The sequence below is a fragment of the Rhynchophorus ferrugineus genome, unplaced genomic scaffold (assembly GCF_030347505.1).
Source record: "Rhynchophorus ferrugineus isolate W39M unplaced genomic scaffold, kcgeb_rfMv2 rfM8, whole genome shotgun sequence".
Classification (NCBI taxonomy): Eukaryota; Metazoa; Arthropoda; class Insecta; order Coleoptera; family Curculionidae; genus Rhynchophorus; species Rhynchophorus ferrugineus.
The window spans coordinates 23,540,674-23,600,991 of NW_027472587.1; the positions used below are offsets into that span (position 1 = coordinate 23,540,674).

Below are 60,318 nucleotides of genomic sequence, written 5' to 3' on the forward strand. Positions count from 1 at the left end.
AATCATAGAACATTGTTTTGAATGCATTGGGTTACTAATTGATTTAGGTCCAAATTGGCTTTATGATTGACTGATAAACCAATCTCTCAAGTTGACAGTATCTTCCGATTAACCATTACAGTTGCTTGACCCTAAGTCTAATCTGCTCTGCTTTTTGTCTAACATGATGTTTCCAATTTAACCATCGGGATAGATTCCGAGGTACTTAGCTGATTCTGATTGAGGAATCGGGTATCCATCAAATGATAAAATTAGTTTTTTTTTATTTTGTCGCAACGCAAAATTAACATGAACAGATTTGGAGCTCTTAAGCTGTATTTTGCAGTCTATAATTTATTTGTAGATCTTAACCGCTACCGGTACTTTTTCTACAACCTTAAACAGAGATATATATTTTGCCTTTACAACTCTGTCGTCAGTAAATTTGGGATATCAGCAATATAGAGCAGTTATGGAAGTTACACACAACACTATCCTGTGAAACTCCAGGCGATATATGTTTAGGTGTTGAAAATGTCCCTTAATGCTATTCTCTCATTTTATATATTAATTCCCAATATCATACCTGGTCAAAAGCTTGTGAGACGTCCACCAATGTTGCAGGGCAGTATTCCTTTTCTTCGAATGCCTTCTCAAGAACTGTTGTTACTCTGTGCACCTGATCTATTGTCGATTGTTCCAGTTTAATACTTTTTAACAGCAGTTACTCAAATAATTTTGACATCGCAGGTAGCAATGAAATAAACCTGTAAGATCCCACTTGTTCTGCCGGTTTGTCAGGTTATTTCAGCATAATTATTCGAGCAAACCTTAAGACATTCCGAAACATGCTTCCATCTGAAAGAGGCATTGACCACACTCATTTCAATAATAAACCTTGGGCCTAATTTTAAAATTAAATCTCTATATTATTTTTGTGTTATTTTCTACCTTGGTAGATAGTATATAGCTCCTACGTTTATTTCAGTATTGTTATTTTGAAATCTAAGTTTCGTAGCTTGTATTTCTTCTTGTTTTATTTCGTCTTCTTGAAAATGCTGTATATTTTGCTTAATTGTTAGTGGAGCTACCTACATCGGAGCTGTTCTACCTCGAGCACGTGCACTGGGGTGTATTGTTCAGTATGTATCATAACCCCGTATTTTAATGAATTTTTTTTTAGAATAATGATTCTCCGATATGAGACCTATATCTATGTTATTTGTTCTTAGAAACAGTTCTAATTCCTGGACTCGCTGATTTAGCCCATTTGGGTTCCATGTTAACGTTCTTAAGAACGAAGTAGTCATTTTTGTTTTTCTTTAACTTGTTTGGGACTTTTTGCCGTTTGCTAACTGACTGAAATTTTGTCGTATTTCAGTCTGAAATTCAATGAGCAATTTTATCACGCTTATGATAATTGGGTCGTTGGTTGCATTTTATTGCTTTTTACTTTAATTTGTTTATCGCTAACACGCGCGGCACGTATTCAGTTCAATCTACGCTGACCGTATCGCCGTAATGCGTACCTGAGTACTTTTTGAGACCGTTAACTAAAAGTTGACCACAATAAAATACAGATGTATTTTTGTAATATTTCTTGAGAGTTGTTTTCGAGAAAGGAAAACACGTCTTAACTCTATGGAGTTTGAGACCGAGCTATTAGTAAAATGAGAAGAAAAAATCCGCCACGAGTTTAGATTTTTTTTTTTATTACTCTTCGTGAGTCCACAATCTGCCCTATTGGCAATAAGTATTTCTTCTGTTTATATTATATATACATGGCATGTAGAAAATCACTTCATTAAGCAATTTTCTGTATAAAATATTATCTTAATTAATTAGTCTTATTGTAATGCTTATTCTAAACTCTACATATGTCCAGTAATCAGATCAGGTGGTGTTAAACGTTTTAGTCTACGCACTTCACTATCACGTCGCATATTTAGCTGATTAGCGAGTACATTGGGATGCACTGACACTCTTTCGAAGTACTTCACACAAACACGTTGGATTACACTCGTTATAGGTTCTAGAGGAATATCGCGTTGTATCACTTTATTTGAAATATAGTACGGAGCATCAACAATGGCACGCAACACCTTATTTTGGAACTGTTGAATGATGGATATATTAGATTTGCTAGCGGTATCCCATAGTTGAATTCCATATGTCCAAATGGGCTTGAGTATAGACTCATACAGCAATACCTTGTTATCTAATGATAACTTGGATTTGCGCCCAATGAGCCAATACATTTGATATAATTTTAGTCCTAGTTGTTTCCGTTTAGAGAGTATGTGCTTCTTCCAGGTTAGGCGTCGATCTAAATGCATACCAAGATATTTAACATGCTCTGCTTGGGGGAGTTGACGATGATTGATATTTACTGGTGGACATGTTCTTCTACGCAGGGTAAACGTTATATGCGTGGATTTTGATTCATTGGCTTTAATGCGCCATGTCTTCAACCATAATTGTATTTGCTCCAGGTGGGTTTGTAGGTTTATTGATGCTGTGACTGGATCTTCATGGGATGCTAAGATTGCTGTATCGTCTGCATATGTTGCCACAGTAGTTATTTTTGTGGTGGGCAGATCAGCCGTATACAGAAGATACAGTACTGGACCCAGTACACTACCTTGCGGAACTCCTGAATATATGGGATTTAATTCGGTATGTTCATCACCTTGATTTACAATAAAATGTCTGTCAGTGAGATACGATTTTAGTAACTGATAGTCCGGATGAGAGAGAAGTTTCTTTAGTTTAACCTGCAAGCCCGTATGCCATACTTTGTCAAAAGCCTGAGATATGTCTAGGAAAGCAGCCGAACAATATCTTTTGGCATTTAGGTCAGCGTTTATTTGGTTTACAAGTCTATGCACTTGTTCTATAGTCCCATGCTTATTGCGAAAGCCAAACTGATGTTCTGGAATAATTTTTCTTTTTTCTATTATATAGTTTAGTTTTTTTATGTATAATTTCTCGAAAACTTTCGAGATTATTGGTAATAAACTTATAGGTCGGTAGGAGGTCACATCTTCTGGTATTTTTCCTGGTTTAAGTATCATTAATATTTTAGCTACTTTCCAGATACTAGGGAAGTAATTAATTCGTAGCATAGCATTAAATATATATGTTAATAATCTTATAGCCTTTTCTGATAGTGAGTTTAGAGTAAACTTTACTTTTTTACAAACTGAATTTGGCAATATCTTCAATACCAGCGTCGATAACGTGCATTGGCTGTTATAGTAGAAGGACTATAGACCATTTTGTCACCTCGGAACATCAATCTTCTCTAGAAGAAATCACCGACTTTGACTTGGAGTACCTGGCTTTCCATATATAAGTGTATGAGGTTCACAAGATCACTAGAGATATTAAGCTTTAATATCTTGAATATTTGACTATGATGCTACACTTTGGCGAAGGCCATAGTCAGATCCTAGGATATATTTTTCTTGAATAATATGAACCAAAATATAAGTTCAGCAATAGTTATTTGCGAGAGTTTCTCAATGTTTATAAACATGCCACTCAGCAGTCCAAAAACTTGGCTATAATATGCAAGTCCATGGGTCGGTGTCATTAAACACAGATTTAATCATCAACAATTCCAGTAGATAATCGCAACTAAAACTTACTGACGTACATATCCATCATTATATATGTGTATTGTCATTTTTGTGGCAAAACCCCGCCTCTCTTTCCAGTATAAAATAAATGACTTAATTATGTACATTATTAAGCAATTTATCAACCATTCAAATTAATTATGTTCATAACTTGATATAATAACAATTAGAATATTATAATATTTAGCGTAAAAGTATATTTTTGTCCTATATTTCTATTATATATATACATATATATATATATATATATATATATATATATATATATATATATATATATATATATATATATATATATATATACATATAACCCATTTTTTTAATGATTCGGTGTATATACGATCCAAAACGCGTAATGGCAAAAATAAGCCGCTCAAAAATTAATATTATTTTTTTGTTTTAGAATTAATGACATTATTGTTACTTGTTCATCTTTGATTTACCAGAAATTAAAACTCAAAACTATTCAATAATTATATTTTGTTTCTCTTGACAGCTTGGCGACCTATCTCAACAACTGTAATGTGTAGCGAGCCCAAGTTTAGTTCTATCTGTCAGCACTTCTAATAATTTTTCAGTTCACATCATTATAGGTCTCAAGTAAAATGTTTGAATCTAGAACTGTAAAGAAATTTCGATTGCGGTTCTTTATATGTCTCGATGACCTTAAATGCAAATAAGAATATATTTTAACGAATTTACGTGCATTTATTTATTTACTAATTTATATTTTGTTACTTTTCTAACAGAACGAGAAAATACAATAGCGAATGCATCTATAGCCAATGAGCTGTTTTCTTCATAAACATATATTTTAATATACAATTCTATTTTCAAGGCTTCTTCTGTATAATGCCGTGAAATGTCTTTGGGTTCATATAGTAATTACAATTATGTATATTTGTAAATTTTTATATTAGGCTATTAGCCTGTATTACTGTAAATTAAAAAGATGAGTAATTGACAACGAGAAGGAACTATTTACAGAACGTTAGTAACCTCTAATTTATTGATTCATTTTAAATGGCGAGATTGGGTCCTTTAACTCTTGACTGAAATACAGTTAGATATCTCGCTTAAATTTTATATCGTAAGTAATCTTTGTTTTCTTCTACTAGATATATTTACAACTAATTAACGACCAATGATTAATATATATTACTGTAAAACAATAGATTGTAATGTTCTTTTTGACCTTGCATAATTATATACAAATTATAATTCATTATTGTCATAATATATTAGGCATATGTAACACAAAATATATTATTTATACTATCGACCAAATATACTATATTTTATTACTAAATACATCATATGTTATATTATATATAAATGTTATTATCAATTCTAAGAATTAATTCTATCGAGTCATTATTAAATCGCTTTTGTTTAACCAAACAAGTTTGCCGGTGCATTCCTTTTGACAACTAATTCTTTCAACGCATTTCAATCATATTTTTTAAGACAAACAATGCCTATAATGCATAGTTATTATATTTTTTTTCCTTTCTTTCTCAGAAATATGAACTCTACACTTATAATGTAAAACCTATTAATTGCTTAAAAAACTTTATGGAATATGGTTTTAACAATATGGGTCACTGAAATTACAGTTACAGATTTTTAATAATTTAAATCTACCCTTTTTCTGATTTTATTTCGTATTTATTATTATGTCAATAAAAAGAGTCTTATCATACAACCATCATAGTCCTATTTTGTTATACTTCCATCCACTGAGCCAAAGTGGCAACATCCCGACGAGATCTTTCGCAAATTGGGATATGGACTTTTAAATATTTATTCCTCATTAAACTCAGTTTTACTGCTGGAATAAAGAAATCTCAAAATTTTCGTTTATTTTTTTCTTCTAAACTTTATCTTTCCGACAATATTTTGAAATCTCAAAGCTTTTAACTTATTATTTTTACTATCTTTCGTTCGCAGTCTCAATTTTATCGACAGGCGTTTTGATTTTAAGGCCTTTGGGCAATTTCCGTCGAATGCCGCCATTACTTGGTTTCCTCAAATATAATAACATATGGGGTTACGAATTTGTCCCAGAACAGCCCCAGAGGCTAGGTATCGCTAGGTTCCAATTGCAGTCATCGCGTATTTTCAACGTCTTGCCATCCGAGAAAAGGAGCTACCCATAATCGAAACATTTAATCGTACAGCATCTATTACAGAGTCCTTTTCGAAAAATAGTTTATTTTAAACCTCGTACAAAAACCACATTCCAAAAGTATTAACAGCCATACCAGTATTCCAAAATTTCTGCATACGTCAGCATGTTCCGCTTCACCGACCGTTTGCATCACCTTTAATTGTTTATTGTTGTCCTATTCTTGTACCAAAACGTCACCCAATTTCTGGCTGGTAATCTGCCTCTGCTGCTCTAAAACTCACTATAACAGTTCAATAATTCTATAGTCTGGCGATTCTGTTGGCTAGGGAAGATGTTTGATGATATTTTGATGCTCCTCAAGTACCGTTTTGGCTGTGTATATGGGCGTACTATCATATTGGAATATGGCAGTAGTTTGCCTCAATAGCTAAATCATTGAGGATGTTGAGATACTCATTCGCAAGTCCAGCCAGGAATGTGAATAAAAGAACCAGCTGATTATAACCTAGCTGTCCGAATCATAACTTTCTTTTGAGGTTTTCGATAAATAAATCTGGCCGACGTAGATTACAATGCTTTTTGGACATGTATGTCGAATGAAATGTGAATGAATATCTCACAACACTCTATGGCAAAAGACAAACCATTGATTGGAAGATGCAGCACACAGCTCCGAAATGGGCATGGATCAAGATCATAAAAAGCAATCTTAAATATAGAGGACTAACATTTTACAGTTACAGCCAACTATGGTGAGAGTTAATGAAATCTTGTCATTTCAACAGGAGCATATTGATTGATTGAAAAGTAAACACTATGATGGATACAAACTACGATTGATTGATTTAATCCATAAATATAGTCTAACTTAGTATTTACAGTCAACAATTTTGACATTTCTCTACACGAGAAATTATAATTATAGAATTATTCTAGCTCAAAATTGCATGTTCGCCATTTCTTATTTTTGTTGTTTATTTTGAAGAATTCTGAATCATCAAACAACTTCAGAAACTTATAGCAAATCTGCTTCGAGAAAAACGAATTATCCATCTTAATTTCAACAATCTAGAAGTGGTAATTTTGATGTTGATAACAATGAACGACCAAAAGGACCTAAAAAGTTGAAATGAAATAAATTGCAAGACTTTTTGCACGAAGATTTAACAAACAATATAAAACTGACTTCAGTCAAGTTATTATTACATGTTAATCAACTGTATCCAGACTTTTAAATGCGATGAGAAAAATTCAAAAGGAGAGAATATGATTACTACACGAATTGACCTTCTTTTTCTTCTTTTTCTTCCTTTTCGAACCATTTGTGCATTGGATCTTCATTGTTTTCCAGGCAAAAATAAAAGTTCTCTGTGGCACATATTGACTGTCAAATAAAAAGTAAATTTACGAAGATAATCTTAGCAAAGTCATCACATCGCCACAGGAGCGCAATACCTATGAGCATAAAGCCTTGAATTTCATTATATGTGATTAACAAAGTCTAGTGTATTTCGAGTTGACAAAACCGAATTAAATTGGAGCAAAATTTCTTAGGGGTAAGGAACTTGTGAGGTCTGCGAACAGCCAGTAGTCGTGGGGAGCCAAATCTGATGAATACGTCGGATGTGGGTTTGCCTTCAATTCAATTCAATTTCTGCCTTCAAACGCTCCAATAACTCTATAAAATATTCACTGTTGATGGTTCCTTCTCAAGATGATAAATATTACATTACACACATCCCAAAATACTGAGGCCATAACTTTTCTAGTCGATTATTGTGCTTTCGGGGCGCTTTGGACTAGATTCAAAAGTTACTGTCTACTCAGATGAAGGTCGTTTTAATTCCGGAGTGAAGTGATGAATCCATGTTTCATCCATTGTCACATATCGACGCAAAAATGGTCAAATACTGCTCAGAACTACCAATACGTTCTTGATTTCGGTCAACAGTGAGCAAGCACGGCACCAACTTTGAACACAGCTTCTTCATAGTCAAGTACTCATTATACCAACACGTACTTTTGATTTCTTTACGGTGTTACTTAACTTACGTAACTTCACTTTTCGATAATTTAAAACGATTTTGTTTTTTTATGTTTTCTGTTGTTGCTCCCTCATTTGAACGTCCACAGATTTCAACATCATCGGTGTCTCTACGACCACGTTTGAAGTCAGCACAAAAACGTTTTGTTCTTATTTCTGAGGAGTCCTTATAATACTTCTACACTTATAAGTCATTGCTTCGTCTGAGCGGTATATTTCCCATTAAAAAGCAATTAAAACACGAAATTGTTTTTGATCTATTGTTTTGAATCTAACAACGGTAGTGTCACACTTAGCACAATAACTCACAACAAACAAACTTAGAAGTAGAATATCATGAAACTTTAACAGCTTTCTTTTGAGGGTGAGAACTAATTGAAAAAGTGATGAATGCAACAAAACTAAAGCTATATATGTGTTAGGCACAAGACTCTTCAGGCTATGTGTGATTTTGTGAGTACCACTTACGCAGCACGGCTTGGTTGTAGAAATTTCTAATCGCTGCCAAGCCAACACCGTTCTATCGATGCGGTACTGCCATATTGTTAGAAAAATGGTAAGCAGTTATAGAAAACATGTTTATTAATTGTACCAATTTTTCTTAACAGTCTGCCATTTTATGATTACCTTTTTAAATATATTTTTGATCTATTTACATTATGAGAATGAAAGCAAGCGTCTAATAAGATAAGAAAGTCTCCGAAAAAAAAACAATTCTAAAAATAACACAGCGTATGAATACTAACAATGGTCATCTTGTATTGATATGAACCGGATATGTAACCACAAATGTATAAATCCAATGTAGTTTTAAACTGTTTTGTTTTAGTGCAACTTGAGATCCGAGCAACACGGGAAATATGTTGTTTTATGTTGTTTACTTACTAATATATCAGTGCATTATAGTCTTAGGTCAAAATGTGACAGTGCCTTCTAACACAAAACCTCTGTGGAGTGATAATATACCAACAAACCCTAACATAATAATTGACTGGCTGTTGGCTGATATAGAAAAATCTGCTGAAGTCGAAATACCTAACTATGATGGATCGTATAACAATTTGAATGGTTTTAACATTGGTTCCATAGGTATACTTTTCTATTATTATTATATCGTGTCATTATGTTATTGTCTGCAAATTATGTTACTAATTTATGCTGTTCATGTCAGCCCATCAGATCACTGAACATAATCATTATTTGTTAACAAAATTACACTAATTTTATATTTAATTAATACTTCATATATATGTATTAATAATTAAATTATATATAATTTTTATAACATATCATATATCAAAACATTCTTTGTAGAATAGATTTGTCTCCAAAAATTAACTCCTCGGTACATTTTAAACAATAAATATTTTGTAAAACAAAGTTTGAAGGCTACGGAAGTGCAAAATAGATTGGTAAATGTTTTCAAGTCATCTTGTTCATCTAAAAATATTTGTACAAGATTTAGTCCAATTAAAACAAGCTCAAAAACTGAATCAACACAAGAAATCATATACGGGATATAGGATATGATTAAGAAAAATACACTTTAACAACAGATCACTATACAAGAAATAAGAAATCACTATGCACAGTAATACTATTTCAAGCGAATATCCGATTATAGTACTTAAAAAGTTGGGACAAGAAGTTGGCTGGCACAATAGGTGTGGCATTCGCCAAATATGCAACAAAAATACTACTTAATTCTACCAATGTTTCAAATATCCCATAAAACAGTGAAGTCTTCCAAATATTTGACGTCAAAATGTCGCAATGTTATCGCATCAACACTGAGTTTTATATAATTTTGACTTAGACATATAATAAAATTCTTATAACAATAAAATAATGATAATAACAAAAATAATATAATCAAATATACTTTGTTTTAATTTAATACAAACATTATCGAAGGACTTACACTGCAGTTAATTAAATAGCCACTTGGAGTGTGTTTATTAAGTCAGAATTGTTTTATTATATTTGCATTGAGCTTTTTTTCACACCATCTATGAATTCTAGGCGCATTTTTTGTAAGTATATCCTCTGAAGTAGGGAATAAGTATATTTTTCAAAAATATTTTTTGCCGATATATCGATATTTTTTTGGTCATCATTTTTCAATAGTTTTTCATAATGTCCAAATAATGTATTCTACTTTCATTAGAGAGCTATTAATATTTTTAGAGCCGGCTTAGTGGCGCAGTGGTAAAGGCAATGGTAGGGTTCTCCTACTGTTGCAATAGCCGGGGATGGAATCCAGCTGGGGCATGGTCGTAAATTTATGTCTGTGATTGTTTAACATTTGTGAATGTTCCAGGCAAGAGTCTAAAATCCGACAAGGAAAATGATCCCAGTCACCCCTCTAACCATGCTGAGTAGGACCGGATGTCTTCTGGAATGATTTCGAAAGTTGGTCACTCGCCAGTCGGTAGGCTTAATGCTGAGGACCGTGGTTCGGAGCCCACGTTAAACTTTAGGCCCAGTCCAGATAAACCCATAGTTGGTAAAAGGAGACTTTAAAAAATATATAAAAAACAAAAAATATTTTTACATTTAGTTCTTCTTTCATCTTCTATCTTCTATTGTTCTCAAACTCTTCTACTCCCTGTATATATTTTATTGACAATATTAAATTTATCGCTGCGTTCTCTCTAATGCATTTGCTATACTTGCAAAACAGTTAATATTAATTATTTCCTGGTAGATTCCAACCAAATGCCAAAAAAACCAAATGCGTAGAATGAACTAATACATAATTCTGACCAATTGCAAAGCACACAGATCTTTCATACAATATGATACGATTTTATAGAGTTATCTTATATTAATTCAATTCAATTAACTAAATATACTCAACTTTAATTACGTCCACTCTCGTCACCCTGTTTTGTTAATTGTTAATAATGGATCATACTGCCACATCCCGATAGTTACATTTAGTCACTATCCCCTTCTAAGCCACTATTCAAGTCAATAACTAAAATGTTCATTTTAAATCCATGACGTATTCACGATTTCACCATTTGTCAACTTATTCTTATGTGTGTCTTATGGAGTTCATCCCGACTAAAGATGTTATTGTAAACAATGCTTCTTTCCACATATCCAAACAGTTCTTGCATTCTCTTCTTGGCCTGCATATTCATTACAGTAATTATTTGACGTAATACTTTATAGTCATATTGGTCAGCCACCAGATATACAGTGTATTTTCTCACTTCTTTATCTGTCAATTCTAAAAAAGTAAATTTTATAAAATTAGACATTTTATTTATATTTAACAAATAACAGTTTGAAATAGTTCACTCTTCAACATGGACAAAACTTAATTTTTATTTTGCAAGCCATTGCTGAATTACAGCCTTTATAGATCTACTTGTTGGGATCTTTTCCACCAGTGATATTGGTGCATTGTCCATAACAATAACTGATAGTTTCTCGAAGTTGTTTAACAACTGATTTTCAAATCAGAGCAATAACAGATTATGGTCCATTTCTCTTTGGTATTCGCAGTACTTGGAGGACAATACTATCTCTGCTTCAGAAATAATACATTCCTGTTTCCAGCCTAAAGAACAATATATCTGCAACGAATTAACAAAAAATATTATGACTAACAAAACCTAATCAAATATTATTCTAAGTTTTAGCTTTTCAACCTTTTTTCACTTTTGTTGTATTCCTACTTACTCCACTCTTATTGTTAGTTGCTTCCCAATAGTGAGACAACATTCCATTTTACAAATCCATGTCTCGTCTCTTGAGGGTTAACTTTAGAGTATTTAAATCTTTATGTCTTAATAGTATATAAACGGAGGACTTACATCCGTCAAAGAGATGCATATTCCGAAGTTTTCTATGGAATCTTCATAGACTAACAGTTTTCTCAGAAGTAACTGTATTATATTATGTTATTATAGAAAAAACTGCTCACGAGTTTTATAAATTTGTTCTCGAATAAAGCTAACGCCAAAGTGATCTTATTTCATCGCCCGCTTCGTATGTAGATGCTTGCTTTTGTGTTAATTATATTATTATTCAAATTTTTTATTTCATTGTCATTTAATTTCATTTTTGATAATAGTCACAATGCCCATAATGCAAATTCAATGCAGCTGCGACACCATAAAAAACATTTCCAATAAACCGCAACAACTTAATATTTAATAGTATCTTTACTTGCCTCTCTAATGCATTTTAGTGGCGTCTCGTTGATGTTTGAATTAACTCATTAGAGACACAATCTGTTTCTAATTAGGTATTTATTTGCATCGGTATTTTTATTCAGACTTATCACAAATATTAAGCCGCCATTTGAATTTAACAAAGCAAACAAAGCTCTAAAGCGTTTATCACTTTATAACTTTAATAATATTTGACAACCAGACGATTTTTATAGACTGTTCGGTTACATATTTAGATGTATCAAACAACTGTCTATCTGGTTTTTCTCTGAATAAAATGTGTACGAAAATTATTGTCTCATTTTAAAACTAATTTTCAAATTGCGACAAAATGGGAATACATTCGATTTCGTAGTAATGTGAATTCGCTGTTATTTTGAATGTATTATATATGGAAATAATAAAGAAATGTGTGTGCCTCATTTCAACACTATAGATTAGACTTGAGTCCACCACCATCATTTTAGATCAAAGGAATAGTCTTAGAAGTGACATGAAATAAGATACTCAGCATCAAAGCGAGAACATATTAAGAAATCGACCAAAAAAGTATTACGGTTAGTTCCTCAGGGTGCTAATAAAAATTTTAGACTAAATGGATGCTAAATTTCATAATAAACGAGAAGAAATCAATTTATGTCAAGGGAATGCAACTCGGTAATAATGTTTTCACTATCTAGCTGCTTTCAAAATTTAGAATCCAAATAAATGATATCAAGATTTTCTACCGCTCTTGGCCTATTGTAGAAGTATTTCCTGATTAATTTTTCTATCCCGTCTGTATCTCCCGACTATTTCTTATTTTTTTCATCTTGATTTTGTCTCTTAAGTCTTCATCAAGCTTTCTACAAAAACTGGTCTTAGTCGTTGCTTATCAAAATCCTCAATATACCATAAAAATGTTTGTGAATCAGAATGAGACAATAATAGCTAAAATCTTTCACTAATAGACGAAAGAGTAATTCTAGCTCTGCGAAAAAACGATTCGTTTTATATTTTAATTCCAACTGACCAAGCTTTACAACTGACTGATCTTTGCGTGCCTAGAAAATTTTTTTTCCTTTTGTAGTCTTAGTTTCTGAATATTTGAATTTGGTATTCATTTTCTTGAAAAATAATAATTCCTTGGCATCTACAAGAATGTTACTAAACCCATTTATGAACCAGTTTATTCAAACTTTCGCAAGCCTATGAAATATATTTTATTTCTAGAATCTTGGTTATGATATCACCGTTATTTAATGCTTTCTACGATAAAACTAACATACACATGAACTCAAAATATTTAATATTTTTTAAATACAACAATAGCCAATTGTTTTATATTGTTATTAAAATTCGTTCCAGATAAAATTCCATTCGTTCCATACTAAAATAAGTTTCAGGAAACCGGCTAAATCAGCTTCCAGCTAGTATGCGATAAAGGTTTTGACGTTAAATTTGAAACGTTACTTTTTAAACCAGACCACCGACTGGTTAAGGCAGAAAAAACTCTTGAATAAGTTAGACATTTTATTATGAAATGAAAAATTTTTTAATTTGAAAAATTTATATGTAGTCTGTTCAATAAAATAGTTCAATAAACTCAGGTCTTGTGAATTATTGACGTCAAAAGGTCGAAATGTTCCCGCATCAACTCTGAATTTCAGTTTATTCTGATTTTAAAATACAACGAAATTTTAATCTAAATAAAGTAATTAAATAAAAATACTGTTATGAAATATAATTTATTTTAACGTAATAGTAATTTATTTTAACATGTTGCATCTTATACATATATTATTGAAGGGCTACAATTAGATATACAGTTATAATAATCTGTAGCTTAGGGAATAAGTTTTATATAATTTACATTGAACTATTTTCCATACCAACTATGAAGTAAGGTCCTAGGCGTGTTCTTTATGTAGTGCTATATCCTGGAGGTCTAGGCCGCCTAATTAACAATTGTATATTCAGGTAATATATTTCAATTTCATTAGACAGTAATCATTTCAATAGTAGAGCAGAGATTTCATTTCATATTTACATATTTACTTAGTTATTGTTTCCTCCGGTACTGCGTTTTTCTGTAAATTAATTTTGATGTCACTGTATTTATCCTTAGTTTGTTCTGTTACTAACTGTACACATCTTTCTTGATAAAACAAGATTTAATTACTGCATTCATCATAATGTATTCTCCCTATTTTTTCTCGCCTCACTAAGATTTTAAGTAAATGCTCATGTATATTTTGAATAATTACACACCTATCTGTGCCCATAAATATTTCACACTCTACAAGAATATTCCTACAGTTATTGTGTATTAAATATATACTCACCTTTAGTTGTTTCCACTATCATCTTAGAATTTGTCAAATCACATTGTGTGATAGTCCCAAATACAAAAAGTTTCATTCAAGTGAATAACTAAACTGTTAGTTTCCAATCAATCTAATATTTGTTCACGATTCCATCATTTGTCAATTTTCTATTCAATGTGTCTGATCGAGTTTATCCAAACCGAAGTTGTTATTAACCATTCCTGCTTCCTGCATAATCTAAATGCACAAATTGAAATAATAGTCTTCCTTGAGTTTATTATACGCTTTTAAAAATTGTATTCCATTAAAAGCAATGTTTGCAAGTTCCATTAGATCTGTTCGAGTGTTTAAGTTCTATATTACCCAACAGTGCGTGAATGAATGTTCTAAATTCGTCAAAGAGCTGCATATCTCTAAGCTTTCTATGGCTAATTTCCAAACTAATGGTTTTCTCTGAAATAATTGTATTAAATTGTGATTATATTGAAAAAATTACTCACTATTTTTATACCTTTGACATATTTGATCTATGATAGAGCTAACATCAAGCTGACCTTTATTCGTCACGTTCTTCAAATGACGACTGTTACTTTTCAGTGAATCCAAGGTCATATTTTTCATTTTTAAACATATTGCAGTGTCCGTGACCATACTCATATTCAGTGTAGCTGCAACAGGCTAAAAAATATATTCAATAAAAGCTACAGAAACTTAATATTTAACAGTAAAAACTATTAGCCTTCTAACGAGTTTTACTTACTAGAGGAGGCTTCCATTATCTCGTTCTTGTTCGAATTAACTGATGAGAGACGCGATATCTTCTGTCTGGCTTCGGCATTTTCAATCAGACTAATAGCAAGCAATGATTTGATGTATATCCCCTAGTTATTATAATTAATATTATGAATAATAGACCACCGATTGCGGACATTTGACAACCGTACGACATTTGCTGGTTACATATTCGAGCTTATTTAGTTAGCATTGTATCTCTTTCTAACTACCATAAAATGAGAAGGAAAATATTACCAGATTCCAAAACGAATTTACATATCGCAACGGGCAACACAATAAACATATTCATGCCGTGAGTTCACTGTTATTTTGAATATAGTCTATATAATACAAAGCCTTTAAATAAACCCAATATTTTGCGAGCTTAAAGATGAAAACTAGGCAGATGAATAGTACAATTTTACTGGTCATTATTAATAGATGGCAGATAATCAAAGAAATTGACCACTAGTATTTATTTGATCTAGTATTGATTCGATCAAGATCAAATAAATTGAAAGCAAATACCTTTGCTGACTATCCAAGTAATGCAACTCGACAATTTTCGTCCGACCTGGAACATACAGCCGCAAGGTACTTATCGCAATAATTCTAAAGATGTTCTGACGGAAGTAAGAACTCTTAAAGAAGAAAATACACCATGCGACGATCTTGTCGATGCAACTCTCTTGAAACATCTACCACATAAGGAATTCATAAGCTTAGTTATAGACAAAACATAGCTAAAGTCGTTATTATGCCCAAACCAGTAAAATCGTTAGAGGATAGGATCTCGTATCGACTTATAAGCGTCCTACCAGTCCTTATTAATAGAATAATAGAAATAATTATTTTAATCATAGTGAAGGAGCTCTTAAAGAGCATAATCTTCAATAATTAACTTCAGAATTCCGAGAGGATCATGATCAATAAACAATCGAACAAATATCGGTTAATCAAATCTCAAATAATCGGTTAACATGTTGAACTAGCACACAAATTAAAAAAGCGCTATTAACATATGCTTTCATCATGCTCACTTGAAGAAGCTTCATAATTTTTTTATTCTGCTTTGCAAGAATTACATACGGATGTCTCACAGGGAAGCATACTGGGACTGGTGTTGTGCGTTATTTTCTCTGCAGACCTTCCAACTAGTCAGGACACAATGGTTGTTTAGGTTAACATGGCTGAAGCGTACACAACGTGACAGCGGGCTCGTAGTGTGAAGTATCAGAGGAAACTTGCATAACATACAATCTGGTTGGCATTGGCGCTAAGTGGAATAGGAGGACAAAAGCACGTAAGGCTCAAGTGATGCAACATACCCAATCACAGCAACAGATTGAAGTAGAAGGATGGGAACTGCGCTCAGAAATTGTTCTCTCATTAAAGAAAAAATAGTGTAACAAAGAGTTTAGATGATATACAACACAGAGGCTTATTGTTTGTATGTAGATTACAATGTTAATACAAAATATTAATACGTTTAAGTTATTACACCACTAAACATTATAACAAAGTATCATAGTATTTAGTATCATATACATTATACAAAGTATCATATCAAAGTACTTTCCAAACACTAACATCTTCAAGGCTTCAAATATATTGATATCATCAATAAAATGCATGATCTTCCTTTACTTTCATATTATAAAAATAAAAATGGAATAATAAAAGAAGTAATACATTTCTGTATATTAAAACAATGAATATATGAATAACACAGTTTTAAAATTGATATTTGGCTTTAACATGTATATTGAAATAATATCGAATACAGTTAGGTTATTTATTTTTTATAATTTAGAAATGTATATTAGAGAAATGTGTTTACAATTAATAAACTAACAATCGATTATTCAAAATTTAGGTATATATAGTAAATAATTAAAATAATTTATACAAAGTTCAAAGAACAAAATATCATATAGTACTCATATATCTTTATGTTTTATGCTTATTTCTCACCTAATATAAATATTGCAAAAACCATAAATACATCAGGCTGATTAAAAGAATTATTTCTTTAAATAAATTTTTAAATAAAATTGCATCATTCTTTACTTATTCATTTCATTCTTGTATCTCAACCTTGCAGATAGCTAATCTTTAATTTGCCTTCGATGGCTTTTATTTATCTACTAGTTTCTAGTTTGTCTTAGTCCCTCATAGGAAATAACAACTCACAAATGGGGAATTAAAAAAAATTCTATAAAGGTATTTTACAATTGTTGCTATTCTTCATTTGCAAGTTTCATTTTTACCTGCAATATTCGGTTTATGCTTTATTAAGAAATTCAAAAGACTTTATTCTCATAAAATCTACAGAAAATTCTTACTAACCTTAATTACCTCTAGTAATATAATATACTATGTCTCGAGAACTATATTACTATCAGTACCTAAGCAAAAACAATTTTTCTTAGCTGTTATCTGTTCATCAGACATTAAATTAAATTAAAAACTGATTTTGAAATTCTAAATAAAAACAGAGAGGACAAATGATTCTTGCTATTCTCAAATTTTGTTAATATATGTTCGGATGAAATTTTCTTTTACACCTGTATACTTCCAATAAAGCGCATACATTAATTTGTTCTCTCTACAAAAAATTGGCTATCGTCCTTTTACGGCGCAGCGTTGAGAGATCTTGATTTTAAAAATTACGCGTCCGAAGTTGATTTCCGTAGAACAGAAACGACGAATAATCTACCGTATGAAGCTGGAGCTGGCTGGCGTGTCTGGCAGAGCCTAAAACAAATGTTTTTATATTTTGTGTCACCAATCTAACAGTTATTCCTGGTTGGTTGATATGGGCGTAATTCATTTTATTGGATTTTATTTATTTGTAATGCATATATGCACAAAAATTTTAGGCCTATAAATTCTTCTTTAATATAAGCTTTAATTGTACTAAATTTCACATCTCCAGATGCCCCATTTTTCCTCTAAAACGAATGCAAAACTTTTGTTAAACCTATTAATATATAGATGTTTCAAAAAATTTTAAATGCCATTTAAAGTTGCCTTTTCCATTTTGTCCCTGTGCTAAGGTTGGTAATTGTTTCAAAATTTGCTCATCATGCTGAAAATATTTGGTAGTATTTAAGACCAATTTTGCAATGATTTCTAATATGTTTTCGCCATAGTTATCAAACGAAGACACAGTAACTGTCGCATAGTATTTGAAATGAACGTCATTTCGTCATTTTTACAACTTCGAATCGGTTTTTGTTTTAATTTCAATTATTTGATATTATTATAAATCCTGGTAAGTAGAATCGACTTTTGATTTTGTCGAATTTGTAGGGGAACTTTTGAAAACATTCGATCCATATTCCACAAATCTATCTAAAATTCCTGATATAAATACATTAAGATTATTCGATAACTGTCCCAAGGATGGCATGTTATATTTGTTTTTAGGTAATTATATCAATAAAAAACTTTATTTAACTATTATATACGATATATTTTCAGGAAAACAAGCACTTCTTGAAATAATTAATTTAAATAATCCTACTACACTCGTAAGTAAATACCAGTTACATATATTTTTTGCTATTTACTTCTATTTGTTAGCATAACTTGGCAACACCTTACATCGACGGTGGTATAATATATGGTAATAGTAGATACGAATGTTCGCAATATCGTTATAATGGTACCCATTTAGATGAAAATGGACGTCTTTTATCTTATGGTAACAGAGAAAATTTGTAATGTCATTAATTTGTAAATATCTATATATAATTAGATTTGGAACAACAAACAGCGGGGATTATTACCCGATCCCTAAGGCGCATCTGGATTTTGTGGCATAATAGAATTGCTACCAAAATAAAAGAGACTCGTAAAAATGTTTCTTCTGAAGATGTACGTTTTAAACATACAAACAGGATTATATTAACAACTATATATTATCATCGCATTTTCAGATTTTCAATGAAGCTAGGAAGTGGACCATAGCAATTCAACAAAGCATATACATGTATGACTGGTTGCCATTTTGGACTCAGAAAAACATATCCAATTATGAAGTCTATAACGCACTTGTATCTCCCCAGATATCTCACTTATTTTATGGTGCTACTTACATGCTAAAGAATGCAAATTCTTCTAAATTGGATGTACGTATATCGTGTATTATTTAAAGTGCTTAAAATAGTTTGCTTCCATATATACAAATGTACAAACAAAGGTGTAAGATTTAATTTTTTAATAATTTTCAGAAAATGTATTTTATACTGGATGACTTGGTAGATTTTGAATATTATCTACTTCATATTATCTAAAGTAATTTACTCCAATTTTGTACTCAAATTTATTGAGTTCTGGAAACTACATACCATATTGTTTGAGTGGTTACAATTAGATATTATTATGTGAATAATAACTATTATTTTAAATATAAACTAATAGCTTATAGCATATAATATATTACCTTGATGGTAGGCATACAACTATCCTATGCAATATATATTGCTCCAAAATACGTCATTTGGAAAGAACTATAATTTTCAATAATTTTTGGAAATTTTTCTTTTCCATGCCACAGCGCTGTATTTTAATTCCTTGCCCTATCTAATAATATTGACAAACTACCGTAACTGATTGGTACCATAATCGATTTGCGAGTGGTAGTGAAATACTGCTCATTCCTGGATCACATGATCACTATGTCTGCAGAATCTCTCAAATTCATGACGTCGTGCTCGCTGTTGCTTTGTTTGGTTTCGTGCATACCAAACAAACTCTATATTCTAAAGAAATCCTCTTCATTTCGTCACTGAAGAATATAGTTATGACATATCAACAAAATGATTATCTCTCTATCACTGGTCATAAATGGGCTAAGGACATCAAATAGCTTGTTGCACATTTGATTGACATGGATGGCTTCCTGGTACCGTTAATAATAAAAGCATAGAAAGTTGTTACACTATATTTGTGACTAAATACTAATAAATGAAACCAATTTGCAAAGTATATATAAATATAATATCAGCCATATTCTTGGTAATATTTACTCTGCGCAGAATACGATTCGATATTAAAATTGACACATAATTTACATAACATTAACAACATATTTGAGAAATATGCCATTATCATTTGAATTTATTCCAATCAATCATCAATCAAACGGATTTACTAATCAAAAAATACCTACATTTGAATGAAATATAAATCTAAAAAGTATTAAAAGATCAATGTCGAAAAATATCTTCAATGGTTAATAAATTCTATATTCTACCCATGGCTTTATTTTTAGTGACAAAATAAATTTCCAAAAAGTAATAAATTACGTATCCATAAATATTTGAAGACAAACAACAATATTGATCCTTTATCACAATCATACTATTGATGATAGTGAGATTGATATATCTCATCGGTCCAACCGTTATTTGTTTTAACAAGACTAACGAACAGCTACTTAATTTATATATTGTCTATAGAAGATATGCTTCGTACAATCTTAATTCACAATTACTTTTAATTTTACACAAGTATGTATTTCTCAAATTAGACTACTTAAATTGAGGTTAAAATTAACACTTAAGTTCACGTGGATTGAGGTTTGGTTCCTTCCAAACTTCTGATTTTCCACGTGTTGTCCAGTAGCTGTATTACTTCCGTGTTGTTGAAATTAAATAAGTTTATTTCATGTTTTAAAGCGACATTTTAGATAACATCGCATATCTACTTGATTTCGAGGTATTACTGTAATTTTTGGTTACGTAACCATAAGCATCATTAATCAGTTTTTTAATATATATAACTAGTTGGCTTGAGATTTTAGCGGAGCCCCATAAACCCATTCAAGGCTATATTGTTTTTTATTCTTCGAGACATTTTAGTGATCGTCCTCATACTAACATTCAATGCAGCTGCATGCGCCAAAAATATTTTCAATAAAAACCTCGGCGATTTGCAGTTTATTAAAACAAAGCGTTAAAACAACGTTTATCGGTTTATAACCCGTAATTATAATATTTTGAAGAATTTTGCCGATGTTTGACAAACGGACAACTTTTGCAGCCTCATTCGGTTACCTGATCGAAATTCTCTAACAACATTCTATCCCTTTTAAAATCTAATAAAATGACAAGCATAATATTGTCTGACTGTAAAACTAATTTATAACTTTAGACAGACACATATTGATACACGTGTCACTACTGTTTTGAATTGACTATATATAAAAATAACATGTATATTTATAATCAATTTCTTCAAGCTTCTCTTCATTTTATTTGAATGAATTGAAGAATTTATGTTATGTATTAAATTCGACGATTTTGACATATATGTACATAAAACAATAATCTTCCATTTATTGTTTTATTTTCTAAAAGAATTACTTCTGTTTGAATCAATTTGTTGTCGAAAAATATCATAGTCCTTTAGAAACTTGTTCTGCCATTGCTCTCTTAAATCCTAACTAACGGTTTTCGTTTCACCAATTTAAATGTAAGGATTAAAATGTAAATGACATAGAAACCTGATATTTTTATTGTTGTTATGATTATTTATTGTTTAACACGGAAAACATAAGCCTTCCAATAAAACAGCCACTGCACGTCATAAAAATGTATGCCCACGTCTCAATGTTGTTACATCAAATTTAATTTTTGGTTAATATAACAAACATGACATTATAAAATATAATTTACTTTAGAATTATAATATATCTGATGCTAATAATGTTAATTATAAGACAGTAAACAGCCACAAACTCTTTTCCACGCTACCTATGAGGTAGAGTTCTAGGAGTGTTTTTATGTAGTACAATCTCCTAGAGACCTAATTTACCAAATTATCAATTGCATATCGCAGTAATGTATTTCCTTCGTTCCTTTGTTTCATTGTTAAGTTATTTTGGCATCAGTGTATTTCCTCTTAATTTCTTCTGTTACTACATGTATATATTTTGTTTCAAAAATAAAACTAGATGTTATAACTTCATTCTCTCTGATAAGTTTGGTGCAACTCCATACATATCCGTCCACATAAACCTTTCACACTCCACAATACCTACTGCACGATATATATATATATATATATATATATATATATATATATATATAGATATATATATATATATATATATATATATATTAATTCAGTTCTTATCATATTATATAGGTAATTGTCAGTATTGGGCTATAAGCCCACAACACAGAATTTCATTAAGTCACTGTCACTTTCACTATCAGGCTCACTCTGCCTACCTGTTGAATTTTATCCAAACCGAAAGTATTATTAGTATAAAGTATTACTTCTTTCTACAGTGTATCATTTTTCAAGCTTGTTTCTTAAAAAATATTTAGTACATGTTTAACAACTGACCAAATATTAACTCAGTTCCAAGAATAAAGCCATGCTTGTTTCCACCATGAGCAATAATATAACTGCAATAAATTATTAAAATATATTATTACTATCGTAAAACGTTACTAAACGTTATTCCAACTATTACCTTTTTCCATTAACTTTTGTTGCCTTTGAGAAAGTGAAAATTAAATCCTACACCCAACAATTTTAAACAACGTAACTAAAATAAATTTCTAATTTTAATCAGAATATAAGATTGTATAAAATTATTTCTTAAAATAATGTGTCCTTCCAACAGAATAATTCATCAATTGACGATCTCAAGAAGTCATTAGATGACAGTTCAGCTACTCTTGATGTAAATAAATTTTCGTTAAATCGATCTGATGTAACTATATTACCACCAGAAGCTCTGCAAATTTTGGTGAACGGTTTCACTGATGATGGTAAGAAGCATTGTGGAATTGGACCATATTTAAAAAAAGAAATTTTAAATCAATTTGTACGTATTCGTGATGCTGATCGGTTCTGGTTCGAATACGAAGCTAACAAGTAAGCTAATACATGTTAGGTGTTAATTTGCTCCTTATCCAGCAAACTTTTTCTATATTTTTAGGTTATTTTCTAAACAGGAAATCGAGAAAATTCGAAATGTTAAATTTAACGACATTTATTTGAGCGTAAAACATCAAATATCCGATAAAGCGTTTTTACATATGGATATAAAGAGCCTTCAAAGCAAAGACGCAATGGGAGATATCAATAAAGTTCACTTAGCAATTGCCTTTATAATTATGTTTGTTATAACAAATTGTTTGGGTAAGTGTATTCGATTTTTAGACTTTCATATATTTCTTTTATACACTGTGATCAAAAAATACTAATATTTTTGAAATAAAATGCAAACCGAATTTATCAATATCAGTAAGTATATATGATTGAAACAATTGTAATATAACAATAACATAACAATAAACAATAAAGAACACAATGACTTTTCACAACTTAGACAACTATATTAAAGGAATATATTTACAGCCATTAAATGAATATAACTCCATCTCATGGAGTTACATATTTAATTGCATAAATCATTAAACATATTAAAAATTATCAATGATTTAATGTAATAATTGTGATTTAATATGAATAATTCAAAATGTACTATGTTTGTCCCATGTGTTCAATTTATGCAAATTACTTAGTTAGTAATAATAAATAAATTTACATGTTTACATTTTTTTGAAGTGATCGCTCTGCAGTCGAAATTTGACCACAATTTATTAAGTTTCTCATATAAAAGATGTTTATAGATGTTTATTAGAGATATAAGAGAAAAGAGATATTATCATGTTTCTCTTATAAGGGAGTAAAACTTGTTCTCACAGTATTTTCAAAATAAAGTTATAAACTAATATATAACATTAATTAAAATAATAAATGTCTATATATTAAAATATATTAAAATTAATAACTCAAAAACTAACACTCATTAACTTTTTAAAAGGCATTTAATTAAATCTAATTTCCAATAAGTTTGAATAGTATTAATAAGTTGAAATTATTATACCCCTGAACTTTATAACAAAGCATCATAACTCAGTTTATTTTCAGAACTGTAAAAACGTCAGATAATTATGCAAATTCATCATTTACTTTTATGTTGTAAACATAAATATGGAATAACAAACGAAGCAATATAAATCTATATATTAAAACAGAGAATGTAGAAATAAAACAATTTTGAAAATTATATTTGGCATATGTATTAAAACACCGACGGTAATTTATTTTTTACATTTCAAAACTGTATATTAAAGGAATATATTTACAATCATTAAATTAACTTTTCATTTTTTTTAAACTTAGGTCTATAATATTCATAAGGTCTAAGTAAATAATCAAAATAATTGATACAAAGTTCAAACAATAAAATATCATATTGTGACATATCTTATAAGATTAAGTTCTTTACCTATATTTTAAATGAAACTGCACTGTTCTTTATATATTTGTTTCACTCTTCGACCTTCAAAACAGTAGCTGACATATATTATCATTATTATTGTTTTTCCCGCCACTAAATTCATTTATTTCAATCTATTATTTTATATAATATTTCGCTATTTAGCCCGTGCAGGTAGCTTATTTTTAATTTTTCTTCTATTATCTTTGTTAGTCCACTGCTTTCTTCTAATTAGTCTTGTGTCTGACATTCGAACTAATAACTCATCAAAAAATGAGAAACTAAAATTCTATGAAGCTATTTTATAATTTTTAATATTCTCTACAATATTCATTAGACTCTTGATGCACAAATGTATGTGTAATATACTTAATAGCTGCAATATTCCGTTAGTCCTTTATTATGAAATGCATTTACGAACTTGAAATGGAGTAGAAATTAATACTAATAAAATGTTCATTAAGATCTTAATAGTTTTTACAATTATCTATATATCAGTATTTAAACAGAAATTTTTTAAAAATATTCTTTGTTAACGAGACGTCAAATTAATTGAAATTCTTATAAATTGATTAATTAATGTTAATATTATGAATCTGATAAGCACCTTGGAAAATATAATGGAAAAATTTAAACAAAAAGGTCAGACGATTCTTGTTATTTTATATTAGGATTAAATTTTCGCATATGTCGTGTTGAATATACTTTCACATAATGCTGCGAACAGACCGGGCCAACGAAATGGTGGGTAAAGACCTGAGCATTCGTGGCGAATATAATTATGAATGACATATGTTTTCGGTTCAATTATTACTATAAAGATTGATAATCTTTGAATGATAAATATGTGTTTGATATCTATTAATGATTAATAATAATACATATAGTTATATAAAAACCTAACAAAATACGAAAAATTAATATATATAATATTTAATAGCAATATTAAAGACATTACAATATTTGCATTACATTATAGTATACCAAGATATTTTAGTAGTTAATGATATCAATTATGAATAGAAAACACCTTAAAGCTGATTCTCCTTCAATTTACTTTCAACATATGTTACCACCACAATCTTATGTATACTGTGATTGGAAACTATGATTGATTATGATTTAGACGCAAACATTCCTGCAATAACAAGTGAATTAATTCATAGAAAGTGAAAAAAAGTTATTAAATTCCTTTACTGGTCCATATGATTCATTATATTATTTGAACAGTTAGCACTCCTTCTCTCGACAAATCGAATATTATTAATTATTGATATTATGATTTTAAAATTCAACACAAATAGCAAGTAGGTCTCTACCAATTCCACAAAAAATCTGGGAATATCCGGGCAGTTTCTATTAAAGGGTCTTATTATTTTTTATCACAGTATATTAGTTATTTCATAAAAACTATCATTTTTTTTCTAGTATTGATATTTCCAACAATTATCTGGAAATATAAAAATAAAGGGGCTAATAACATTAACAGAAACGCATCTCTCGCAGAAAACGTACCTACCTACGAAGGAAAATTGTATCCCTCATTCTCAGGTAAGTCCATTTATAATTATTTTATTTATATTTATAAAATAAACTAACTCTCTATATTACATATATTTTAACCCTAATTTAATTTAATTAAACTTAATTTACCTAATTTTTAGTGTGTGAATAGATTCTGAACATTTGTTTTTTACTTTAACTAAGCTTTTATTGAAAACAATTGGTACAATACATATTAATCAAAATATTTTACCAAACTATATATATATATATATATATATATATATATATATATATATATATATATATATATATATATATATATATATATATTATATTATATTTTATTGAAACTTCTTATGATTTTTTGCCTACATGGCGATACTGTCTCTAAATAACAATGTTGCTTTACTAGCCTTCCAATAATCTTCTGCATCTCAAAACCGGCTACCACCCATTTCTGCATCGATCGCAAAAATATAATTAGTAAGTGCTATTTCTGGTGAGTGCGCTAGGTACGACAGAACTTACTATTGTGCTGCAACAGTAGATCGATCATTCAACTCTTGAAATATGTGCCCGAGCATTATCATTAGCGCATCATGCCACAAAAAAAAACATTTATAAAAAAAACATGCTGTATTACAAAATAACTCAAAAACTGTAGCCAAATAAAATAACAGTAACAATACCAGTTCTGCAAAGCCGTCTAGCGAGAAAAAAAAAATAAGAACAAAAATTCAAAAATCTGCAACGAATGAGACAACCATCATCAATAAGATCAAATATTCGGACATCTAGTTTGTGAAAGACCGTTAACAACTTTTTTTAATCTAAATCTTCTGTCAATATCATCGGTATATAGAGTCCAAAAGAAGAAAAAGTTGTATACTTTTTGAATCATTTCAAAAAAACTGTGTTGCCCCTTGCACATACCCAGCAACATGAATACCTAACATGTTTAGTGTTTCGCACATGGCACAAATTTGGCCAATTAAAATTTCTTCTTGATACTGTCTTTGATTTCTCATTGAGATGCCCTGATAAATTTTGAAATGTTTTGCGCTAAATACTAAGATTTATAGCCCTGAATGGAACATTTCATTTCAATATCATCATCACGCTCACATTTCAGAAACCTTTCAACGGAAACACGGTCTATTATGTAACGAAATACAAAAGTTAAAATATTTTGCTAATTTAGCTTCATTATTGATAACTTATAAATTAGTAAACTCTTTATAGATATACGCTGATAAATAAGAAATGTTACCTATCCCAATTTTTACAAAAAAATACATTAAATTCACTCAATAATTTCACACATCCGAAATAATTTCCATTGTTGGGAGATCTTAGAATCATATCATTGTTACCGCCAAATGGAAGTACTCTTGATGATAAAAACATTACAATAGCTCTAAGTACAATTCTCCAGTAATTCACATCTTTTTGGTCTTGCGATAAGAAGTCTAAACCTACTCCACCGACTGATTTACTTAGTTCCTAATAAATCATCCTTAATTTCCTATGTAGTAAGCTAATTTTATGTGTCATGTGCTTTCAATTATTATATCTATTCTACATATGCTATCTGTGTTATATACCAGAGCATAGATTAACATAAGCAAGGTTGAATCGGCAGCATAAACAAAAAATATAGAATGTTTGAAAGACTATTAGAGCAACCATTTTCTTTCGGTATTTTTATTATTCTTTAATTCATTAATAAATAATGCTTTCTTGAAATACCTAGAGCCTATCCAAAGTAGTATCTTAATTTATGACGTCAAAACAACGCCATGTTACCGCATTTAACGTTAACATTCTAGGTATTTTAGTTTATTTTAGCTTCTATATATAACAATATTCTAATATAGAGTTATTTTATTAAATTTACCTTGAGCACTTTTCCAGATCCATGGTATCCCTTGGAGGCTGAATTCACCTAAATAATACGTTTATATCCAAGTAGTGTATTTTATTTTCATTAGAGAATAAATTGTAAATACCCTTTTATGATTAGTTATTGTTTCCTTTGTTGATGGGTTTTCTTGTCAAATCATTCTAATATCACTGTATTTCTCCTTAATTTCTTCTGTTACCACCTGTGCACATTTTTCTTGACAAATTTAGATCTAATCACCGCATTCTTCCTAATGCATTTGTCATATCTACAAAACAGTTAACATTAATTCCCTCCTCGTACATTTTAACGAAATACTCATATATATGTCGAACAATTACAAACATATCTATGCATATAATTGTTTTCACTTCCATCACTCTGTATCTTCAGCATTGAATCAAAATCCCATATCCAAAAAATTTCATTAACTCACTGTCAAATTCTGAACCACTACTCAGGTCAATAAATCAGTTGTTCATTTCGTAGCTAACACTAATTCACAATTCCACCATTCGTCAATTTCTTCCTCTGTTTGTCTGTTGGAGTTCATCCAAGCGGAAGGGTGTTATTGTAGACAATCGTTTCCACATATCCAAATATTTTTGGCCTGTATATCTTTCTCGAGCCGCATAGATATGTAGTAATACTACAGTAAATACTATAGAAATAGTTTGCTACATCCATACCATAATAATTCGACTTGATTAAATAGGGAGGAAGACACTTTTTTCCTATATTATCCATCTGATCAACTGTGTATCTTTTATCAGACCTGTTTCTAAAACATTAATTACAAAAACACAACGAAAAATTTCATTAGATTTACCAAATGATAATTGGAAATATTTCAATAGATATCATATCTTATATTTCAAATGGTATCTTCACAACCCAATTTATATTTTACAAGCCAATCCTTAATTACAGCATTCGTCGACTACTTGTTGGGGTCTTTTTGTTGGATTTCTATTTCTGGCATGTAGGACAATATGTCTGCAATGAATTTTTAAACCATATTATGATTTAAAAATCCTATCAAATCAATAACTTAATAACAATTTAACCTTAACTTTTACCTTTTTCCATCATCTTTTGTTTTCTTTACACTCTTTTTAACTAGCGTCTTGCCAAGTGTGGTCTAATATTCCATTTTGAAATACCTATGTCTGTACACAAATTGGAACAACAATCCTCCTTTAATTTTATTATATGCTTTTAAAATTTACATTCTTCTAAAAGCAATGTCTGGAAGTCGTATTCGATCTCTTCGTTGGTTATCTTTATACTATTTAAATCTTATGTTTCCTAACAGTGTTTGAAGTGACGGCTTATTCATAGCGCTCATAGTAATATATTCTGTGCAACTGCAACATAATAAAAGTATTTCCAATAAAAACCGCAGCAGCTGAATATTTAATAGTATCGATACTTACCTCTATAACGCATTTTACTGGTAAGAATGGGCCCCCATTAATACCTTCCTGTTCGAAGTTATTGATCAGAGTCGAAATCTGTTTCTGACTGACTATTTGTTTAACCTTCGCATTTTCAACCAGAGTAATAAAAAAGATTAAGCAGCGATTTGAAATTCATCACAGCAAGTAAAGTGCCAAATTAACGTTTGCCGGTTTATAATCTCTAATCAGTAATGTTTGCAAGACTTTTGCAGATTTTGACAACCCAACGGTTTTGCAGGCTGGGTCATGTTCATGCAGATTACATGTTCGAACAATCAGACAACATTGTATCTCTTTTGTCCATATTAAAACAAATTTACAAATTGCAAGAGGCAATACATTATACATCTTGATGACGTGAGTTCACTGCTACTTTGGACAAATTATACTAACTGACTCACTGCCATGTTCGATACATCGGAAAAGACAAAATCATTACTTTAAAAATATAGAGATCTCTTAAGACTCAAAGTTTAATAATTTTCTGTAGGATTTTCATGAAAATGATATCGGTTATGGTTTAGTCTGACATATTACAATCAAAACTAAAATTCGCCTCTTTCCCACACTTATTTTACCAATTCTTTGAAACAGGGCACTGACATCTATAATCGGTGGCACCAAGAGTAACGGATTAATTAAGAAATAAATATGTAAGAATGTTGTGTGGAAGCACAAAGGAGAGATACATAAACGTGAGAGTCTTTTAAATCCTCTAACGTTGCCAGCCGTTGAATCTAATGTGGATGTATTTGTGATCGCCTAAACAGTTGTGGCTGTTGTTACAGTACCTCCGTCCAAGTAGAGCTGCTGCAGAATGTACCCCCCTGTTCTCGAAGACTCCTATAATCGTAAAATCAATGGTTTAGGGACTGACAGGAAATGGAGATCCAATCTTAGTTAGTGGCTTTCCAGGGTCACATACCATCTCGATAAAAACGAGATGCAGTTCGTCTTGAAGCAGTCTGACTTAGTTGGGTCTGGGTAGCTCATCTTGTGCTGCAAGACTGTTTGGGTTGTTGCTGTCTTCGTCCATTACGCTAGTCTCGTGTGAACGTTAACTGTGTAGTATTGATGGCTTTCCTTCCATGTTCGTGTCGAACACATCGATCTTGTTAAAATCACTAATCACCACTTTGTTTGTTCGAAGACAAACTACCATTTTGCTAAATGAATTTGCACAGGAACAAAAAACAAGGGAGGGTCGACCGGAAATAATATAATCTTCAGCGATGCTTAGCGATCTTTAGCGATTAACATAATCTTTAGCAGAAAGGTGACAGAAGTTATATGACATAAGGTTTTCATCTATTTTTTATATAAAATAAAATTTTTAAAATAAATTTAGCAATATATTATAAATCCCTGAAAATTAATTGTCACTCCTAATAAATGTGGCTTCGTTTCAGCTAGAGAATACGGCGGTAGAAATCACGAAGCCCGGAAGGTATTAGTGACACTGAAAACTGACGAGCAAAAAATTGTGCTAAATTCATTTTCCGGAGACATTATTAGAATTATTGATTGCAATATGAATTTGAAAATATCTATGCAAGTGTATGTTATAAATGACAGACCAATTATGGTTATAAAGTTTCCCCACAACTATGATCTGGTAGATACCTGAACAAAATTCTACTCCCTCATATATATACAATTTGTTTTTTTTTCTAGGTTTTAATTTTTGAATCCAACTTTTTGCGACAAAAATTTCTCAACGCATTCGACGATTTTAAAATTAAAAACAGGCATTTAGAGAAGGAGCTCATCAGAAATTTTACTTGGAGGGCAGCGAAACGTGTTATTGTGTCTAAGGAACATCGACAAGAGGGTCTGGAAATGTTTTTTCGAGTTGCTATCGCACAAGCTTTCAAGATTGAACATTCAAAAAAGGAAATGTTATACGTTGGCACTGAGTTGGCCACTAAAGTCATGGATATGGAATTGACCAAATACGAATTTGCCGATGCCTTGAATATGAATTTAAACAGTCAATTTGTAACTAGAATGTTCGCTTTAGTTGACAGGGATAAAAATGGTTTTGTATCTTTTCGAGAGTTCGTTGACCTAATCATAATGTTTGCAGAAGGCAACAAAGAGAAGAAAGCAAAATTATTATTTGATATGTACGATATCGATAGGACAGGATCGCTACCTATCCATGAGTTCTCGCATATGATGAAGTAAGCTCTAATATTTCGAAATGTAGGTAAATAAACCCATTCATTTCAGATCTTTTTTGGAAAATACCGTCTATCCAAACAGAAGAAATATTAATGAGACAATAAAATGCATGTTGCAGCTGGTGAAAAGTGAAAATAACGAAATTACATTCGAAGAATTCAAAATGTTATTAGGTGATTATATAGAATATCTGAATGATGCGAAATTGGGACTTAAAGTGGAAAGAGATGACCATGAACCATCAAACCAACCATATTTGTTGTTCGCTAAAAGGACATTAGAAGCAATGTAAGTTATAATATTTTATAATACTTATTCCTATTTAATAACTTGATCGTTGATTTAGTAATTTGTTTTGTAAAAATTGACCTTGACAAGAAACCACGTTTTGGCTTGGCCGCTTGCATGTATTCTGATTAACGTTTTTTATAAAGAGACTATATTTTTAGAAAATACTACATTATACAACTTAGGTACTACTATTTTATTTAATCACGATATACGGTTACAGCAAATTTCATCAAAACATAATAATAGTTCTATCGGAATGTAGAAATGACACGCTTGACAAGATTCCTTTTCCGCTGATAAAATCACCCTCTACAATATCCTCTCTTTTCTCTTGGACATCTAAAATGACTTTTAGATTAGCTTATTTCCCCCCTTTTAGTCTCATTCTATTCTCATTCCTATATAAAAGAAAGGTAAGCCTTGTTCTTCTCCCTCACAGACGACCTACCAAAATATTCTAGAATGATCCTTAACCATCTCTCCTAGTTACTGGAAACTAATTCCCAACTCTCTCCCATTCAGTGTTGCTTTCATCCCAGTATATCCACTCTCAATCACATCATGTGGTTTGAAAATGATATAAGAAATGCGTTTAAAACTAAATAACATCTTTCACCGCTATATCTGGATCTACAAAATTACTTTGACCGGGTGAATAGAGAATAGGAAATTTTTTTTTTAATTTTTAATAGCTATGGACTCAATTACTGCATATGTTGATACTTTTGCAGATGAATAGAGAGCTCATCATGAATAGGTTTCATTCTCTCGGAAACGAAGGACATTTTTTTAGATTTTTAATAGCTATGGACTCAATTACTGCATATGTTAATACTTTTGCAGATGATATACTGGCCTACTGTGCAATTCCAGTTGTAAGCCCACCAACTTAGGGGGGAGTCTTCTACAGGGAGCTGCGAATAAATTGTCGGTATTGTCTTCTTGCACCGGAGTGCACATCTCCCTTCTAAAGTCCTTAATCGTCCATTTCTGCCGTAAACCCAGATGCTCGTATTCATCATATCAGTGTTCGTATCAACAATATTCCTATACTTGCAATCGATCAATTTAGATTTCTGGGACTCATATTTGATCTTTGGATCAGCAGGAAGCACCACATTGACGCACTGAAGAACCGGTGCACACGTAAATTTACGGTAATATCGATTGGACTGCATTCCTCCACCTGCCTAGTCTTTTCATGAATTCATCATCCTGCTCCAGACCACCGCCCCTCCTCCGTATACCCCGCACTTCCTCCATTATGTTTAACTTGCTCTCCGAAACTGCATTTAACTCCCTTTTTTACTCCCTATTCAATTTCTCAAACTTTCCCTCTGGACTTTTTCGACTTCTTTTATAGATATTTATCTCCGTGTATTTTCAAGAGAAGCAGTCTCCCTCTTTTACGAGAGCTAAATGTTTTGAGCTACTCTCCCTCTACCCAGAACACAACCACATTTATACTGATGGCTCCAAATTCAATACAGGACTTGATTGTCCACCGGTTTAATTGTCGGTTAGTAAAGTTTTCGCCTCTAGCACGTAAAATTTTATATTCTAGGATAATTTTATGTGATAATGTTAAACTAAATTATAAAACTTTTGAACTAAGATTGTACTTTAGGCAGTATTTTGTAGAATATCTTAACAGTGTTAATTATTTATTTGGTTGTTTGTAAAAGATCCTAAATGAGTGGTTGTGGTGATATAAGATGTATTTCGTGACTCTGATTGAATGAACGAAAGTTCTTTTTCCGTCTCTTCCGATGTCTCTTATGTATACATGGTTTTAGTTTCCTGTGCGTTTCTACATTTTACTTAGTTCATAGAGGTTTATGTGTTTTTAGGCGTCTTTAACTATAACACTATGAAATAAACATTACAGCACTCTGGACATTACAATATTACTACATTAAAAGATTAAAACGTTTCTACATTAGAAGATTAAAACGTTAAAACGTTAAACCGTTAAAACGTTAAAACGTTAAAACGTTAAAACGTTAAAACGTTAAAACGTTAAAACGTTAAAACGTTAAGATGTTAAAACGTTAAAAGGTTAAAACGTTAAAACGTTAAAACGTTAAGACGTTAAGACGTTAAAACGTTAAAACGTTAAAACGTTAAAACGTTAAAACGTTAAAACGTTAAAACGTTAAAACGTTAAAACGTTCAAACGTTAAAATGGAACTTAATTCGCTCTGTAGTATAAACATTTAGATGAATAGCGTGAAATGGTGGATTTAATAAAAACGGAGTTTGGTAGAGAAAAGACGATAAGGGTACTTTTCATACTTGACTTGCAGATAAGAATACAGGCCTAGGAACCCAACGATAAAACCCGTCAAGTGATTTTTGGATACCGATATTTTCCTAGAGGCACCGAACGCGCTACGAAATGATTTAGATCACCGTGATCGGAGAGATTTTCGCCGAATCCATGTCGAGTCTTCGCGCATAGTTTAGCGCAAACCCCGAAAGTTTGCCTCGTTCAACTCTGTACTTACCATCACGGAGAGAAAAGTTAAGAAAGTTGTGCAGAAAACTAGAAAATTTCATAAAACGTAATGAGTATTTGGCCTTCGCGCATTTGACAGTAGACGTGCTGGTAATATCGTTTAGCAGTTGCATCGGTCGGCATATATCTATTTAAGAATACATATATTACTTTATCAGTCTATTCTATCTAAACCTTTATTGCGTTTTAAATTTGTTGGGTGAGTTTTATGAGACATGTTTGTTCATCGCAATTAGTTCGCCGCAATCACGCCATTTATTAAAAAGTTCAATTAGTATCGATCTTTGGTAAATTTTGACAACATAAAGTCATTTTCTTAAATTTCAATTTGAATTTGATTTTTTAAAATGTCACCTGTAAAACGTACCAATTTAGGTCCCAGAACTGGAAATGCTGTAACTTGAAAGTATATAAAAGCGAGTCAAAGTGACGAACAAAGCAGAGCACAAAATGAGATTGGACAGAATAGTTCGGAATCCTATATTACTCAACAGTGTAGGAACTGATGTTCTACATCCTTTAAAGAACTCCATATTTCTAATCTCTCTATGGATGCCTTTTAGACTAACACTTTCCTCTGAAATAATTGTATTAAATTATGTCTATATTAAAAAAAACTACCTACTGTTTTAATGCATTTGAGTTCTGATAGAGGTAACATTATGCTGATCTTGATTCGTCACCTGTTTCGTAACAGGACGGTTTCTTTTCGGTGAATCCAAAGTTATATTTTTATTTTTTGGAGGTATATCAGTGGTCGTCCCCATACTAATATTCAATACAGCTGTAGTACGTTAAAAATATTTTCAATAACCATGCTTGCCACTCTAACAAATTTTACTGACGAGACGGGACCACCATTATCTCGTTCCTGTTCGAAGTTTCTGATTAGAAATGCTATCTGTTGCGTCTAACTTCGTCATTTTCAATTAAAGTAATAATAATAATAAATATAAACAAAGCATTAAAACAACGTTTGCCGATTTATAATATGTAGTTAAGAGAAGGAAAAAGTTGACTGATTCTGAAACGAATTTACAAATTGTAGCAAGCAACACCTCTTGATGGCGTGAGTTGACTGTTATTTTGAATAGACTATATGTCGCCTGTTCTCGTATTGGAAATCAATTAACATTATTTAGTTACGCGCCATAAAACAAAACTAACAATATTGGGTATCAAAAACCATCACTATAAATCTTATGTTATTGAAATAATTATTTTATTCTGTATTCCAACTCTAAGTCAATATCCATAGCTTACAATGTTTATCAGTTCAGCTAGCTTATAATATACTAGCTGACCCGACAGACTTCGTCCTGTCAAAAAGATTTGTATTGTGGCAGATTTGTGCCTACGTATTTTAAAAAATTCTCCTGAACAGAACCATCACCCTGGTGATAGGGCGTTGTGAATAAAAAATAATTAAATAAAACATATATAAGGATTGAAAAGTAAGTAATCGCTTTATTGTTAATCATGTGAATCATAATTATTATTATTATTATCATTGTAGTGCTTTGTGGTATACGATGTTTTTTGTTTGATTACCTGGCGCATAGATAAACAAATCTGATGGTTTTCCAACACGGGAACAGGCAACATACAATTGACCATGTGAGAAACATGGGTTTTCTATATTAATACCACAAACACTTAATGATTGCCCCTGGGACTTGTTTATAGTCATAGCAAAAGCAAGCCGCACTGGAAACTGTAGTCGTTTAAACTCAAATGGCACATCAGTCGGAATCATTGGGATGCGCGGTATGAGAACATCTTCTCCTTTATACTTTCCTTTGAGTATAGTTGCTTCTATCACATTGTTTAGTAATTTTTTTATCGCTAACCGTGTACCGTTGCAAAGACGCGGTTGGTTGATATTTCGCAACATTATAACCACCGATCCAACCTTTAATTGAAGATTGTGAGGTGGCAATCCTGGCAAATCCAGCGAGTTTAAAAATTCCGGTGGATAGTTGACTACATCATCTTGATTAGTAGCCGAATCAACTGATTTATATATCCTCAATTCGCCTGTAATTTGTTCTTGAATTTTGAAATTTAATTCATTTACATCTATGTTTTTTGCAGCCAGTATAGCTCGTTCGCTCAACCAATCATGGTTTCTGTAATTTTGAGAAACATCTGGAAACACCTTCTGAATAAGTTCATCTTTTGATCGAGTTAACTGACAAAAACTTTGAGGAAAGTTAATGCAGCCAGTCAACATGTCTATAGGAAATTTGCCATTACCAATGTCAATGAGTTGTTTAGAGAATATGTTTCCAGATTGGTCATTTTGCAACTCGACACGCATATTCTTGCTTAAATGAAGTACTTTGACATGTTTTCACAAATTGGAGGACTTTAGACATGCATTGAGTTCATCAGCTGGCGTTGATCGTGGAATCACTGGCAATGTTTGACGAAAATCTCCTGCTAATAAAATCATTGCACCACCAAATCGGTTATTATTGCTACGTAGATCTTTTAAGGTTCTGTCTAAAGCCTCCAAAGATTTTTTATGTGCCATCGTGCATTCATCCCAAACAATCAATTTACATTGCTGCAAAACCTTTGCCATTGCAGAGTTCTTCGAAACGTTGCAGGTTGGAGTTTCATTGCTTTGCATATTTAATGGCAATTTTAGTGCTGAATGTGCTGTTCAACCACCTTCAAGCAAAGTTGCTGCGATTCCCGACAAAGCGAGTGCAAGTGCAATTTTATTTTGTGAGCGAATTGTTGCTAATATTAATGAAATCAAAAAAGTTTTTCCTGTACCACCAGGTGCATCTAAGAAGTAAATCCCTCCAGTTTCATCACTTGTTACTTTCATAAGAGTTTCAAATACATACTTCTGTTGTTCATTTAACAGGGGAAGATTTGTTTGAATTAATTCTTTCAAAGCGTTGAGATCATACAGTCTTTCTCGATGCAACTCTTGGTTAAAAGCGTCATGCATTGGACGATTGGGCGCGGTCAGGCCTAATTGAATTAATAGTTTGTTTGACATTATCAAGCAGATGTCCTCAATTGAAATCAATGCTTCATTGTAAATTTCTTCACTGATTTGTATATTTGGATTTCCCATTCTATTCCGTATTTGATACAAAATATCATCACACATATAATCTTTGTACTTCATCCACAAATCAATTGGGTTTGATGGGAAGCATGTAGATATGATTATAGAAAACAATGTTCGTATTTGATGAGCATCATTGAGAGTTTGATCCCAATGAGCGTCATTTTCAAGCAATTGCAAACGTTGACAGGCTTCTCTGTAGGATCCACACAATTCACCATCAACAGTTCGTAACTGTTGGAATGATGTTGGGCCACGTACATTGACTAATAGCAGTCGCAAATAAAAACATTCATCATTGCTTGGATGTACTGAATAAATCCGGCCAATCGCATCGGTGGAATATACATCTGTATATCCTGGAACTGGTTTTCCTTGTTTCCGTCGTATAAATCTCCTTGAGGATTGATTCCAGGTATAATATTTTGGCATTTCAGAATATAGCAATGTTTGTGCGAAATCATCGTTTTGGCATGTCTCAAAAAAACTGGTTAATGTAGTAGATGGTGGCTGAGCAGCTCTTTGTACTGCGTTCTGTGCTGTAAAATACACTCTTTGTCCATTTTCTAAATGCACAGCTAAGTGAACAACAGAAGGGTGTCTCTCATGAATAGGAAAAGAAAATATTCGCCAAACTGCTTCGTTACTACTGACATAGCGGCCCATTTGGTATTGGGTAACTTCATCATTAGAATTCTCTGCACCAATTCCAATCACAGCCATATCACTCCCTTTGGTTACATATTTGCAAATGTATTTAATCGATTTCACTGAATGGCAAGATTCAACGTTGATGTGTGCTTTGAATGTCTTTGATAAAATGGGTGAATATGGAACAATCCAACGATTATCTATTTCAATATCTTGTTGATTTAATTTGACAATTGTTGATTTTCCATTGTCTGCTGTCGATCTGCGACGATACAATGGATAACCGTCATTACCAGTAATTGTTTCCGATATTAATGTCCGTGGATATCGTTTTGAACATTTACCATCCATCATACACGGTGAATTTTGATTAAGAGTTCCACAGGGACCATGTATCATGTTTTTGATAACTACCTCATGCAATCCAGGATCTACTTGTACATTAGGGATTTCAGCTGATATCACTGCATCAACTTCATTTGGCCTTATCTTTTCAACCAACCAAATCAAAATGTGTGCATGTGGCAATCCTCGTTTCTGCCACTCCACAGAATACATCCAGCAGCGTGTCTCACCAAACACATTATGTTTTACGATGAAATTCATTAAAGATTTCAACTTTTGTCTAAAGACTCTGGCTGTAATATCATGACGATCAATGGGTGATTGCCCAGGGAATAACTCCTGCTTAATTTCTATCCATTGCAGATTGCATGTAAATGTGATGAACAAATCTGCTGTACCATAATGACGAACATACGACATGGCATCTTGAGCATATTCGTGCATATGCCGAGGGCTTCCGATGTATGTTGCTGGAAGAATAGTCATCCGACCGACATTCTGTGCATTTCCATCAGTATTAATCGCATCTCGAAGGTGAATATACTCTTCAGATCGGAGTTTGGTTTGATTCAACCTGATGAATGTTAATCTCTCCGTTTCAATTTTAACATACATGTCAACAACATATTTGTGATATAATCGCCGACATTTCAATATGTGATTATCTTCATTTTCCCGAATCATTAGGCGGTATGAATAATAGTTCATTGAACTGACTTTTTTGTTGGTTTCAGAACCTGTAAACAGATTTTGTTTTAATAACATTCAAATACATAATATAGTGACTGAGATATTATCGCCATAGCTAAACTAATATTTTAGTTACCTGTAATGGGATTTATCATTTTTATTGATAAATCGTAGCCATCTTCACCTTGCCAAAATATAATGGGATATTGCAATGCATCATATGAGCGGTGTGTTTCCTTTATACGTTGTAATTGATCATTCCGACGATGTAAAACAATATCACGGGATTCCAAATTTTCTCCAACTACAACGATAGCAACTTCATCAATAGTTGGTGCATTAAAACGTCTTGTATGTTGACCTGCAGGTGTTTTATCAGCTCTGATTACAATTTTGTGATTATCGGATGGCATCAGATCCAGGGCAGTTTTAAACAATATAATCAATTGATTGTGTTGATGAAATAAAGTTTGTAATTGTTCTACAATAGACCTCTTTACTAAATTGTTATGTGCACAACGCAGATCAATTTCTTGTGGTGAATTGCCCATAAAATAAATTTGCAGGAATTTGTTGTCGCTATCTGACACTGGTAACAGTGAACCTACTCTGTGATATATTTGCCCTTGTATCTGTAAATAAAAAAAATATTATGGTGTGGTATAAATTAATGGATTGTCAGTGATCAAACTTAAATCATATTTGATCTTAAAAAGTATATATTTAGTTTTAACTAATATCTATCAAATATAAAATATAATAAAAGTGTCACTGAAACTGAATCACCATATAATATGATGACTAAGTGATATATTTCGTAATGATTAAGAAATTGAAGATTAGTAACACATCTTAACTTTGGTGACAGAAAATTTTGTTCGCTAAAATAATTATGAGTAACTGCTATAATACATACCTTGAAAGTTGGCATAAAATTTTCCCGAACTGCATTTGTTACCCCAAATGAAGTCATTTGAAAGCAATTGTTATATTGTTGGATATGTGTCAAAAAGTGTATAGAATCTGTTCCTATTCCTGAAACCAATGAGTACAATGGTTCTGGTGGTGGATCCAATGGTATCAATTTCACTTTACCATTTGCGCAACACAATCCATTGGCTTCGTTTTTGTATTTTAATGCCTTACAGTGTGAGCAAACCAAGTTCATAGAACCAATAACAACACATTGGTAGTTACTGTAGTCAATTGACACATCGTAACTGAAAGCAGCTCGATTCAAACTTGCGCGATTATTAGTTGAATGTCGCGCTCGCGCTTCACGCGTTTGTGATATCCGAATTCTTTCACGTTCATTTCCGTCGTCACGTTCTTGTGCAGTACGATTAGATCGGTAATTAGCTTGGTTTATAGCATTTCTGGTTCTTCTACCTAAATTGCTTCGTCTTATAGGAGGCATATCAAATATAAATTATTTTTTCACTAATCACGAACTAAACAAACACTAACTAACTAAACACTCTGCACAAAACACGATATACGAATTTGTTTCGTGTATCAGTTGAAAATTCATCTGTCATCTGTCAAAAGTCATCTGTAACAGACAACTTTTTTTTTTAATTTGATATGACTTGAACTCAAATCCTTTTAAGCCGTACGAATTGTTTTATTTATTTAAAATTTGGATGTTAAAAATAATAAAACACTGTTGGTAACGCGATTTTTGTTTGACTGATGTAATGACGTGGAAACTGATGCATTTTATCTCCCGTGCCGAAACTAATACAAAAGAAACGCGAGTTTCGGAACGCGATATTAAACTCCTCCAACTATGTATTCTGTGCTCCAACGCACACACGCACATTGTTTTGATAGATATGATCTTTGACGTTAGGAACACACCTACATCGCTTAGACAACAGTGAGTGCTTGTAATTTAATATGAACTTTATACCATAGCAATAAAGCTCAAATTGACTACGTTTTAGTTACAAATCATTTGTATGGGAAAAAGAAAAGGGCTATTTTTAGGGTTTTTCCAGCAATAATTCTAATTTTTCTCGCCGTAAAAACCATCCTTGAACTTCAACGAATATTTTAAAAAAAGATTTGGCCAAATTGGTCCAGGCGTTGTTGAGTTATGCGCTTACTAACACATTTTGCGATTCATTTTTATATATAAGATTAGACCGTAGAGTTATAAAATAACGCATTTTTCCGGAATAAGACAATATATTGTAAATTAGTTTAAAATAAAATAAATACAAAAAATACTTTCCGTGAAAGAGTAATTTAATATATGTTTTGTTTGTAGGAATGAAGAAAATACGCAAAATATCATCGAGGAGATAGAAATTCAGAAGGAGAACTGTTCGACTAAAAAAAAGAGATTTGTATTATTGCAAAATATTCAGATTAATGCAGCCCTCGTGTTTTGGACCATACTCTTAACACTAATAGTTGTATTTATTTTCATTTTAAGACTTCAGAACAACTCTTCGGACTTATTTCAAAAAAGTATATTGAACGTAGTATGCGTAAGTTCCGCTGAATCTTTGTTATTTATTTACTCCATTTTGTTAATTACGCTATGTCAAAATGTGTGGTCAGCTCTCGACAACGTAAATGTAAGAAAGTATTTTCCATCCAATTTCTTGCCTATTATACACACGTATTTCCTTATACTTTCAATATTTTTTGCTGGTAAGTGAAGTAATTTCTTTTGAGCCACAATTTAATGAGATATTTTACAGTACTACACGTAGTTGTTGCTTTAATTATGGTGTTCAAGGAAGATGATATTTCAAGTTACGTAGAAATTCACAACAACTTGATACTGTAAGTATTACATATTAATATGTAACCTAGTTATTAATCAATTTAACATCAATACAAGCCTTATTCTAAATGAACTTAATAGTAATAGTTCAAATTTTAATTACATTTTAATATTTCTTGACGTATATGTTATATCACCAACTTAAAGTTTTTAATTATATTCCTGCAAAGTTCTATCGATTCTTGCTGGAGACTTTAACGCACATGAATATATATCCGGGAAAATGCTTTGGGAACGTTTGGTTATGAAGAAATGAATAACAATCGTTTACGTGTATTGTCATTTATCTCTTTAAAGAACTTTGTGGTAGCTAAAACTGTATTCCAAGTGAAATTCGTAACATAAACAAATTTTACCTAATCCTAAATATTGTGTCTAAAAGGAAGTAAATTAGAATTTGTATTTTGATATTTAAAATTATATATAAATTGAAGGAAATGTAGAATAAAAATCATGCCATTCACAGATTTTCATTTTCATTCACCTAGTAATTCCTATCTGGTTAATAGAGAACCGGATTGAATAGGGTTTAGAATAATATTAGAGGAAAATCAACTTGTGAGATCAAATACAAACTGAAGAGGAACTGTATTTTGAGTTTGGGAAGTCGATATTCAGGTTTCAGCGTTGCAAAATACCTCAAAAACCAGAAAGAAACTAAACGGTAATAACGATCCCAAAAAAATTTTAACTATAGAAAAAATTATAAAATAAATAATTAGAATAAAAGAAATAAGAAGATAAAACTAAGTTGTCGTATATCCCAACTATTGAGTGAATTTCTGTATTAGCTGTTAGTAATACTATAGTTTCCGCTGAGTATTGGCTGTGGAAAGCTATCAAAAACCAAAAAATACAGGGAGCTGGGCCAGAGATAATCAGGAGAAGTCAATAAGATTTGCAAGCCACCTTGAGAGAATGTTTCAGCCCCATACAATGGATGATGTTAAATCATTACCCTGTGTTATTGAACTGGAAAAAATGAAAATTCCATTAGTTGCTCTAACCAATGTTAAAAAAACAAGAGATAATATCAGCACAAAAATGGTTTGTGATGTTGACCTTATTAACGGGAAAATATTAAAAGGGCTTCCAAGAAATCCAATTAAGATAATCAACGTAACAAATATTTCATCCAAAGTACAATATGTACCATCCATGCGTGGCTGAAGTAATTATGATTCCTAAACCAAGAAAGCGATCTCGATACCATGTCCAAATTATTTCAAAAACTTTTATTGGCAATTCTTATTCCGGATCATCGATTTAATTTCCGAAAACAAGATTCCACGATCGAGCAGGTTCACAGAATCATCAATATCAGAAAAGTATCACTAGAACATTAAAATTGTTTTGCAATACTTTTAGATTTTGTTCAATCTTTCAATAACATTTGCATAATTTTATAAGTATAATAGGACCAGTCCATTATATGCTGTACACTGGGGATTTGCCCACATTTACTTAAAATGTTGCTACATTTGCAGATGGCACTGCAATAAATCAGACACTGGATCAACCAAAAAGTTACAATTTTTTCCGAATTACAATGCTGAACAGAACAATGGCGTATCTAAATAAATCAGTGCATTTTGATTTCAACAACAAGTAATTCAAGCACAAGCCAATATACAATATATACAATGTATATATTGTATATATTGTATATATTGTATATATACAATATATACAATATAATATATACAATATAATATATACAATATATACAATATAATATATACAATATATACAATACATTTATACAATATATACAATACATTTATACAATATACACAATATTATCATATAAATCAACAGGTAGCCCCATATTGCAATACATCCAAATATCTTGACATGATTGATTTTAGTGATGTTAAACTCAGGTGAAATCCATATATTAAGGGAAAATGTGAAGAAATTAAGCCGAAGAACAAAAAAATATACTGGTAGATGGGTAGATCCTATTCAGCCCTGCCAATATATAATAAGCTTATACTAATGTTCAACTCCGGGGTTGTGTCAGCTAGAACAATAGTTATAATGTACAAAGATTTTAAAACTAGGTTTTGCGAGGTATTGTTGATGCTCGATGGTACATCCATGGTATGTAATGATAAAATAAATAATATATACAATAAATATAAGGACCTGAAGGCAGAAAGTATCTATAGCGTTCTCAAAGACTATGCCGAAAGACATGCACAGAGAATTCCAATAACACATCAGTATTGAAGTTCTCTAGCCCCTAAATAGTGATTGTTTAGTCAGAATATTAAAAAAACCAAAACAGTTTTATCTTATTCAGTAAAACTATTATTAAAACTCATAGCAATAGAATAGAAATAGCAATAAAAACAAATAGCGTATAAAAGTCAATTTACTAGATTACTATAATAAATAATAATAAAAAAAATGTGAAAAGATCGTTCGTTGTAGCCTATAGACACACCTCATACAAATTAGTAATATCAAAACGTTGATAATATTTAAATAATTAGAGCCATAATTGGTTTACATTGCTTGTGCATAATGAATACCAAAAAAAATATACACTGCTGAAACCAATTACGCCCATTAAGCATAAATTCGAACTGAAGAGAACTGTTGAATTATATTTTGTTTAAACTTCATAATTATAATTTAATGTAATTTGTTTTAGATATGAACCTACATATGACTGGAGGCTAATTCTTGACCTAACTATAATGACAGGCATATTATTAATCGTTTTGAGTATTAGCGCTTATATGTTTATAAATGTTAGGGATCTTTGCAAGTACTGCCTACAATTAAAATTCACTAGAATCTCCCATTACATGCATAAATACTTACTAATCGCTATAATAGTATTTGTCTTCCATGGTTCACAAAGGAAACTTCAGGTACGTATTAACTATTAAGTTGATTTATATTATTTTCAAACCCTAACAGAAGGATCCATTTTTATTTAGAACCCGCAATTCTTTAATTATATGTCAGGTCCCTTGATATTCTATTTCATCGACGTTTTCATAATGTTAAATAGAAAGATCATTGAGGTTCCAATTTTTAAAGTGGAGATACACCCTTCTGGTAAGTATTGTATTAATATTACTTTAGATATGCTTAGTACAATCTTAATCTACAAATAAATGTATTGCTACTGTTCCGTTATACCTGCATTAACATACAAGTAAGCCTAGTAAGGGATTAATACATCAGAGTGTATTTCACAAACTAAAATAAAACTGATCTACTAAAGCTACAGTTAAGAATACAATTCTACACTAAACAAGTTCGTGTGGTTTGGTTCGTTTCAATGTTCTGATTTCCTGCGTGTTGTACAGTAGTTATATTGCTTCCACGTTGCTATAATTTACTAACCTTACCTCATATTTTAAAGAAATATCTTGGATCACTAACCTATAATTTGTCTTTATGATAACTTAAATCTAGGTATATAACTAGGAGGACCCATCGGCCCTATCTCAGTCTCTGGTGAAATAATTTCTATAAATGCCACTGCTGATTTTTTTAATATATGCACCTCACTACACAACATTACGCAAGATCAGATGGTTTGATCCTTTTGATCCTGTGTCCTGTTCTGGGTGATATCGAATAGTTGCAATATTTCAATATTCATATGAGAATGGAGTCTTCTCGTCTATTCGTATGTGAATGGAGTCTATCCTCATGCCCCCTTGCAATTCTCTTGAGTTCTTGACTTACTATGAGTATCTGAAGGTCTCGATATAGGTAATCAGTCCTATAGTATTTGGGTGCACCCAGAATACCTTTCAGGACTTTCTTCTGAAAAATTTGTATTTTATTTATGTTACTCTTTGCAGAATATCCCCATAATTGAACTCCGTATGTCTATATAGGTTTCCGTATTTGCTTATACAATAGCAATTTATTATGTACTGATAATTGTGATTTTCCTCCAATTAGCCAGTACATTTTCCTATATTTCAATTTCAATTATTTCCTTTTCTTCTTTATATGTTCCTTACAGCAAAGTCTTGCATCGAGATTCATTCCGAGATATTTAGCGTTGTTGCTATATGGAATGATAGTATTATTTAATGTTATTGATGCTTGTACGGTCTGTTTATAGGTAAACTGCACATGTGCACATTTACTTTCATTAATTCTTATTTTCCAAGCTTGTGTCCAATTATTTATATTGTCACTTGCCTGGTGAAATATTCGAGAGGCTTCTTCACTATTGTCTCCGACAGCTATAATCGCAGTATCATCAGCAAATGTAGCCATCGTGATATTTTCCATTTGTGGTATATCACAAGTGTAAAGTAGATAAAGCATTGGTCCCAGTACACTTCCTTGTGGTATACCTGCTTTATTTTCTTTTATTGTAGAGTAAGCTTCTTCTTGTTTGACTCTAAACATTCTGGTTGTAATGAATGATTTTAACAATTCGGTATGTTGTTTTCGTAACATTTTCTGTAATTTATCAACAAAGCCTTCATGCCAAACCCTATCGAAGGTTTGTGCTATATTTAAAAGGATAGCCTTCCCAGATTTTGGGATCATTACAATTTCCGCCATCTTCCAAATCTCTGGGACATGTTTTAATCTAAATGCTGTATTGATCAAGTTGGTGAGTTTTTTAATTGCCTTTCTTGGTATTTTTTGCAGTAATTCTCCTATTATTAAATCATAGCCTGGTGATTTCCTGGAGTTAATGTCAGTTTTAATAACTTTGGTTAACTCTTTCGGCGTGACTCATTCAATCATCGAATTTTCAGTTTCTATGTCCGGCAAATTATGTTCAATATTAATTTCGTTCGGTTTGAAAGTTTTTTCTAGATATTCAGCAAATGCTTCTGCTTTTTGGTGATTGTCACATGCTCAATTCCCACATAGGTCTGTTATAGTTGGACTGTGTAGACATGAGCGCTTTAGATATTTTGTGGATTTCCGGAGTGAATAATCACGTTTCTTTATCATCTGTTACATTTCTCAGATAGTCATTTATGGTTTTGTTTTTAATTTCCAGTATTTTTCTTTTCAGTCTTTAGGTTATATTTTTTAAACTATTTTTATTTTCAGGTATTCTGTTTTGTTACCATTTTTTTCGTAATTTACGTTTTCAGCTACCATTTCCTTCACTTCTTTTGGATAATTAATTCCTTTAGTTGTACTCTTAATTTCTGGAGTATTATTCCAAGCAGCTTGTTGAATATCTACTACGAATTTCTCAGCTTCTATATTTAATTGTTCAGTTGTCTTGAGGGGTATATTTAATTGAATTCGTTTGTTTAATTCTTTGTCTTCCTTTGTGTATCTTTGGTTATTTTGACTGATACTTTGGGCATAAGTCATTTCACCATTAACGTTGTTATATTTTTTATTTTCACTCAGTGTTTCTGGAGGTTTAACTTAAGCTACTGTATTTCTCCTCTCTTGTAGTGTTTTAACAACTACACATCCTCTATCACTTGCCAGATGCGCTTCATTGCAGTTTACACATTTCCGCTTAGCTTCTTTGGGTTTTCTACACTCTGCGGTGGTATTTTACCTGAACATTTTACACCTTTAGGTTCTCTTCTACAGAATTTCTGTATGTCCATGCAATTGGCATCATTGCATTGCGGTATTGAATTCGATTTTTTAGAGGTTCGATTTTTATTTCGACCCCTAAAATTCTTTTAATACCAAAAATTGTTTTTGTGCCCATATCATATTCAAAGGCTAACATAAATAGAGGTAATGGCTTCTTGTAGACTAACATTTCTCCTTTCTTATTGTTGGTCTTTTCTTTTTTTTTTAATATTTTTCGCATTTAAACATTTAAGCTAATTTTGGTTTAGTTCTGCGATAATTTTTTCACTTTTAGCTGTTGATGGAAGCCCTGTTGTCATAACTTTGATGTCTCTGGTTTGTTTGTCTTCATAAGAGTGCCATTGCAGTTTCACCAACTGTAAACAATCAATTATTTTTGTGAATGTTGTACGACATTCAGCGTTCAGTTTTACTTGTCCATTGTTTAGTACCGTCGCTTTGAATATTATATAGTTGGACCTCAGTGTTTCGTAAACCAAGTCAAGGTCGGTAACATTAGTTACGATAATTGGGGGTGGCCTGGGCATTCCAATTTCATTATTTTGTTCAATATTTTGTTTTATTTTTATTTGCTGTGATGAAGATCCTGGGGAATTATTTGCTTTTCTTTTTTTACTTTTAACCGTTATCCAGCCTACTTCTTTCTGCAGTTCTCCTTCATCTGCTTCGTATGTAACAATAGGACTGCTTTTGTTGGCTTGATGGTTTTTCGTTGTTTTGTCCTTGCCGTCAGAGCTTTGTTTATTTAGTTGTAGCTGGAGGGAATTTATTTGTTTTTGCATATTGGCTAATTCAATTTCGAGACTCTCCCGCGCCGACTTTTCGTTCATGCACGCTTTGTAGAGTGCCTGTTCGTTCTGGGTTCTAGTGGTATTATCTACGTTCAAAACTACAATATGTAATACGCCTGATGTCGATATTTCCATTTTATCTGTGTTTTGTGCAGTGTTCTTCTCCATATTTTTTTACGTATTGTTGAAATAATACTGTTATTTTATTATCCTACGTTTCAAATTATCCTACGCTGCATTTGTGATCCAGATGTTGACTTTTTGGCCCTTAACGTTTTATGGCATTTTGCATTTATTTTCTCCTGTAGTGACCTTTTTTTCCGATCGCACTTTCACATTTTCACCAGTCTTTAAGATGTTATTGTTAGACTTTTTTTAACGCCGCATTTGTGACACAGATGTTGCACTTTTGTTTCGTTTGACTGAACTTCTCTCCGAACACGTATTTACTCTATGAAAGGCAAACGTCGACTTTTATTCGCAATACATGATTTTTTAATTTATTAATCCTTTTGGTTCGTCAGCCTTTAAGGCCTTTTTAGAGCCTGTTGCGACTATTATTTACAATGTAATCTAGGCACTTGACATATTCACATATCACATTTATATATATTTTCCTAGTATAATATTTTTTATAATTTATTTAATACATAGTTACTATATAAACTAGTCATTGCCAACTAATCTACAATTTATCTTTTCAATAATCAATAACTTACTAACAATCTACGTATATATTTAGGAGGACCCATCGGTCCTATCTTAGTCTCTGTTAATGTTATTAGGTCTCTGTTAAGGTTTATGTTTATGTTTATGTTTATGTTTATAATGTATTATGTTTATATATAAAGACTGCTGTTTTTCTATAATATAAACCTCCCTACACTACATTACATAAGATTAAATAATTTGATTATTTGAGTCCATTTTCTGGTGTTATCGAATAATAATATTGCCTCGATATTGACAAAAGAATTGAATCTATCCTCATGTGTCATTGCAATTCTCTTGGCTTCCTGAGTGACAGTCGATATATTTCAAGATCTTAGATATTACTGACAGCAGTGAGATAGGTCTGTAGACATTTACTCCATTTGGTAATTTTCCAGGCTTTGGGATCATAATAATTTCAGCCATTTTCCAAACGCCTGGGACATGTTTTAATCGAAATGCTGCATTAATCAAATTTTTGAGTTTTATAATTTCTTTTCTTGGTAGTTTTTACAAGCAATTGTCCTACTATTAAGTTACAATCTGGTGAATTCTTTGGATTAATATAACTTTGGTTACTGTTTTCAGAACAACTGATTCAATTCAAGTCGAATTTTCACATTTTATATCTAGAAAATTATACTCAATAAAACTTCCGTTTTGAGTGAAGATTTTTTTAAGTGATCAGCAAATGATTTTTGTTGATTGTTGCTAGCCCAATTTACACGTAGAAGAAATCTCATAGAAAATACAACGTAGAATAAAAATAAACAGATCTGGAGTTTTCTATGGATCAGTCGGCCAATAGTTTGGTTTTCCAGTTGACATGCTCATTGTCTTTAGTTGTCATCATTCTAGATCCCCATCTTTATAATTTAAAGAAACCACCACCAATTCAAAAAATTTACCTTCTTTTGATTGTATTGGAGTGAAATAGATTACAGCTAATATAAACCTGTATCTACTTGATGTAACAGTTACTTCTTTTACTTCATTTTCTCCTGAACTAAGACCGGTTCATTGATAGTGGCAAATGTTATTTTTTATTATTATTGGACATCTTCTTCTTGCATTATTAGCTGGATCTATGGTCTTATAGAAATTATATATTCAAAAATGTATAAAAGATTATTTGTCAAGTGTATCTCAGATATTAGGCAAATATCTATTTTCTACAATTTTTGGAATAGTTGTTGGACATCATTAGCATTCCAAATTGCAGTTCGAAGGCCTTTATTTGCTATTGTGTTTTTAGAGGCCATAAGTCTATTGTTTTCTAATTCTTGAATTCTTTCTGAGATTTTCTTTGTTCTAGCCTAAAAACCAGGCGGTGCAATGCATGACGCATAGGTATGCCGTGACCAGGTGGTCGCGGAGACTTGCCCTGGAGTGACAAGTTGGACCGGGTTTATGTGAAACTGCCTCTGGGCTTACCAATACACTTAACCGAAACCGCCTCACAGTTGACCCCTGTGGATCGCTACTGCTACTGCAATAAATTTGGGGATATGGCTCCCGCTGATCGGGCAGCCGTTATTGGGCACGAGGGCCCGGCGATTCTATTAATTCGCGAACCTGTGTTAACACACAACTAGATACTGTTGTGTGCGGGCAAAAGTTATGACTGTAGCGACGGATGAGGCCATTTCAGCCTGGAAAAGGGGAAGGAGCTTAGCGGTGACGCGGTGCTAAGCTACCAGCATGTCGACAAGCTCGCGAACAAGCACGTTTTCAGAAGAACTTGAGCTAAGTTGTTGTTTGTAGAATGACTGAGATATGAAGTGCTTGATTTCTGGAGTATCAGTTTCCCTATGAATTTGATTATTTCTGACAAACCATGGAGCGTTTAATATTCTCCTGAGGAAATTATTTTATAAAACTTGAAACCGTTTAACCTGGTTGGGTGTAACAAACTTGAAGTAGACATTAGATCCGTAGAGGAGTACGGACCGAATTAACATCTTGTAGAATAAGCATTTGATGGACATGGGAAGTTTGCTAGAAGGGCAGATCAGAGAAGATAGCAGGTTTGCTATCCCCGAATCTTTTTGGATTGTTTTCTGAATTTGGGAATGCCAACCGAACCGCCGGTCGAAGTGAAGGCCTAGGTACTTGAGGATATCCAGCCATGGAATTATTGCGTTGTCGATCTTAAGTTGCGAGACGCACAGTGAGTAACGCTTCTTATGGAAAATGATGGCCTGGGTTTTCAGGGGGTTGATTTGCAACCTCCAGAATTTGAACCACTTGACCGCATAATCGAGTTGCTTGTAATTGTAACTTAGAACCTGGCGGCCGTGAAGAAAGCAGTGTCGTCAGCGTAAAACGCGAAGTCAATGTGCTCTTTTCTCGGCAAACCTGAAATAAAGAGGTTAAATAAGACTGGGGCCAGCGGGGAACCTTGAGGTACGCCAGCATCGATTTGTTTACGACTAGAAAGTGATTCCCTCATTTTGACCTGGAAAGATATGTCCGAGAGATAGGACTTGATGAGAGCGATTACGTCTTCTGGGCGGCCTAACCGCACGCACTTTGCGATCAATCCGTCGTGCCAGACCTTTGGTTAGGTCCAGAAGAACTGCTTCAAGCTTTTTACGTTGGTCAAGAGCGTGATGGATGTGTGCGGCCAGACAGGTAGCCTGATGGACGGATGAGTGGTGAACGCGAAAGCCGAATTGCTCATCAGTAATGATGTTGTTTTCCTTTGTGAAAGAGTTGAGAGCATAGAGTATTGCCCTCTCGGCAAGCTTCGAAATGGCGCTGAGAAGGCTGATAGGCATGTAATTAGATGGAGATGATTTTGCTCCTTTCTTGAATATAACCGCTATATGTGCGTGTTTCCAAGATGCCCGGAAATGTTGCAGCCTCATGATGGAGTTAATGATGTTTGCCAGTGCTGCGAGCTGCTTATGCGGGAGCTTTTTTTACCTGGGTAATCGATATTCCATCGAAACCTGGAAATTTTTTGGTTTGAAGTTTGCCGATCATAGTCTGTAGGGACTTTGGAGACAGGAAATGGTTGAGAAGAAAGGCTGGGGTTACTGGTCTTTTGATGGAGTTGGATTCGTTGATAACAGTGTCATTATCTTTAGCTTTAGTGTTCTCTGGGGGTGGGAGGTATTTCATTTGAGCTTCATAGGTCTCTACGAGGAGCTCGACTTTTTCTTGGTCAGTGACTGCGAAATTTCCTGTAACCGCTGACTTCAGGGGGGATGACATTGTGCGTCTTCCCGACGAGGCATTTGGAGACACGCCAGAAGGCTTTTTCCTGAATCTTGTTAGTGAGACTTGAGTGGTGGCGCAGTTTCCGAATTTGAGAAGTACCGGACGATGGTCAGAGTCTAGTTCGTCAAGTCGAGTCCTCGACTTCGGAATGTCGATTTACGTCTTGAAGAATAAAGAAATCAAGGATTCTTGCTGCGCCTTGAGAGACTGTACTAGGGTGATGAGTGGGTTCATCTGGCAAGGCAAGACCGTAGCCCAGATCTGCACTTAGAGCTACGATGGCGTTAACTGCGGGATTCGCTCTGGAACACCCCCAGGTGGGGTGGTGGGCGTTGAAATCGCCACCTATTATTTTTGGAAATTTTCCTTCGACGAGTGATCGGTATTCGGTATAGTTGAATGCAGAAGATTTCCTGTACAGTGATGTAATCACAAAGGGACGTTCTTGGATATCGATTTTAATGGAGGTTGTTTCGAAGTTGTTTACTGATAACGATGGAAGGAGCTCGTGTTTGACTCATTTTCTGACGAGAATGGCAGTTCCACCGCCTCGACTCGGAGTTCTATCGTTTCTGTAGACATAAAAGCGTTTGAAAAAGAGACGATGCGAAGGTTTCAGGAAAGTTTCCTGGATGAGAACGATGTCGACGTCATAGAATATCATGACGTCTTCCAATTCTGCTTGCTTTCCACGTAAGCTGTTTGCATTCCATGTCATCAGTATAAGAGATTTTTCCAATCTCCATTTCCATTTCAAAGAATTAAAAGGCTGCTGAAAGTTAAAGAAACAGGTAAATGTTGCCGCTTAGGCGGCGACATTTGGAAAAAGACGAGCAAGTTGGTGAGCCAGGGCGATCACTTGCAGGTCAGTAAACGCCTGCGTTGGGGAGTTAAGGTCCGGTGTTTGGGTTGGAGCATGCTGGGTGGCGCTGGCTAGTTTTTGGGCTAGCTTCCTGCCACCTTGATTACTCCATGTAGAAACTTGTGGAGGCCTGGATTCGGTCGGAATTTTTGGTTTTCTTGGAGCAGGACGGCAGCTGCAACCGCTGAAGTTTGCGGTATGAATTTCACCGCAATTGCTGCACTTTGGAGGTGCTTCGCGGATTTTGGTACAGGATCTAGTGTCGTGATGCCCGGCACATTTGACGTACCGTGGGGGGGCTCGGCAATACGAGCTGGAGTGCCCGAAAAGCTGGCAGTTGAAGCACTGCACTGGCTGGCCGTTTCCCCTCTGGACCTCGATCTTCACTGTGATGACGCCGAATTTGGTCATATATATGATCTGTCGCTCTTTGCCAAGGACAAGTACCTGAACAATTGGTAGTTCTATCCCGAATTTTAATTTCCATCTTTGCACAAATTTGGGATGGAAGCCTTGATCAAAGAGAAGTTCATGTACCTCGTCAATGCAGAGTGATTCTGGGATGTTTCTTATTATTACCCGGAATGCTCTCTCCTCCGGATGACAGAAGGAATGATAAGGGTAATTCCTTTCATCGAGCAGGGTAGAATTGTCTTATTCGTCGCTTGGGGACAAATAAGACAATGGACGAATAAGACAATGCCCTCCTTTTTGTTTCGGGTTATAATATCGATTGATTGTGCCTTAGTAATTCTAATGAGCTCCAAGAACCTCTTCTTGTCCCGGAGCACTCTAGGCGGCGATGGATGAGATCGTTTCAGCCTGGAAAAGGGGGAGGTTAGCGGTGACGCGGTGTTAAGCTCCCAGCATGTCGACCAGCTCGCGAACAAGCGCGTTTTCAGAAGAAATTGAGCTGAGTTGTCATTTATGGAATGATTGAGATGTGAAGTGCTTGATTTCTGGAGTATCAGTGTCCCAATGAATTTGATTATTTTCGGCAAACCATGAATCGTTTAAGATTCTCCTAAGAAGCTTATTTGGGAAAACTTGAAGCCGTTTCACCTGGTTGGGTGTAACTAACTTGAAGTAGACTTTAGATCCATAGGGGAGTACGGACGGAATTAACATCTTGTAAAATAAGAATTTGATGGAGATGGAAAGTCTACTAGAAAGATATATCAGAGAAAATAGCAGGTTTCCTTTCCCCGAAACTTTCTGGATTGCTTTCTGGATTTGGGAATACTAACCGAACCGTCGGTGGAAATGGAGACCTAGGTACGCGGTACGTTCCAACAATGGAATTGTTGCGATGTCCATCTTAAGTTGCGAGACGCGTAGTGGGTAACGCTTCTTATGGAGAATGATGGCCTGGGTATCCAGGGGGTTGATTTGCAACCTCCAGAATTTGAACCACTTGACCGCATGATCGAGCTACTTCTGCAAACGTTCATGAATTGTAATTGTAACTTCGAACCTGGCAGCCGAAGCAGTGTGGTCAGCGTAAAACGCGACGTGGGTGTGCTCTTTTCTCGGCAGATCTAAAATAAAGAGTTTAAATAAGGATGGAGTCATCGGGGAACCTTGAGGTACGTCAGCATCGATTTGTTCTCGACTGGAAGTGTTTTCCTGATCTTGGCCTGGAAAGATCTATCTGATAGGTAGGACTTGATGAGAGCAGTTAGGCCTTCTGGGAGGGGTGTGGTTTTGGTTAAGCTTTTTCAAGTTGACAAGTGTATGCTTCACCAACGTAATACTCCTTTTTTGTTCCATTTTGTATATAATTGTGTTTTTTTCGAAGTATTTTTGTTCACAGATGCAGATAAAGAATTGAAAATAACTTTTGAAACAACCAAAACTTTTGAAAACAAAAATGCAAACTCCTCAATCTCTAATCAATATCTTTAATTATTTCAGATGTCGTTTGTATAACGATGCGGCGACCAGAGAATTTTCAGTACACAGTCGGCCAAACCGTCCGCCTGTCAATACCAATACTAGGCCGAAGAAACTATCACGAATTCTGGTTATCATCAGCTCCATGTGAATCCGATTTACGAATTTATATTCCCGTCATTGATCGCTGGTCGCATAAAATGTTTTCGCTCTTTGATGGCAATGAAAAGAGACACAAGATGTTACCAATTCGCGTTTGCTTGGAAGGACCTCTTGGCACCGGGATCGAACATTGGGAACGATATGAAGTTGCGATCTTCATTGGCGATGCTACCGGAATATCCCGATTTGCATCAGTTCTTAAGGATATAAATAACTGTCTTAAAATTAAGGCACAAATATGTTGCAGAAAGGTAATAATGTTAAATTAATAATCAGAAGTAAATGCAAATATTTTTGTTGAAAGAAAAATTAACAAGAGGCAAAAAGTCTGTCTTATTTGATTCAATATATTAATGTTATTTTCAGTTCGAAATTACAAACTCTACTTATTAATCGATAATACTGCTTATGAAGTGTTAAGAACACACTTGATCTTTATACCTCGATTATTTAAATTCTATATTCCTATTCATTATTATCAAGAAAAGCTTAGTAATCTCTTAATGGTACATCGCCATTTACTAAATGCTGGTTTGAAGTATTAGTCTTATAAAATAGTTTTAAAGCATATTTTTAATTTGAAACCTTATCGTGAAAAATCGGTACAATATATTCTACTCAAAGTATTTATTGTCCATCGATAGCCACTACTTTTTACCATCTTTTTATGGAATTCATCTTGAATGATCAATATGTCTTTTGAGTCTATCAAAGAATAGACCCATTTTTAGTATCTTCATAACTAGTAAAATGCTGCAGAGGGAGATCACGGCTCATATGTCGGAACAAATAATAATCAAAAGGAACTAGGAATAGGGCAGTTGGAGTAGCACTACCCATTTTAGTATTTCCAAGTATGTTTTTTTTGTAGGATTTACAACATGTGGTGGAGCGCTATCAAGCTGAAGAATAACTTTGTGGTGTCTTTGCTCGTATTTCGGCCATTCTTCTCACAAACTTTAACTCAAACGCATCAATTGTAGTCGATAGCAATTCCTATTGATGGTTTCATCTAGTAATGCCTTCAAATTATTGTCTAAAAATTGTCTTAGTTCTCCAGAGGTCTATGCTTTCAGTGTCAAAATGTGTTGTGTGTTTAAATCGATGTAGCATAGTTGCCATAAACTTCACACTGCTTTCGTTGACCTTCAGCCGCATTTTTCTTCAAATTGAACTAAAAGAGTTAAACTTTCCGCAAATGCGATTTACTCGACACATATTTAAATTTTTTCAACGCACCGAAAATAATTTCGGCAAAATGACACATACCAAAAAGCATAAGATGAGGCTTCAACATGAAGTTGCATACGATGCGATTAACAACGTAACACCATCTGTTGTAAACCCTTTAAAACAAATTTGTTATTGGCCTCATAATTTGTGCTCTTTCTAACAGATAAATTAAAAATAAGAAAGTATTGTAGCTTAGATATGGTGATTTCAAAAAATGCTATTATAGCACATAGGATGAAAGATTATTGTGCGTTTTTACTTATGCAAAATTAAAAGTACAGCTCAGACCCATAGAGTATTTATGATATTTGTAGTAACAAATAATTCCTTTAAGTATAGGAATTTATTTCGATACACATTTTTAATGTTAACGATTAATAGATCTTATTTCAAGAAGTTTGCTGAATACCTACAATAATATTTTCAGAAAAAGTTTATATCTTGTTATAGAATAATCAATATCAAATCATCATTAAGGTGCTCATATATTTATCTAGGTTGTATACGACATAACTTTTCAAATATTTAACCTTTAAACTAATCTGAAATATGTACTTGGGTGAATCTTGGTTGAGCTACAAACTGTTGCTACTTTTGTGTTGAATTTAGGTCTTTACCCAGTGGTTATAAGGGTGATACAGCGATTATAGCGACCCTCCCACTTTTTGATACTATTTTTGTAGTACGATTTGTCCTTTGCTTCAAAATAGGCCTCAGTTTCTGCGATCACCCCTTCATTCGACGAAAATTTCTTCCCAGCGAGCATTCTTTTGAGATCTGAGAACAGGAAATAAACGCTGGAGGCCAGATCTGAAGAATACAGTGGATGATGAAGCAATTCGATACCCCAACCATGGATTCTTGCTATCGTTTTCACTGACTTGTGACACGGAGCAGTGGTGAATCTTGGTGAAGCAGCATTTTCTTTTTCTTCAAATGCGGCAGATTTTCGTCGATTTGCCAGCCGACTGTTGCGTCTTCCCACGCTTTGGAGCGGGTTCATCGTATGCAGTCTACTCGGATGACTGTCAATTGGACTTTTTAGTGAAATGATGGAGCCATCTTTCATCCATTGTCACATATCGATGCAAAAACTCGGGTTTATTATGCTTGATCATCTTTAAATACTACACAATCATCTTCATCTCGTCGTTGTTTTTGACAAAAAGTGAGCTTGCGCTGCACTCACTTTACAGAAAGCTTTCTCATACCCAAATATTCGTGAATGATATGATGTACACGTTCAGTTGATATCTTTAGAGTGTCTGCTATTCCAGTCAATTTCAATTTACGGTCATTCAAAATAATTTTGTGTATTTTTTAAAGTTTTTGTCTGTAACAATCTCTTTTAGGCGGCCACTGCGTTCACCTTCTTCGGTGCTCATTTCACCACGATCTAAACTTAGCATACCAATCCTTGATACTTGATTTCTGGGGCAGTATCCGGAAACTCGACATCAAGCCAAATTTTTGCTTCAACTGTATTTTTTCCCTTCAAAAAGCAATATTTTATCAACACGCGAAATTCCCTTTCATCCATTTTTTTTCACAATAACAAAAGTTGCTTCATATAAATTGCTATAATTTACAAAATAATAATCCGAGAGCTGTCAAATTTATACACGCAACATTTGATGGCCAGGGCTAACTAAAAAACATGTGTCAGACCGGGGGCTTTTCAATTGACCTATTAAAAGTTACAGTAATCTCTCGTTACACGCGGTCTCGCCAACCGAGGTTTCACTTATTCGTGGTTCCGTTTTTCAAATTTAAGCTAACAAAAGCCCAGTGATCTCTCTTGTTTTGTTGTAACGCTTCAGGTGATTTTATGATGTGTTTGCGTTTGTTTACAAATCATTAAATCCACGGCAGTGGAAAAATAAAAATAAGGACTGTCGGCATGTGTTTTTAGAAAGCTAATCCTAATGCTTGGATTACGATGACGCTATTTAAAGATTGATTTACTAAATGTTTCGACCAAGTGTTAAACAGTATTTGGCCTCAAAGTCACTACCATTTAAGATACTTCTGCTTATTGACAAGGAGCCCGGACATCCAATATGAAAATACAATTTTTACCTCCCGACACAACTTTACCGAAACTGTTACCGAAAGTTAAAAAACAGTTTAATATGCTCATTGCATAACCATTATTAAAGATTCAGTGAGTGACTTAAGACCATCAACTATAAATGCATGCTGGAAAAACTTGTTATTATCAATATATCAGCATTGCTGGACAAAGAAGCCGATGCGACTAAGATATTACAAGATCAAATTAGGCATCAAATAATTGGAGATGGGTTTGAAGACAATGAACTCACAGAAGAGGAACTCCTTCAAATTTTGAAAAGCAACAAAAATAATGAATGAAATTAGCAATATTATACTCCTCAAGAATTAGCTGGAAATCAACTACGTCTTTAACTTTATTATCCGCTCATTAACTGCAGGTTGGTTTTAGACCTGGATCCTTCACTGGAATGAAGTATGGAGTTTAATAATGGTCTAGAGGATTTACTACAACAGTATAAAGAAGCACAGAAAGACATTAAGAAAATAATGAAGCAGCCAACAATATTTTTATTTTTTATTACATTTATATTTTCTAAGTACATATAACTTTGTGCCTTGCGTACTATAGGTGTTTTTTTTTTGTTACTTTATGTTTTTATGTAGACTTCTCGTTTGGAGTTCTGAAATCTTTGATTTTTCGTAACCATAAATATTTTTAATTTTAAATGCGACTTTAAGCATTACAAAGAATTAAGTCATAAAACTAACAATCTCATTATATTATATCAGTCATGATTTTAACAAGCTATAAAAACCTATTTAAAAATATATTTAATTTCAAGAACACAAGGTCAAAATAAAATTTTCTGCTACCAAAATTATCACGACTGACAACATACTTATATTTTGTCGATTTTAGGTTATTCGTTTTAACAAAATTCAATTATTATTAGCCAAACTAAAATTATATTTTAGGTTTACCTCATCTGGTCGTCCGACACCCATAAACAGTTTGAATGGTTGGTCGATTTGATCCATGAGACAGAACACAATGATCCGAACGGATTATTCAGCTGTCACATATTCATAACAGAACTTTATGAAAAATTCGATTTGAGAACTATACTGTCGTTCATATTCGAAAAATATTATCGGAGAATATTCGGCAAATCCCTATTTATGAATCTAAGGGCCTTAACTCACTACAGTCAACCATTCTTCCCTGAAATTTTTCAAACCGTGAGCTCAGTTCATTCAAGTGTAAGTAGATTAATTTAAAATTGAAAGCATCCCGCTCATTATCGTTCTATTTTACAGTCAAGATTATTTGGAGTTTTCAGTTCTGGATCTAGTAACCTCGTGAATTCTGTAAGCCAGGCTTGTACTAAAATAAATGAATGCAGCAACAGAAAGTTTCAACATCATCCATATATCGTTTAGTAAATTTATGTTTTACAGTATTCACGCAATATTGTATCTATTATAATGTGAAATATATGGCAATATTTTTAGTGTTTAAATAAATTGTTTAGTCTCCCATTATTGTTTGGATTATGCTAGAAAGTGCAATTTCGATAAAAGCATACATTAGGATATAATTCATAAGATGAAGCTGCACGGTGTATAATTATATATACAAAAAAAATTAGAAAAAAAAACAACAATCAATGATAGAATGCTATTGTAACTTTTACCTTTTTCCATCAATTTTTGTAGTCTTTACATTTTTTTTGTTACTGTATTTCCAAGAGTGTCACAACGAACCATTTTGAAATATTCAAGTTTTATCGAAATACACAAATTCAAATAGTTTATCTTGCTTGGTCTTATTTTATGCCTATTAAAAATTGAATTCTTTTTAAGGTAATGTCTGGAAGTTTCATTAAACCTCTCTGAGGGCTATCTTTACACCATTCGAACCCTATGCCCTGTAAGAGTGTATGAAAGGATATCTTACATCCCTCAAAGAGCTGCATGACCCTAATTCTTTTATGTATACTTTCCAAACAGACAATTTTCTCTAAAATAATTTTATTATATTATGCTTAT

General features: G+C 32.7%; 3 protein-coding genes across 4 annotated transcripts; 1 reads left to right on the plus strand and 2 right to left on the minus strand.

Moving 5' to 3' along the window:
- The first annotated feature begins 8,606 nt into the window (after positions 1-8,606).
- Positions 8,607-59,807, plus strand: LOC143200585 (dual oxidase 2). Of its 2 annotated transcripts, XM_076411053.1 has the most exons (19): positions 8,607-8,884; positions 18,378-18,494; positions 18,549-18,598; positions 18,651-18,771; positions 18,826-18,944; positions 19,007-19,198; positions 22,708-22,961; positions 23,026-23,228; positions 25,804-25,926; positions 30,654-30,859; positions 30,919-31,427; positions 31,477-31,716; positions 41,284-41,672; positions 41,723-41,807; positions 44,468-44,690; positions 44,760-44,880; positions 54,880-55,271; positions 59,245-59,529; positions 59,587-59,807. In XM_076411053.1, the coding sequence occupies exons 1-19, from the start codon at positions 8,656-8,658 to the stop codon at positions 59,707-59,709; spliced, it is 3,981 nt and encodes a 1,326-aa protein (XP_076267168.1). In that variant the 5' UTR covers positions 8,607-8,655; the 3' UTR covers positions 59,710-59,807. The 2 variants fall into 2 exon arrangements, with proteins under 2 accessions (XP_076267168.1, XP_076267169.1); XM_076411054.1 differs by lacking the exons at positions 18,378-18,494; positions 18,549-18,598; positions 18,651-18,771; positions 18,826-18,944 and having other exon boundaries at positions 8,770-8,884.
- LOC143200598 (uncharacterized) lies at positions 35,792-36,683 on the minus strand. The gene is made up of 2 exons (XM_076411085.1): positions 35,968-36,683; positions 35,792-35,912 (listed from the first exon to the last, which is right to left on the minus strand). Exons 1-2 carry the CDS (start codon positions 36,555-36,557, stop codon positions 35,894-35,896), a joined length of 609 nt encoding a protein of 202 aa, XP_076267200.1. The 5' UTR covers positions 36,558-36,683; the 3' UTR covers positions 35,792-35,893.
- LOC143201046 (uncharacterized) lies at positions 36,887-39,470 on the minus strand. The gene is made up of 3 exons (XM_076411892.1): positions 39,148-39,470; positions 37,980-39,058; positions 36,887-36,913 (listed from the first exon to the last, which is right to left on the minus strand). The coding sequence occupies exons 1-3, from the start codon at positions 39,422-39,424 to the stop codon at positions 36,887-36,889; spliced, it is 1,383 nt and encodes a 460-aa protein (XP_076268007.1). The 5' UTR covers positions 39,425-39,470.
- Positions 59,808-60,318: the final 511 nt, after the last annotated feature.

What these genes read in the sequence shown, in the direction of transcription:
- LOC143200585 (XM_076411053.1), top strand. Translation starts at nt 8,656, where the DNA reads ATGTTGTTTTATGTTGTTTACTTACTAATATATCAGTGCATTATAGTC. An exon ending in TGGACGTCTTTTATCTTATG is followed by an intron (nt 18,772 to 18,825) that starts GTAACAGAGAAA and finishes ATATATAATTAG; the next exon opens with ATTTGGAACAACAAACAGCG. An exon ending in CAAATTCTTCTAAATTGGAT is followed by an intron (nt 19,199 to 22,707) that starts GTACGTATATCG and finishes TCCTTCCAACAG; the next exon opens with AATAATTCATCAATTGACGA.
- LOC143200598 (XM_076411085.1), bottom strand. Translation starts at nt 36,557, where the DNA reads ATGCGTGTCGAGTTGCAAAATGACCAATCTGGAAACATATTCTCTAAA.
- LOC143201046 (XM_076411892.1), bottom strand. Translation starts at nt 39,424, where the DNA reads ATGCCATCCGATAATCACAAAATTGTAATCAGAGCTGATAAAACACCT. An exon ending in AATGATAAATCCCATTACAG is followed by an intron (nt 39,059 to 39,147) that starts GTAACTAAAATA and finishes ATCTGTTTACAG; the next exon opens with GTTCTGAAACCAACAAAAAA. An exon ending in AATACCAAATGGGCCGCTAT is followed by an intron (nt 36,914 to 37,979) that starts GTCAGTAGTAAC and finishes CTTTGCTTGAAG; the next exon opens with GTGGTTGAACAGCACATTCA.